This window comes from Dasypus novemcinctus, chromosome 14 (genome assembly GCF_030445035.2).
Source record: "Dasypus novemcinctus isolate mDasNov1 chromosome 14, mDasNov1.1.hap2, whole genome shotgun sequence".
In the NCBI taxonomy this organism is placed as follows: domain Eukaryota; kingdom Metazoa; phylum Chordata; class Mammalia; order Cingulata; family Dasypodidae; genus Dasypus; species Dasypus novemcinctus.
In genome coordinates this window covers 44,152,788-44,224,876 of record NC_080686.1, presented here as the reverse complement: position 1 = coordinate 44,224,876, position 72,089 = coordinate 44,152,788, and the positions used below count along the sequence as shown (strand labels likewise).

At 39.8% G+C, this 72,089-nt stretch overlaps 1 protein-coding gene and 1 pseudogene across 1 annotated transcript; one reads left to right on the top strand and one right to left on the bottom strand.

Moving 5' to 3' along the window:
* Positions 1-17,430: 17,430 nt before the first annotated feature.
* On the bottom strand, positions 17,431-26,923 carry LOC139436382 (large ribosomal subunit protein eL21-like; annotated as a pseudogene).
* Positions 26,924-47,352: 20,429 nt separating this feature from the next.
* Positions 47,353-57,162, top strand: LOC101411346 (fatty acid-binding protein 12). Its single transcript, XM_058275680.1, has 6 exons — positions 47,353-47,439; positions 50,318-50,409; positions 53,019-53,191; positions 54,766-54,867; positions 56,169-56,245; positions 57,022-57,162. The coding sequence occupies exons 2-5, from the start codon at positions 50,337-50,339 to the stop codon at positions 56,208-56,210; spliced, it is 390 nt and encodes a 129-aa protein (XP_058131663.1). The 5' UTR covers positions 47,353-47,439; positions 50,318-50,336; the 3' UTR covers positions 56,211-56,245; positions 57,022-57,162.
* Positions 57,163-72,089: the final 14,927 nt, after the last annotated feature.

Here is a 72,089-nt window from a genome sequence, read left to right as displayed (position 1 = left end):
TATGCAAATAATTATTACACTCAGTTTCTGTAGAGAAAATATTCTTGGTGATTGGTAAGTGCATGGGCATGTGTGTGTGTACGGAGACTGGAACAAGTAAATCAATTATATAATACCAAGAAGAGGGAAATAAGGAAAGTAAGACCAACAATGTGCTATAAAGATTTGAAGGAAAGCCTCTCAGTTAGGAAAGACTTCAAGGAAAAGTTGGGTTTTGAACTGTGTTACATGCTTAAAGAACACCTGGAATTTTGGAAGACAGAATTGAGACTGGTGCACTATGAAGAAGGAACTACACTAGGACAGGAAAGTACTGATCAGTTTAGGCGGTGGTGTGCATTTGACCTTGGTGAGCCCCTAGGGTAAGTTTAAGAGCCAGTTGGGAGGGTTCACACTGGGGAAGGCCCTGAACACAGGCTGGGCTGAGGAGTTTGTGGATAACTTGTTAAAGGACTACTTTTGGGTAACAGACAGATTGACTGCAGTTGTACTTAAGAAGATGAATGCAGCTTGAGTGCAGGAGTATAATTGAATAGGAGCTGGAAAGCATGGAGACAAGTTTAAAAACTTAAAAATAAAAATCTTTTTTATTTGCCTTGTTTTTTAAGATACATAGATCACAAAAAAATGTTACATTAAAAAATGTAAGAGGTTCCCATATACCCTACACCCTACCCCACTCCTCCCACATCAACAATCTCTTTCATCATTGTGGCACATTCATTTCATTTGGTGATACATTTTGGAGCACTGCTGCACCGCATGGATTATAGTTTACATTATAGTTTACACTCTCCTCCAGTCCATTCAATGGGTTATGGCAGGATATGTAATGTCCAGCATCTGTCCCTGCAATATCATTTAGGACAACTCCAAGTCCCAAAAACACTTTTAAAGTTAATCCAATAAAGAAAGAGTGAGGGCAACTCGGCTGTGGGTAGCAGGAACTCACAGTAGGCAGGGGGCTGATACAAAACCCATCCTAGTGATCTAATCTACAAGACTTGGCAATGGTTAGGGAGAGGGTGATGCAGGAGCAGATTTGGAAAAGAGTTCAGTTTAGGACTAGCTGAGCTTCAAGCAAGAGTGGGAAATCCAGGTGAGACACCTAGAGTACAGTTGGAATAGTCAACTAGAGTTTAGAAAGAGAGGATTAGAATGATATGGGAGTCATCTGCTTGGAGGTTATAGTTGACACAATAGAAGAGGTGATTGCATGAAGGCAGAAGGAAGAGATTAGAGATAAAAGATCCTCCTTAGAGAATCTTTTTAAGTGTGTGCCAACTACTTGAACATTTACCAAGAAATTTGGTATGTGTAAAAGCCAAGAGCAATTAACCCTGTCAGAAACTGGTATCTTGACCTCTCAAAAGAGAATGTTGGTCATCAACTATAAACACAATTTCACTGTGGGGAAAAGAAAAATCTGAATGAATGAAGAAAAAACTGTATAGAACCAGCTGGCAAATTTATCTTTACAGAACTATGCACACACACACACACACACATACACAATGAAGAAAGAATCACCTCTACAATTTTAATAAAGGTTGGATGACAGGCTAAACCTCTTGATTTGTGATATTTAGCATTCTATTGGGTTAGGTTATTTTATTATTTTATTTTTCATAACTGTCGGCCTGAAATAAACTCTTTTCAGTTTTATCCTTTTCATTTGTATTACTGTGTCTCATGTAACAGGAAGCAATGTTGGCAATAACCCTTTAAAATACAAAGCTAAAGGGTAGATCCACCTATCTGTTTGTGCACTTAGTAATTTTTTTTGTTTACCCCAGCACTGGAAGGTGATCCTATCTCATTACCTAGTAATTACCTGGGCAGTGCTGCAAACCTAACAAACATTTATTCAAGCTAGAAGAAGCACTTCAAAAGGCAAGATTACTCTTTAAATATTTATCATTCTGTGACTGGCAACTACAGCGGTGGACACTGCTAATGACTTCCAAACACACGAAGAAAGGTTAATAGATTTGAATGGTAGCTATCGTGATCTTAAATCACTTAGTGGCAGATAATGGAATGGAGCACATAATGATTAAAGAAATAACTACTATAAAATAAGAAAAACAAAATAATACCAAGGAAAATGATCCCTTTATACTAGCAGTAGATTCTATACACAACAAATTTCAGCAGCATATGAAAAGGCAGGCTCACTTCTCTCCATCCACCACTCTCATCCCCAAAGCACAAAAGCACAAGTGACCCTGTCAGGGGAATCCCTTCAGTTGAGAGTGAATGTTTCCATGGCTTCTATCTGTTGCTTACAGTTGTAGAATTCGGAGAAGGTGGCAAGTGAGAACAATTCAAAGACTGTGAATCATATATAGAATCAGATCTTGTTCATCTTAGACTCCCTTTTGTTCACCTACTCTTTAAGAAAATGGAGAATCAGGATTTGCTTTTTGGTCCCTTCTGGAAACAATGGCGTACTGGTGGGAAGGATCTGAGTTCCATTCTCAGCTAATTCATTTCATTCGCATTAACTCATTTAACCAAGTATTTCTGGAGAACCAGCTGTGCCAATCTTTTAAGTGCTGGGGTGACAGTGAGGAACAAGCTGACAGTCCCTGCTCTCGTGGAGCATACATTTTAGTTGGATAACTACCGTAAGGAAAATCAAAACAGGGCCAGGAGGTTCAGAGTTACTGGGTGCCTGTAATTGACTGTAGGCTCAGGGTAGCTCTCTGAGGAGTTGTCTACCTCTCACTATCTGTGTGATCCTGGGCAAGTTCCTTAGCTTCTCTGCTTCTTCATAGGTTGTTGGGAGGATTAATTTAAATAACGATCACAAGTCACAATGTACAGCATCTGCCATTGTAGGAAGGACACAATGAACATTAGCTGTGATATCACTTTTTCCCTCATAGTAGTAGTTTCGAATTACTTTGTTCACTACTGTATTCCTGCTGCTTCAAGCTGTGGCCAACCCATGACAGGTACTCAAATATTTGTTGGCTAAATGATTTAATGATGATGAAAATGATAATGGAATATAGGACAACAGTGGAGATAAATTAAGCTAGAAAGAAGATCCTTAGACTGCTTGATAATGTCTTGGCAAATTGAATGTAACAAAGTATAGCTTTCTTAGGGAGAATCCAAACAAAGATCAAGGAGCAATTACTCAGATATTGAGATTACAACTCATCTTCAAACAAAAGAACCAAGTACTTTCTTCTTCTTTTAATGTCCACTAGAAGCATATATTACTAGAATGCAAATCAGACTTTTCCAAGCATATCTGACCTTGAATCCCCTTTAAAACAATAATCAATTAATGAACAATGACTAAAGCTAATGCCATGTCATGTACATTTTTTTTGGGGGGTGTACATTTTTATTTAAGTGCATAATTTTAAAAAGTTGGTCTCAGAATATGTATAAGTAGTAGCCAAAATAAATAATCCAAATATGATTCATACAGTCTTTTAAATTTTGTAACAATAAAAATCAAAGGCACTCATTTTCATTTCATTAAAGAGCAAAAGGAGTAAAAACTATTATAATCAAAGGGAACACTTTATTTAGTCTTTGGGCACTCACATTATGATGTTCTAAAAATCATTATGGAAATATCACCACTTGATTATTTTAGAGACCAAAGTTTGCCAATATTAACTTCTTGCATGATTTTTTTTTTGCCTGCTTAATTCAGACAGTTTGAGAATCATAATAATTTGCTTTTCACAAAAACATCTTTCTCTCATATTCATTAGTGGGGTTTGTAAAGTATAAATGTTCACTGTAAAACAGTGTTGAACATATGTTAAGACTGGAAGCAAAAATAGAGCTGTAATCCTCTAAGAGAGCCTGGTAAACCTCTAATCTTGAGAGGTTCGTTGGCAAGTGCTGCCTCTGTAATGTGCGGTTAAAGTCCACGTTCCTTCCTCAAGGGGCCGTTATGTGACTTCCTGGCATTTTCAGGTAAGGGACACTGCTGCTTAAGTGCAGATTATTTTATCATAATAAAATTTAGAAATTAGACAGATTTAACAAATTTAAACTAATTTAGAAATGCTTAACAGAATGTTGAGTGGAGTTTTTCACTGGCAACTTTTCACATGTAGACTATTTTGATGGCAGAGAGGAACCAACTTCCTAATATGCAACCCTGGTTCCTTAGGCTCAGGGTTATGTACCATGTAAGTAGATATTGACATCCAGTGGCCTTGTTCCTGCCCTTATTCCTCCATAAACATCTACTCTACTCTCTGGGAATGACCAAGACGTGTAAGGAGAAGAGTTGACTAGATGGTGGTAGTTGTTGGCAGTAATTTCTAATTAGAACTGGACACAGCTCCACAGTAGATTTATGAATGAAATAGTTGCTGTGGTTAAAGACACTAGGTAAGGTTAATCAGGGAAAGCTTCATGATGGTGTGCTTTTTAAAAATTAACACACAGGAGTGTAAAGAATAATGTAGGTAGGAAGCATAATGCAAAAATTAGGTGATGGAAGTGAGCAAGTTAGTTTGGTGAGAGACTGGTTACAGCAGAGTGTTAAGGGAGGACTGCTGTTCTTAATGGGTGGCTAGGGGCTTGATAATTCGAGATTTTATCATTATATGTGAAAATAATTTCTTTGGATTCTGAGAAAAGAAAGCATGCAAGGAGGTTCAGGAGAGAGAGAACCAGTTAACAAGTTTGGGGAACCAGATACCAAAATGAGACTCTGGGGTTGGGGGAGGGCAGGAAGAGGTTTCACTTAATTTGAATAAAATTAACATTAGAGTGGGCTAGTCAAAAAGGGAGGGCTTCAGAAAACAGGCGGAGCCCAGCAATACCAATTCCTGCTATATCAATTTAGGGATTCCAAACCATTCTCACATGGTCCTCAAACCACTCTGGGAGGTGACAGGGAATCAGAGAGAAAAGTCTGGAGAGGAGGTCACAGGCCAGGGGTTGAGACAGCGCTCAGAAATTTCGTCCATAGGTCTAAGGAAGAGGACAGAAAAGTAGATATGCTCACTTGGCAAAACTCTCAAATTTCTTTCCTCTGTCTTAGCATCCAGGCTGCTGTGACAAATACCATGCAACGGGTTCATAACAGGAATTTATTGCTCATGGTTCCAGAGCCTAGAAGCCCTGCTTCATCCCAGGCTTGGCGGTGCTCTGCCTGGCTGGCTGTCCTTGTGTGTCCCTGGCTTTCCCAGCACACGGTGATGTTCTTTCCTTTCTCTTCTGCGTTCCCACTGACTGCCAGCTTCCCACTGGCTTGCTTTCCTGATTCAGTTGGGCCACACTTTTAAAAAATATATATTTTTAATGTTACATTTATGAAATCTAAAACTTCTTTAGAAATTAAAAAAAAGTTTTTTTAAAGAAAGGAGTTTAAAGGTAAGAATAGCAGAAACAATAAACCTTTGTTTTGTATTAAAATAATATATCTTCAAAAGGTTCCTATTTACAATAGGTTCATACCCACAGGAATGGGATTCAGATTAAGAATATGTTTTTTGGTTTTTTTTTCTGGGGTAACTCAATATTCCATATACTCCTAAAACTCCTGGAAGTTAAAACAATGTACTAATCTTAAGTATGGTGCAAATGATGAGAAGAAATAATTAAAGCTGTAGCAACTCCTATGCAAACTGAAAGTACTATTCTAGGGGTAAACACTAATTATTTACAAGCTATTACTAGAAAACATCCAAAAATATTTTCCTGCCAGGGAAAACTAAAATAACATGCTAAGAGCAAACAAAAATGTCTTTATGCATTTTCCCCCAGTATGATTCTTACTTTTTTCTTTTACTTCAAAATTTCTAAAATTTGAAATACTGGACCTTCCCCAAACAACAACTCCTCCTTCTCACCTTCATCTAGTCCCTGCTAACTGCAAATCTACTTCCTGTCCCTAAGAATTTGCTATTTCTTTATGCATTTTAAAAGTGTTATGTTAGTAGACCTTACATGGCACAGCTAGCTTACACATCACTATTTTAGGGTCTGCCTCTATTTCAGGAAAGGTGGAGCAGGTTTTTGGGGTGCCACTCTTAGGGACTCCCCTCGTCCACCTGGGTCAGCACTGTACAAATCCAAACTACAGTTTATTGGTCCAATTTCTTTCAGATTCCTGGGTGTGTGTTTAGATAAATAAATCTGTATTAGATAAAATCTGAATTAGTTTCCTGTGGCGGGTGTAGCAAATTACTAAACAGAAGTTCATCTTCTCACGGTTCTGAAGGATAGTTGACCAAACCAGTGGGACTGGGGTGGAGTCAAGGTGCCGACAGAACTTCTGGAGGCCCTAGGAGGGAATCAGTCCCTCATCTCTTTCAGGTTCTGCTGGTGTTCCCTGACTTGTGGCCTCTCCCCTCCAGTCGTGCCTCTGTCTTTACACAGCCTTTTCCTCCGAGTGTGTCAAAATCTCCCACCGCCTCTGTCTTACAAGGATACTTGTCAGGGCGTTTAGGGCCCACCCAGATAATCCAGGGCAGTCTCCCTAACTCAAGATCTTGAACTTAATCACATCTGCACAGCCTCTTTTTCCTGAATCCTTGGAGGGCTGCAGGGAGGGAGTGTAGACTGACAACTTTTCCCAGTAAGTTCGTTCAGTTGACTGAGTCTCCTCAAGGAGACCCTCTTCTCAGAAGTCAAGTGCTGTCCTCAGTTGTCACACTGCCTAGTGATCTCTGACCAGTGGCACGCTTCACCCCACCACTCAGGCCCGTGGCCTGTCCCTCACAGCTCTTGCCCTGTGCTCTATCACCTGCTTCTGGCCTTGCTTACTTTTGAAACAGAAAACAAACCTTGCTCATGCTTAGTTGGGCAAACCCTAAAGTAGACTGCATCACAGAGCTTGGTCCAAGGGTCCCTTAATTGTCGCAAGGGGATTTCTCTGGAAGCTGGACCCTTGCCTTCTGACGTTGTCTGCAGCAACGGGATTTCAGGAATCTCTACTGCAGGAGCTCCTCTGGTAAACCATCATTCTTACTGGGCCCATGGGATGGCTCCTTATCCAGCAGGACGTTCACTGACCTAAATCACAGGGAACAATTGCTCATCTGCCCGAACCTTCTGAAAGTTACCAAACATGTTAAAACTGCAAAAATAATCAAGAACTCTGTAGCTTGGCCTTGACATAGTTACTGTGACATAAGATTCATACCCCAGTGAAGAAAATTGTGGAGTGAGTTCAAACGTACTGGGTCTAAAGTAAAGTTCAGGTTTAAAAAAAGGGCAGACACACAAATAATGTCTTAGAATTCAGATGCCTGAATTCTAAGCTCCAAAAAGAGAGCTGATTGGACTAAAACAAATGCTTAAAGATCAAATTCCTAGACCTTTTGTTACTGAAGGTATTTTGTTTTCTCTTTTCTTTTTTGCTCACAAATTCTAACAAAATATGTCTATCGTTATATAAATGACATATCATTATGTATAATATAAATTAAGACAAAGATGAAGAAATGTACATTTTGTAATGAATAAAACCTCACACAGAGGCTATTTTGGATAAGAATGATTTCCACATGATAGGTTTCTTATGTAGAATTTTAGAGACAGTGCAATGTATTTTTGGTTGACTCATATACGTACTTCTTAGTTTATTCCATTAGCCCAATTAAACCTCATTTACTTTGCTAGTTGGTTAGGTATGAAGATTGGAAGAAAGATAATTGTTTCATCCCAGTTTCCTGTAGAGAATTTTATAACTTCAGAGAATTCACAAACTCTTTTGATTAGTTACCTGTATGAAATTCTTTACAGTAAGTTAATGACAAGGACTTCCTGAAATAGAATAGATCTTGGCTACACAAAGGGATGGAATTAAGAGAAAAGAGCATCATAAATGGAAGATACTACATTCTTTTACAGAGGCATCATGTTAGTTTTAGATATAAAAGTTGACTAATGAAATTATTCTAAATAATTCACTGCAAGGATAAGGAAAATGTGTATTTGTGAGGAAAAATACATGCAAAATTTTAGTCTTCAAAATAATTAAACAACAAATCATTTTTTCTCCCAAGAGCTATCTAACTCTAACCTGTTTTGATTATTTTTGGAAGATACATAATCAAAATGAGTATGTTTGCTTTTGAAAGTGAGGTTAATACATGATTTGTCAGTATTTCTTTTTCTCCTAATAAGTAAAAGGATGAAGCAGTCTTCATTGATTCATAAGCTCTCTTCCTCTCTACCCATTACTTAACCTCTTTCTCCCCCTTTCTATAATTACGTATTATTGGTACCTCAAAGTAGTGGTTATGATCTTGAGTTCTAGGGTTGATGCCTCTAAGTTGAGATCCTGAACATCTTAGGTATAGAATCTTGGGCATGATTTTTTTGTGTTAGACCCATTTATATTCCTCTCCCTCTCTTTCCCGTTAACTGTGAATTCCTGGAGAATGTGACAGGGGTATTCCATTTTTACTTTTGTATCTTCTCCCAGTGTCAGTGCATTGTACATAGTAGATATCTAATATGTATTTTTTAAATTTAATTAATGCAGGCATTTGGCATATTTATGAACATAATCCTGTGAGGTTTCAAGTTACTGATCAGAAATCCAGTTTATTGACAAGGACTGTTTTAAAGAAAAAATATCATTTAAAAGACCAGACTTGATTCATTTCCTCTCTTCTAACGTCCGCAGGCTCGGCCTTAAATCAGGCTTCACTTATCAGGTGTCTGGATTTTCAATGTCTGGACAGAGTCCACGAGCTTTTCGGCCCTGTCCCACATCAGTGAGAGTGCCAGAGCGGATTCTACCCTTGAGGCTTAGACCATGTCATGTTTTCCTTTGTCCTGTATGGAACGTGCCAAACCAGCCCACCACTTTGATTCTTATAATTTATGACATCCCTGATCTTGGAGGGCCTAGTATCTGTCTAACATGAAGTGGGATTTGCAATGTCTAAATCTCATGAGTTCCATTCTACTTATCACATAAACAAATAATAAATTGTATAAGGTTATTAAACAAGTCAAAGCCCTCTCAACTTTCCACTTTAAGCAGTAACCTGTGCTAAAAGACTCCTTTTAAAATAGTTTCTGCTAGAGGCATCTGGATAAAACCACTGAGCTGTTGGAGCAGATTTGCTCCCTCACATTTGGGTGTAAGAACTGTCACCTTCCCTTATCTGTTGGAAATCAAATTAAATCTGGTTTTGAGCTTTATTCCCCCAGGATGCTAAGAAATCCAGTCTCAATCAGATTTGGGGGAACTCCTTTCCCTTTCTGAGGGTCATAGAAGACTCTTAAAAGCAGATGAGTGTTTCCACAGTTTAGGGTACCGGGGAAGAGCACTTTCTAAAAACTGAGGTGAAATTCTCATAAAATTAACCATTTTCGTACAATTCAGTGGCAGTTAGTACAGTCACGATGTTGTGAAACCATCATCTCTATTCAGTTCCAAATACTTCATCACCCCCACAGGAGACCCTGGACCTATTCAACACTCCCTAATACCCCTCTTCCCTAGCCCCTGGCAAGCACAAATTGGCCTGCCTTTGAGTTTATCTATTCTAGATATTTCATATAAATGGAATCCTACAATATGTGAGCTTTTATGTTTAGCTTCTTCCACTTAGAATAATATTTTTGAGAGTCATTCATGTTGTAGTCTATATCAGTACTTTATTCCTTTTTATGCTGAATAATGTTCCATTGTATGGGTATACCTCATTTTGTTTATCCATCCACTAGTGGAGGGACATTTGGGTTGTTCCTTTCTTTAGGCTTTTGTGAATAATGATGGTTTGAACATTCACATTGAAGTAGGAAAGGTGTATTTTGATCACAGTCGAAAGTCATCCTTGTCTAAGTCCAGCAGGTGGGTGGGCAGCCGTGGCTCCTCTAGGCTGAATGGAGGCCCAAGAGACTTTCAGAGATGACTATGCCTTGGATGGAGCCTGGTATCCAGCATTCCCTTGTGTTTGTGTTGGTGCTCAGCATTTCTGTCCTGCAAGAGACTCTAGGGCTTCGCCACTCTTAAAAACCAAGCCCTTCTCCATCTTCCCCCTCCCTCCAACCTCCTCTTGCTCCAGTCTGTGAGGTTAACCTCAGAACATCAGTCCAGGCTGTCACAAACAAAGTCCTGCCATTTCTCCCCCATGAGCAAGAGAAGTCTCCAGGATAAAAAAGCTGCTTGGATAAAAAGGGTAAGGAAGAGGGGAAACTCTCACTGTCCTGAGCCTTACACAATAGGAAAAATAAGACATAATTTGATATCTCTGTAATTATTCTGGTGTGTATTTTTCTAAAGTCCCTTACCCTACCACAGCTTTCCTTTTCAGGCCAAACTTATAATGCCGGTAGAAAGTCCTGTCTCCAGGAGACAACTAGACAGGGGAAACATAAGCCACACAAGAGCCCAGTGAGTAGCTGAGAGCTGATAGAATCTTGGTTTTTGGCACAGTGGAAACTTCCAAGGTGACCAATATTGGATTCTCATTTGGGAAGTATGTGTTACCTAAAACAACCAAGGAAAAATTGATGCTAGCCCTTCTCATCTTTGGTGTGGTAAGTTTGTGTTTTAGCCAATACTAAATGTTTGTCTACTCTATATAGAGAATAACAGAACAGTCACTTGAGTAGACAACTGCCCTTTTGAATTAATTTATTTAATGAACTCATTTTGTTGATAATATATTTAGAGTAAAGGTTTTAAATCTTAGAATAAACTTCACCATTTTGGCTAAGGTTCAACAAATACTATGGATTAAAAAATAAACTGAAGATTATCTGTAGTAATGCAACTGGAAAAAGACCTTGACCAAAAGGGGGAAAAGGTAAAGACAAATGAGTTTGTGTGGTTAAGAGACTTCAAAGTGAGTCAGGAGGTCATCCCAGAGGTTATGCTTATGCATGACTCAGCAGAACCTCATTGACTGGCAAAGTAAGTACTACCTCAAATAGTGGGTATCCTGAGGGCTCTGGAGATGTTCAGACACTATAGTCAGGACAGATAGCTCAGGAATTTGGTGCCCTGTCAGCAAGGCTTACTTTGGAATTCATGCTTCCCTGTGTGACAGAGTTGGACTCTATTGTAGTTTCCCTACACGTGGCTCTTCTGTCCCTTCTATTTGAACCTATAGTTAGTCCTAGAATTGGTGGGTGCATGTCCAAGAATCTTAAATCTTTGGGCTGTCCATGTGCCAGGTGGGCCCTGAATCTCAACAGAGTCTCAGCACCTGCTCTCCAGTACATTGGACTGACCCAGGACAACAAACAAGGAAATGATGATGGAAAATGACCATCCCAAGGAATAGAGAGAGTCTACAACTGCAAGCAAGGTAGTCCCATCCATCTGCCCCATGGGATCCAAGCCCTCTCTCTATTAGAGGTGGAGTGGGCATCCCCAACCCAGAATCCTCAGGACTGGGGGTGAACTATGGACTAGAGTATGCTTACTGGCATTCTGCTATAGATTTACTGTGATTCTAGTAATGGGAAAACTTATATCATTGATGAGGAGGCAGTGGCCACTGGAGGTTCTGAGGGGAGGAAGAAGGAAAAATGGTGAAATATTGGCTTTGGGAATTGTCCTGAATGACATTACAGTGACAGATACAGCTATAATCTATCTTGTCATAACTTACAAAATTGTGCAGGAGAGAGTGTAAACTACAATGTAAACTATAATCTACACTTAGTGGCAATGCTCCAAAATGTGTTCATCAATTGTAGTGAATGTACCACACTAATAAAGGATGTTATTAATGTGGGAAAATGTGGGAGGGCTAGGGAGAGGGGCACATGGGAATCCTCTATATTTTTTATGTAACATTTATGTAATCTAAGTATCTTTTTAAAAAAATAAAAAACTATATTAAAAATATTATCTGAAGATATAAAATTGTATTAATTTCTATTTTAAGTAGTAATAAATTAGACTAATAAAATAGCACCAAATTTAAGTTCTTAAAATTTTTTAAAAAAAATTAAGTATAATTTGTAATTAGAACCTGAAATTTTGCAAGTGAATTAAATCTCTGAGTTAGGAGCTACCTTGGGTATCATTGGAAATTTGGTTCAATCAAACTATATTCAGGGGAAGTGGACTTAGCCCAGTGGATAGGGCGTCTGCCTACCACATGGGAGGTCCGTTGTTCAAACCCCGGGCCTCCTTGACCCGTGTGGAGCTGGCCCATGCGCAGTGCTGATGTGTGCAAGGAGTGCCCTGCCACGCAGGGATGTCCCCCACGTAGGGGAGCCCCATGCGCAAGGAGTGCACCCGTAAGGAGAGCCGCCCAGCGTGAAAGAAAGTGCAGCCTGCCCAAAAATGGTGCCATACACACGGAGAGCTGACACAGCAAGATGACACAACAAAAAGAAACACAGATTCTTGGTGCTGCTGATAAGGATAGAAGCAGACACAGAGGAATGCACAGCGAATGGACACAGAGAGGGCGGGGGGGGGGGCGGGTGGAGGTGGGATTGGGGGTGGGGAGGGGAAGGGGAGAGAAATAAATGAAAAATAAATCTTAAAAAAAAAAAGCTATATTCAGGTATGCTTAGAAAGAGGCTAGTAGGGATCTGTTTCCATAGGTGTCTGGAGAGAGGTAACTTGAGACTGACAGTTGGCCCCTATAGCCAAAATGTAATCATAGAGGTTCAATAATAATCAGGTTTTTACTCTCTTAGGCAAGAACCATGTGAAGTAAGTCACCAGGACGTGAGGGTCAAGATGCACAAGTATGGTGGCATGAAGGAGAGAACCAGGGTGGCATCACTCAAAATGTCTTCCCCAAAATGTCTTCCTGTCCAGCCACCAAGGGATTTGTACATCTTCCAATTGCCCCAGGAGGAAGCAAGTAAACTGAGAAAGTGTATATCACAAGTTCCCACTGAGGCTACTTTTGTTCTCCACCCCGTCTTGTGACATTTACCAATGACCAATATCTGGAGACATTTTTAATTGTTGGGTGAGGTGTGGTGAGCAGGAGGGCATGGGTGGAATGCCAGGGTTTAACCAGCCAAACGAGATTATTTCCCTGACTTTGAGGCAGCAGCCGCTGGGACAGACCAGTTTGTGGCTATGGCAATTCCAACAAGGGAGACATCAGTAGGTGCCAACAGAAGGCTCTCTATGGTCAGGAAGCTGATGTCAAGGCTGTGATCTGAGGACTCACTGAGACTTGAATGGTGGGGACAAAGGTTAGGGGAGTGGGAGTGTGAGGTAGGGGGGAGGGAAGCAGTCATGACTTTTGTGAACACCTGTGGAGAGAGCCTGGGAGCTTTCTCCCTGAGATTGTAGTCTGAGCCCTGCATTATCTATTTCTTTAGTTTTAAAATGGTATGTTTACCTCTGTCTTGTCTCAGAAGAGTGCACAATTTCCTTTGTGAAATAGCTTCTCAAAAGCAACTGTTACTTTGACTTTTTTCAGCAGACTAAAGAAAATAGAATAAATGAAAATTACAATAGACATTTCTATATTTTTTTCTTTAAGAACAGAAATATCCAGATCATTACTAAAGAAAATATATTAAAACCTTTAACTTCGTATCATTAAAAAACTTCTCAAGAAATTTCACTTCCAAACATTCATTTGTCAAAGTTTTTATTTCCTAGGATGTATGCAAATGGAATCAAACAGTATATACTCTCGTCTGTCTGACTTATCTCAGTAAGCATAAGTACTTTGGGATTCACCTATGTTGTGGTGTGCATCAACAGTTCATTACTTTTTATTCCCAACTAGTATTCCATTGTATGGCTAATCACTTGATGGACATTAGAGTTGTTTCCAGTTTTTCACAATTACAGATACAACTGCTCAGAACATTCAAGTACAAGTGTCTGTATGGACATGTACCTTCATTTCTCTTGGGTCAATCCTAGGAATGGAATGGAGTGGTATGAGTATCTTCAACTTTTTAAGAAGCTGCTCACCTGTTTTTCCAAAGTGGCTATACCATTTTATATCCCCACCAGCAGTGTATGAGAGGTTTAGTTGTGCCTCATACTTGCCAATATTCTGTATGGTTGTTTTTTGTTCGTTTTAATTTCAGCGATTCTCATAGGTATACAGTGGTCACACTGAGGTTTTAGTTTGCATCTCCTTAATGGATAGTGATGTTGAACATCTTTTCATATGGTTTTTTGTGCTGTTTGGTGAAGTATTCCTTTTTTTTTGCCCATTTTATGAATTGGTTGGTTTGTTTTCTTATTTGTGAGTTTGGAGAGTTCTTTATATATTCTGGATATGTGGATTCCTTTACTCTATAAACCTATGTCCTTTTTTGTGGCTCCTTGGCTATTTTATTCCCCTCTCCCCCACTCCACTCTGGTGGAGAGATAGCCCAAGCTTGTTGCCTCTAGGGAGGGGTGTGGAGGAGAAAGCAGAATAAAACCCAGTGAGTCTCTTGGCTTAAGTTTCTAAGAGTAACAGCACTAGAGGACCAGAGAGAATTTCAGATCAAATAAACTGCATGGGAGAGCCAACAGGAAACATTTTAGGACCTCTTCATCCTCTACCAAAAAGCTAACCCAATAAAGGACTCAGTGGGTGGTAAGAAGAGGAGCAAAGGAAAGGGAGTGATGAAAGAATAGGTACTAGTGAGACCCTGGGAAAGGGGCGCTGTGTCATACTTTCTGAGCCAGAGGTCTGGGGAGGCGCAAAACCCCAGCAAGAGAATGGCCTGAGGGTAGCCGTGGTGCTCTTGTTGGGGGTTCCTGCCACCCAGCAGAGCCCGGGAGCTGTGCCACGACGCCCCGCTCTCAAGTGTGGCCAGGGGGTGGCTGTGAGGACACATCACCTGAGGGCTCAGGTACACAGGAGGCTTTGTGGACTGATGACCCAAGGCGCAAAGCACCTCCACCTCAACTTTGGGTAACGGAGGAAGGTACCCAAAATTGATATATTCCACTGGTAGAATAAGGGCTGGAAATAGAAAGTGATATTATTTAAAAATAAAGTTAAATTGAACCCACTTGGGGCTGATGAAATTGAGCACTCAAGTCTTAATCCCTTAGGCTGAAGCCTGCTTCTTATGGGGAGGTATTCCTTTAGAAAATATAGTACTGCCTTCCAGGATTTTACTCACTCCCTGGATTAAGGATACAAAGTCTTATGCCACAGCTGTTCAGGCCCTTTCCATGTGGAAAACAAGAGATGTGTCAAAAGCTCCTCTCAGATTAGATAACCAGGGCTGCAGTTGCCCATCCTGGGGAAACTCCGGAAGAGCAGGGTCCGGTCTGAACTTGACCCTGGGCTGGTCAGGAGACAGTGATTGCTATGGCCTTACCTGCCTGACTTGGCAGAAAGTACTAGCTCTTGATCCTCCACCTGTTAATACCAATGCTGGCTAGTGAACAGTTCCTGATTGATTCAGCTCCTTTTGGGGCTATGTGCAGATCTGTAGGTCAGGGTACAACTGGCCGATTTGTCTAACATTCCTTGTTAATTGTTTGATAATTCCAGGCTTCATTACATGCTTGTCTGACATAAGAACTTTTGAGTATTTTTGACCTCTTTGCAAACACAATTTGCCTAGGATAGAACATTCTAGGATGTAATTAGATAAGGGACACATAAGGTTTTACAAATATCACCCAAGGCATACTAAAGTTTAAAACATGGTTCAAATTGAATTACCAGCGAAACACAAATAGATGTAATAATGAAAACAAGCAGCTAGAGTTCTATTGCCCTTATTTTGGACACCTGAACTAACCAGTCCAAACCTCAACCCAACATTTTCCTCCCCCATTTCCCAATCTCCCTTCCCACCTACCTCCTGTCCATCACACACACACAAAAATGGTCCTGTCCTTAAAATCCTTTTGTTCTAGGTCAAGAGAAACTGCATACACAGGTAAGTAAGTTCTAGCACTTAGAAGATAATGTTAGAATCATATCAATTTTTTGGAAAACCATAACGTCATGCCTTCAGAGAGTAGATTTTTGGAAGTATGCTCCAAAAGGTTCAAGAATTATTGGAGGACAACAGGAATTAACACTTAAAATTGGTGGTTATCCTGTAAAATCTGCAATGAGTGGTTTTTGTAAATTAACCACATTGCCTTGTGTTAGTTGTTCCATGGAATGCAAAGCGGTGGCTTTAAATGACTAGCATTTTGCTGATGAAGTTTACAAAGACTGGAGCGTAGAAGAAAAGACTATGATATTTTGAAACAGAAGGTTTAAGTTCAAGTTTGGCCTCTGCCAGTTACTAATTATGTAACTTAGCCTCTCTGAAATTTAGCTTCTTTGTCTATTAAAAGGGAGTAATCCTTGCTCACATAAAGGAAGATAACACATCTGAAAGCACTTTGTAACATAAAGAAAATGCTAGTTATTACCCAGAAGGAATTTTTCTGTGACTAGCAAGAGGCTACTGTTTTTCCTCATCAAGAGTTAAGGGAATAGGGGAACGGGAGGAAGAGATGAGATGTGGAGGCGTTTTCGGGACGTGGAGTTGTCCTGGATAGTGCTTCACGGACAATTAAGGGACATTATAGATCCCCCCAGGACCCAATGGATGGAACGTGAGAGAGTCTGGGCTATGATGTGGACCATTGACTATGGGGGGCAGTGATGCTCAGAGATGAACTTACCAGGTGCAATGGATGTGTCATGATGATGGGAGAGAGTGTTGCTGTGGGGGGAATGGGGGGTGGGGGCGGTGGGGTTGAATGGGACCTCATATTTTTCATAATGTAATTTAAAAAAAAATAAATAATTAAAAAAAAATAAAGTAAAAGAATAAAAAAAAAAAAAAAGAGTTAAGGGAATATATTTCATTCCAAAAACTCCTTGGAATAAATTGGACTCAGTATTGCATACTTGGTCTTGAAGTTAGCCATTCATTCTTTTTGCAGTTCCTGCAGTTTTGTCTCCTTACTCTGATGGGAGATATAGACTAAAGGAGGCAGAACCCTAGCTCTCTTTTAATGCTAAGTCCACAGCAAAGAGAACACTAAGACAGAATTGCTAAGTCACCTACTACTGTCACAAGACAGAATCAGACTTTCACATATTTTAGATGCCAGCTCTTGTGGCTCCAAGGTTTAATGCTGTGCATCTCCATTTGACCTTATGATTGTTTAATATGGCTGCACCACCACACAATAAACCAGAACAGTAAAACCTGTTTGACAACCACTTTGGTTTCTACTAAAGGCCTCTGGTTACATCAGCATTTTAAACACCAATACATTTTAAAGCATCATTCACCATACCAATAAGGCAAGCAAAATTAATTTATGCAATTTCATTGTCTGTCAGTGGGTATATTGGCTCTAACCTATTGACCCAACTTTAAAATCTTAAGATTGTAATGTGTTTTTGTTCTTTTCTTAACAGTAAAGACATTTATTCCCCAATGAGTTAGGACATGGTTTGCTTTAAATTCTTTAGGGAGGGAACACAATACTTCTACTCAAGAGAAAATCAAAGACCTAACACTTTTGTAATCCACAAGCCTTTTATTTATTATTATTTTTTATACCTCTTATGCTATGAATTCATAAGGAATAGGTTCTAGTAGCTCAGGCTCTTTTCCCTTGGTTCTCGCAGAGTGTGCGTCTCTGGGTGGAGCAGGCTGGCACTTAGCTGGACCCAGGTACCATTCCCTTTGGCTTCCTTCTTTTTCTGATCATTTTCCTTCACACGTTTTAGAAAGCTTTCTTGGCTCTTAGAGTGCTTAATATGCTGAACACATACATTAATTCTCTTGGCAAGAGTCTTGCCCTTAACCTGTTTGTTTACCACTATACCAACAGCATGCTGGGTAACATTGTACTCTTCCAGTTTTGCCATGGTAACATTTGTGGGGCATTCCTTTTTGAGTATTGCCCATTCCCTTTATGCCTATGATATCACCTTTCTTGTAGATTCGCATATATGTGGCCATAGGAACAACTCTGTATTTTCTAAAAGGGCTAGAAAACCATAGTGGGTTCCTTTCCTCTTTCCCTGTTTGTCATTTTGGTGAATTACCACAAGATGGCGGTTCTGGCCAAAGGAACAAATTGTAATGTTGTATTATATAGATATACATTTATTTCCTATTTACAAAGTACTTCCATATAAACTACCATTATTTGATTCTTTCAGGAAGAGTGGGAGGTAGTTACTCTTCTTTAGAGATTAGGAAATAAGAACAGTTACGACTTGCCTACTAAGGTTTCACAGCCACAAAAGGTAGACTGGGGACTAGAAGGGAATTCTGCTGAATTTCCACCAAACCTCACAGACTGTTGGGATTAGGGAAGGGCCAAAAAAGTTCTAAGGAAAAGTTAAATAAAATCCCTGATAGGTGATCCAATGCTGGAGTGGGATGAGAAGACTCATTTGCTGGGAAAGTTGGCCAGGACTTCCCACCTCAGTACCAATAACAGGGACACCCACGTTCAGTTTATAGGAACACCCTAAAGATGTGGTAGACAAGGACCAATTCAGCAAGAAAGGTTACCACTGCTTCCTTCACTGCTGTAGAGAATGGCCCAGCATGATCATTAAGTGTGTGGGCTTTAATGTGACTGTGTCCTTTCCTAGCTCTGCCACCTTACTAGTTTGTATGACCCTGGGGAAAGTCACTGAATCTCTTGAAACCTGTTTCTGTAAATTGAGGACAGCGATAACTCTTTTATTGGGTTGTTGAGAAGATTAAATGAGATAATGACCTCAATCAAACCTGGTTCATGGGCTGTCATAGAGTTCTTGAGGAGTACAAAAGGAATGAAATATGGGTTGGAAGAAATTGCAAAACCTTCATGTACTGTATTATTAGGATTTGTAAAATCGGTTCCTCTGGCTGAATATAGCTCATGGATGTGTTTTGTTTGGCTGGCAGAGGGATGGCACATGCAGTAACTAAGATGTAAAACAACTTTTCTGAGGTAAATAAAACAAGGCCAAGAACGTCTTGTCTATGTGAGGAGGTGCTACATTTAATTTCTTTCTTTCAATGTGTTAGTCTGGGGCTTTATTCCAAAATCTTCTCATAAATTTGGAGATATGCTGGCTCTCTCCAAATCCTGTCATCTCAGCACAAGTAAGGTATGAGGGAGATTGAAAGTAGGAGTGATCATCTGCCAAAGGGAAAACAGTGGGGCCAATTGTACTGCTTTAGTTGATGATTTTTTATTGTAAGTCTGTTCATATCAAGAGATCAGTGCTACAGCTGTAGGTAAACACAGTCGAGGGCGTGCTGAGAGATTTTGTTGGGAAAATATTTTTCTTGAATTTTTTTCCCAAAATGAATTCAAGGAAAGAGATTGTGATTTAGATAGGGATGAGAACAGAGGGAGAGAAAGAATAAATAAACAGAGCATATCACTTTTTTCATGTAATGATGTCTGAACCTTATGTTCCTACAAGGAACTGTGTTACTTGGGAGTCCATTCTGCTTGTGAATTATGGTTCAGTAGTTCAGCAATCAAATTGCTTCCTTCCTGGACTGTGGAGGTTGATCACCTCAGCCTGCAGACAAATTATAGCCCTTTTAGTACCCAGTGGCTTGCACCTCTCTCCAGCCTAGGCAGAATTAGTGTTGCTAACCCAAACCTTTCTAGAACTCCCAGGAACAGTCAACAGAACACCGTCTATATTACCAGGGCAAGACTTACTTTTTTTATTTCTGTAAAGGCTGGGTCACAGATTCCCAATGTCATCTTTGTGATAGTTTTACAGGGCAAGGCAGGTGAGGAAAGGGCACCTTTTATACCATATCACTGTTGGCCCCCTTTGAACCAGACCCTTTATCATACTGGCCTAGGAAAAGGCAGTGGATCCTAGGTCCATAAATGAACAGAAGAGAACACAGGTCTACTACGTTTTTGCTGATCCCATATTTGGATCAACAGGCCAGCAGTGCATTTCCCAGAATACCACTCTGTAATAGGCACAAATCATTACTGTGAATGTTACAGGATGAAGAAAATTTTATCACTGGAACTCCTACCAGGAAGAGAATTGTTAAGTGTTGAGAGCAATAGTTGAGTAAGCTTCTTAGAATGGGGAGTGGGTTGGGATGGGATCCCACGGGGGAATGCTCAAGGTTGTACCTTTCAGGGCTCAGGACTGAGCACAGACGAAAATGAGCATGTATTTGATTAGTGCTGTATAAGATTTTAAAACCAAATTTAAATGATTTTCTAATAAACACTGTTCCTTATAATAAATGCTTCATTTTTATCCTTTGGTTAATAAGACTTCTGTAGAAAACAAAATGGATAATAATATCTTTTTTTAAAAAAATTAGCATGTTTAACATAGATGTTAACCAGGACCTCCCCGTAGTTTGAAAAAACACTTAGAGACTAATGCATTTCAGATTCAACCGAGTTCATTTATTATTTCTTAGAAAACTAATCTAACTTACAGTAATGTAGTATGGTAATTGGATCAAGTTCCATCTGGAGATTTTTAAAATTCAGGGTGCCATATTTTAAGAGAATCTTTGAAAATTTGAGGCATGCTCAGAGGAGACTGATCAGAATGATTTTGGAACAGGAAACCATTTTATGTGAAGAAGGTTCATGAAATTATTTACCTTCAACCTGGAAAAGATAACAAATACTTAGAGGGAGAATGTTAGTGTCTTAGAATATTTGGAAGATGACTAGATTTATTTTGTCCATATCAGGAAAGTATTACTATATCTATCCAGTAGGGAGTTATGGAAATTACAGACATTTTTTTTTTTTTCACTTTAAAACTAAGGTTTCCATTTTTAAAGCATTATATTGCTAATTAAAAAAAATTAAAAAGGAAAAAGAAATTTTTCCTACCCCAACTGAACCATTGTCTGGTGCTAGTACTTTGGACTTTACAAGGCACTTAGTAAAGTGCATTGTATACAGTAGGCCTTCAAAAATGGGGTTCTGTTATTATTCTCACATCCAGTCAGAGAATTCAACAATCTCTTACAATTATTGTTGTTGTCCTCTGAAAGTTTAGGTACCCTGGAAAACTGAGAGAAGAGAACTGCTCCCTCAGAATAACTGTATCAGTGGAGAAGAGAAGCATCACAGGATTATGGCAGGAGAAACTGTGACATGTTCCCTGAAGGTCTCCTGTAGAAAAATAGAGTCCTCTCCAGATTCTTTAAATGACTGGAGGGATACTTCTTGCAATAATTAGACTGAGAATTTGTAGAGATTTAGGTTTTCAGAAACTATCTTTTGATATACATATATGTATATACCTACATATAGACACACACACACACAATATGTGCATATATAATGTTTGTTATTGATTTTTTACAATAATACTTAATTTTGCTACACTGTGTGTGGATGCGGTGAAAGGGGCTGAATTATCCAACAGAATAGGTCAATTCAAGAAGTTTTCCAAAGCTGATGTGACATCTTAATAATGAACTTAGCCTCTCCTAGTCACCTGCATCTTGACACCAAAGTTATACAAGTGAAGGAAACGTTTGCTCTGTTGCAAGGAAATTGTCCACCTACTTTTGTACAATTGCCCTGTGGCCTCCAGAGCATTAGCTCCAGTGTTTCTTGTCTACTTCTTGACATCTGGAGCACGTACTAGGTGCAGCGAGGGTCAGGAAACAATATGAAAGTAATGTGGTTTCTGCCTTTAAGGAGTTTTAATCTACATGAGCACAGAAGTCAAACACAGAAATGCATAAGACAGTGATAAGCCTTAACTGGGCTAGAAAAACCATGTTCAAGTCATTGCTACTAAATGGTCTTGGGTAAGTCCCTTTTTCCCTTTGTAAAATAAAAACATGATACTAGATGCTTTCAATGGGCTCTTCCCTTTCTAAATTTGATAATTCTGCTCTATGGAACAAACTTGATAACTACAATCAAATTAGATGAATGTGAAAAATCTATGGACTCTGAGATATGATTACCATATTAAATGATAATATAGTATAAATTGATTCTTTAGCGCTGTGCCTTACTCCAGAATCTTGGTGGGTTATAGTGATTTAGGGTAATGAAGGGATCAGCCAGACACACAATTCCAGAACATCAAGGGATTTAAAAAATTATAGAAATTGCCTGCCTCCTTCTTGAGTCAAGATCAATTAAATAAGAGCCCCTGGAAGACACAGGTCTCACAGCAAAGAAGGGGGGTAGTTAGGTACTTTTGGAGAGAGACAGAAATCCCTTCTTCTCTAGGTCATTAAATGTCAGTGTGCACCAGGGTGCCAGCCCAGGCCCTCCTGTTTCCCTCTGCCTGGCGGGTGATACCAACAGGATCATGGCTTCCATTTTCATCTTTATACTGAATACTCAGTATAAATCCCCAGTCCAGATCCTTCTCCTGAGTTTACACTACCTGTTTCATATTTCATTCAGGTGTTTCAAAGATATGTCAAACTAAACATGTCTAAAACATTGATCACCTTGCTGCTCCTACCCTACCCCACCCCCACATTACTTCCTATTTCAGTCAGTGGCACCACGGGGTCCCCAGTTCCCCAAGCCAAAAACCTGGGAAATATTCTTAACTCATTCTTCTAATTTACATACTATATCTAATTATGTCACTCATCGAATAGATGAGTGAACTATTGATTCACTCAATTGATCTTCTGCTATGTGCCAGGTACTGTTCAATGCATTTGGGACATATCCGTGAACAAAAGAAACCGAAACCAAAACCATAATCAAAACACCTTCCCTGGAATTTAAACTATGCCCAAGTCCCCTCAATTCTCCTAAAATTTTGCACACATTCATGCAGGTTTCTTTATGTCACTGTTGCTATCCTAGGTCCAGGCACTTCCCACTCTTAATTCCTTTAACCACGACTAACATGTCTCCTGTCATCTAGCCTCCAACCCACACTCCACAGAGTAGACTGAGTGAACTTATTAAAATCCAAATCAGATCAAATTACACCCACCTTACATCCCTTCAACAGTTTCCAATTTGCCTAGGATACTGCCTGCTTTGCTTTAAACCACGATGTGTAGCCTGGCTGGCCCTTTCTTCTTTTCTATTGCAACACCTTGGTGCTACCTACTTTTATCACACTGAACTTCCAGATCCCCTGGAGGATCCTGCTCTTTCTCACACCACAGAATATTTGCACTTTTTTTCCTCTCTGTGGGGAATCTGCAACCCCACTTTTTCTCTTTTTTTTTTTCCTGGCTATTCCCAGTCATCCTTCAGATTATTGGTTATATGTCACTTAAGGGGAGCTTTTTTCTGATTCCCATTAACTGATTAAGTGGCCTATATTGAGCCTCCCTAACCTCCTACATTAGATCTCTCCTTCCATTTATCACAAATTGCCTTTGCTTATTTACTTATCTATGCTCCATTCTGAATCCAAGGACCTAGAACAGTATGGGGCTCATAGTAGACACTCAAATATTTGTTACACGAATGAGTGAATGAGTAAATACATAAATGAGTGAATAAATGAATAAATGAAATGAACATTTAGAAGGGGCAACCACACAGACAATAGCTGAGGACAGAAGGAAGGTACAACTAGAAGAATTGCGAGAAATGATTTGGTGAGATGGAAAAATGCTTTTTTCCTCTTTCATCTGAAGTATATTAGAATAATTATAGGGACAAAAAAGACTAGTTGCATAATGCATTTCCATTTTATATGATTTCTGGGATTTAAATAATCAATTAAGTTCCTCTGAGTTTTGGAAAAGAGAATATTCCTTAACTTTGAAATACTTCTCCCTCTCAGAAATGCTTCAACATAATTTTCTGCTTCCTTAATACTGGGAAACCCTCCAAAAATAATAATTAGAAAACAAAAACATGTTCCATAGATTGGAATTCTTCAGACTGAACTATAAAATGGGTACATCACCCCACTCTTTTCGTGAGTTATGTTGTCTGAAAAAAATATTTGCTGTGTTAATTCTAAGTACAGAAAAACTCCCTCTGAAACAGATAAAATACGTTGAGTATGAGTAAATCCTTCCCCAAACACAAATGCCAGAATTGGCTGTTCTGTTCATGTTCTAACATGGGCCCAAGGATTCTAGTTTCTCCACAAACTTTCCCAAGGTTTCAGATTTTCTAAATCCCTCAGGCTCAAACCCTGCAAATAATTTGACTCATCTCTGTTTTTCATTACCTACATATAGACAATGACCAATGCTTGTTGGTTCGTATTCTGAAATGCCTCTTTCACACACCCCATTGTTCTTCATTGCACAGTCATCAAAGTAACACAGCCTATCGTGATCTTACAGATAAGTTATTGCAAAACCCTCCTACCTAGTGTTCCTTCTCTAATCATGCCTTCTCGTTCTGCAACCACCAACAAAATGATGTTCATAAAATGCCACTTTATCAATACCCTCAAGAACACTGGGGTTTATCATTGTCTAGAAACTAAAGTAGAAACTCTTGTACCGGGAATTAAAAGCACTCCACTGTCTGGTTCCATTGAACTAACCCAGTGCTCTTTCACAGGATGCCACAACCTGTAATCCAGCCAGCCAGTTTCCTCACTGTTTCTTGAACATCCAATGCTCGTTACCAGCTTTGCATCATTCCTCCATTATCTTGTCTCTTTTTGTATTAGCACTACACTTCTTGTCACTGCTTTCTACCTGACTGAATCCTACTTTCTCGACCTCTTCCTTCTCCAGGAAGCTCTACTCACCATTACATTCAAAGTCTCTCTCAGGTGGATTCCCATAGCTCTTATCATTCGAATTGCTCATTTTTGTAATTTCGTATTGATTAGTACTAATATTGTGTGTGTGTGTGTATGTGTATCTCTTCAAAGGTGGAGGTCCTTCTTTATTTTTCATTTCCTTGAAGTAAACCATAGTGATTTTTGAGGATTCTTCATTTTTTGTGTATTAGATCACTACATATATTTGAGGATCATTTCTATAGTTTAAAAATATTTACATCTGGATAGAAATTTACGTTCTCAGAAGTTTAGTCCAAAATTTATTGGCCCCATAACTGCAAATTTTTATTTTGCTCTCTCTGTTAGACTAAGATCCAATAAATATCCCCACAAGACTTTGTGTCAGCATGTTCAGTCTTTAGATAAATTTCAAACCCAAATACAGTATTTCACAGTGAACCCCAAATTATTTTTCTCTGCCGCAAGACCTTTCATAAAACAGGTTCAGTCTCTGGAATGTATTAACCAACCATGACCAATAGCATTTGGTTGGCATAAATGCTTCTTGAATTCTGAGACTGCTGGGACCTTTCTTCCTGGAATCAAACACTTGTAGAAGACAAAACCTAGAGAATAACAGGCAAGAGCGTATGAAACATTGGAGAATATAGACCATATTTGGAATCCCTGTGATCTGTGGCTAGATCTCACTGTGCTTAAGAGGTTCTTAATCACAGGCTCACCATAGAATCATTTGGAGAGCTTTTAAAAAGCATTTAAATCAGCTCCATCAGAAGCACTGGGGATGGGGATGGGGATGGGAATCAGTATTTAAGCCCCCCAGTTAATTTCAATGAGAACCACTATTGTAAGACAAACATGAAAAGGTTAAACAGCAACATCTTGGACTTCTGTGTCCAAAAAGGGTCTGTTAATGTTGTTAGAGCAGGAAGTCTTTTGGTTGTCTCTATTTTTGCCCAGTGGGGGGTCTATTTTCAACTTATACACTATTTACCCACACAAAGGGAAGATTATCCCTCCTGACAGTCAGAAAATAGAGTTGGATAGCCATGCAAATAAGAAAAGTAATGTCCTCTGGGGTATTTAAAGCAGACATTTTATAGACAGGAACCATGTTGTGCCTACCGTTGATGAAGTGAACTGAGCAGCTGCATAAAGAGAACTTGGTAATTTTCTGTAATTATTAGCAAAGGTGCTTTTATTTGGTGCCTTTTTTATTTCCCAGACTAAGTGACGTCTCTCTGTCACTGCTATGAGTGCCTTTCATTCAAGCACTTATTAGAGTTTGTTTTTATTTGTATCAATCTTTATAACTATCTCCCTCACCTGATACTATAGAGATTCAAACATACTTATTAAAGAGAGGAGAGAGTGGGTGAAGTGAAGGAGGAAGACCTGAAACTGCTTCACATTATATGTCTCCTGGAAAGGTATTTATGGCTATTATAATCTCCACTCATGAAAGTTATGCTCCATGAAGTTTCCAGAAATCAAGCACCCACAAGGAAAACCTCCAACACACTTGCAAAGTCCATGCCGTCCCATCAGTTGACTAGAAACATTTCTCCTTGATTATCTTTTACATTTTGAGCTATCATTTTAAGATGTCATGAGACTGTAAAAGGAACAAGATTCTGTCTTATTCAACTCTGTAGTTTCAATGCCTAACACAGTATCATTTCCACATTTTTAGGTATTTGTCGTCGCAGCACATCACTCTCAGTAACAAAACCTGTATTAGTTTCCCAGCTGCTACGAGAATTAGATTGGCTCACAGGTTTGAGGTTGGGAGAAGCACAAAATGGAGGTATCAGCTAGGCCTTCTGGGGCTGGCTGCTGCATTGGGTCCTTGGCTTTTCTGTCACGTGTCAATGCATGTGGTGGCATCCACTCATTTCCCTTCTGGGTCCCACTGACTTCCAGCTTGTTGCTCCTCCACATAGCTTTCTCCTCATAAAGCTTCCAGTAATAGGATTTAGCCCCACCCTCACTCAGTTGGGTCACACCTTAACTAAAAGTATTATCTTCAAAAGGCCCTTTTTACAATGGGTTCACACCCACAAGAATGGATTAAGATTCAGGACAATTTTTTTTCCAGGGTACAAAATTCAGTGCACCGCAGCATAGGTCCTCTCTATATATTTATTTAATCAATTCTGAATGGAATGAATAAATATGAATGAATGAAGTGGCATCTCACTGCAGACTGGTGTAGAAAACTGTAAAGAGAACTGGCAGATTTTAGACACACTAAAAAGAAAATTCAGAATGGTCCAGAACAGAGAAATTTTGCTTAATTACCTATCTACAACAAAGGTATAATAACCATAGATGAGTTTGGCAACATCCTTGGACAAATAGTTGTTTGGCATCTCTCCCATCTTTCTGATGGCATTTGGGATGCAGGATGTATGTGAGCCAGAGTCTTTGAAAGCTAAGTCAGAGCTGTTGGTTACAAAATTCCTGGGGTTCTCTGTTGGAATCCTTTGAAGTCTAACTTGATGTGTTTTAGCTCTTAAAACTCCAGGCTGTCTCTCATGGTTGCTACATCAGGAGTACAGATCCAATGCCTCACAAAATGACAGCACAACATAGGCTTGCTACCACTGCCATGGATTTGAAATCTACAGTCTCATTTTTTAAAATAATAAACTTTATTTTTAGAGCAGTTTTAGGTTCACAGAAAAATTGTGCAGAAGGTAGACAGTGCCCATATTTACCCTTTTCTGAAACACCTAGTTTGCCCTATATACAGCCTCATTTTTCAGTGCCCTATTTCAGTTTCTCCTTGTATTTTATCCCTGTGATTTATTGGCAATACCCTGGTATAACAATGAAGAAAACCTATAATTTAGCAAACTTTTAAATTTGGCTCTTTTGAGTCACGGTTTTCTGAATAGCTCCTGCTCATTCTCTCGTGTCAGTTTAAAGTGTAAAGGACAATGGGGATTAACCCACATGACATACTGATGTTTGCTGTTTTTGGTGAGTGCCAAAGGTAGACTCACTGGGTTTATTTGAAAACTTCCTTACTTACAATCAGATTTTTCTGAGGTACCGGGACTGGGGATTGAACCCAGGACCTCATATGTGGGAGGCCAGCACTCAACCACTGAGCCACATCAGCGCCCCTGAATTGGCTCCCTTGTCTGTTTGCTCATTGTTTGCTTGTTGTTTATGCTCATTGTCTGTTTGTTCTAGCTCACTGTCTGCCCATTTTTCCTTGTCTTGTTGTTGTTGTTGTTGTGGTGTTGTTGTTGTTGTCCTTGGGGTTTTTGCTCATTTTCTTTAGGAGGCACTGGGAACTGAACCGGGACCTCCCAGGTGGGAGTTGGTGCTCTATAGCTTGAGCCATGTCTGCTCCCAAGAGCAAGCTGTTTAGTTGCTCTTCGAAACCTTTCTTAAACGGATTCTGTCCTCTTTCTAACTTCTCCTTCAATCCCAGTCATGAAGATTTCCTTAACATCATCAACCGTCCCACATCCCCATCAAACCATACTCATTCTAGCCTCTCTCATCCCTTTAACAACCACTTTTTAACCTGCCAATAATGTCCTTCAATTTCCCACGCTCGATTCCAGTGATTGTGTGTAGTAGAATCACTAGGAGAGCTAATGAAGAATAGAGGGGCCCGAGCTTGTGGAAGTAGAATAGGGCCTGGGTGTCTGTAATTTACCATGTTTTGCAGTTGACTCTGATATACACCAACGTTTGAGAATCATTTTCTGGTCAAATTTATGCTCTGTCTTCAGGACCTCTTCCTATCTTCCCATCCTTTGTGAATTTAGAAATCAATGGACCCATCCCAATTCCAAAAATAGGTTTTCATTTTGTGAATTCCAACACCTTCAATATATACCAAACAATTTTGAATTTCCTTAAAATTGTGCCCCAATTGTGTTTTATTTATACACATTTATCTCTAACTTCAGTACAGCGTAAGATTTTTGAGTGTGGCGACCCTGTATGCAACATAATCTTTAAAAAGTAAAAGATTCTCTATCCTTTGCTTTGTGAATGAACAAAATCCTTAAACTCAGGCTGTACTTCCAGAGATTCTGTGATTTAAGTACTAAAGATGGGTGATGAGTTTGATTAGATTCATATCAGAAGCTCCCAGGTGATTCTAGTATGTAGCTAGAGTTGAGAACCATGGTTATAATGAAAGAGATGAGGGATAAGGACTTTTGTCAGTTTTGTATCATGGTGTATCCTGATGTGTGGTAGGTGGCCAATAAATATTTGATTGAATGAATCTGGTTTTCACCAATTTCTAGCTGTGTGAGTTCTGTGAAAGTTCTTTTACTTCTCTAAACCTCAGTGTCTCGTGTTTATAAAATGACGATAACAATATCTGTACTGATGGGGTTGTAGTGGTGGTTTAAAAGTATAACTGAGATGACCAAAAAAGTTATTTGGCACATAGTAAATGCTCATCAAAAGTTAATCTTCCTCCCTCTAAAAATTGTTGTTCTCATGCTACTTCTGACACTGGCAAGAACATGGTAGGTACACTAAAGTACACATGACATCCTGGGTGAGTGAATGAATGTTGGAAAATTAAATGACCACACAGAACTGAGTGATGCCTAAAAAGGGATAGTTTCATTTCACTTGTTAACTTTGTGGGTTCCCTGCCCCAGTCTATGCCCTCTTTCACAGATATGACAGTAAAGTTTAATCACAGGAAATGTTGCACTTATTTACACTACAATATTTCTGCCAGTACCTGCTGAATGAAAGAGGATAGCAGTTGTAATTTACATGCCATCTCTCTCATTAAAACAAATGCACAGTACTTAAGAAACCCAAAGGTGATCAGATGAACTCATCGGGTCCCAAACTTTTACTTGCAATAAAATGTTCGATTTTCACTGACTCCCAAAGACCTCAAAGGTCATTTGTAGTACTAATAAGACTGAAGGGGGCAGGGAGAAGAGTGCTTTTGACTTGTTCATTTATTTCTCCATGGGGCGTGTGCACGTGGGTATGCTGGATGTGCACACACACACGCGTGTGCTTTGATAACATGCTCTTCAACAATGATAAATCAAACCTGGTCCAGGTGGCAGAACTGTGTGAGCTGGCAGAGGTCTATTTCTATTTCTAAATTGTTGCTATCGTTCAAGTTATGCTTGCTTTCTCTCTAGCATGGGAATGTTCCTGATTTCACTTTCTTCCTCATATTACTCAGAAAATAAATGGAAAGGGAACAAGTGAGTTTTTGCAAAGAACTCTGGCAAATCTGTTTGAACAAGTAAGAAAGCCTTAGGGGAAAACGCTGTAGTCCAAAGACAAAGCTTCAAAAGAAATATCATTGTCCTGTGACTCAGGAGGGCGTTCAAAATCAGGCAGTTGTCTATGTTGGACTGATTTGATTCACTAATTGTTAAGAAGTGGAGACAAAAAGTACAGATAACAGAACACAAAAATTATACCTGCTGACATTTTCTCACAGAAATTTGCTTGGATAAAAAATGATGCAGGAAAATCTGTATGCAAGGCTACACTGTATGCTAGACCTTAAATCTCAGCCTTGCTGTGGAATTTGTTTTAAACAACAGTAAAGTTAATTGAGAAGTGTTCCTGTGAGAATTTTTTTCTGAATTATTTTGACATTTCCACTATATAGAAATTATTCTAGTTTACTGGAAAATGTTTTTTTACCCCTGTACTCTATGTATATCTAGCTCCCCATAAGACCTTTTCATTTTGAACCAGACAAGTGTACCTTTCAAAACCAGACTAATTACAGGTGTAGCATTACTTATCCAAAACCCTGAGGCCTTGATACCTGTCTGATTTCAGACATCTTTCACATCTGAGAAAGGCAATATAAGGCATGTACCATATGCCACACTTCATAATCAAACGTGGTATTTCTTCAGCAAAATGTGAGACTAGTCACTCTGAAGAGGGTAGGTAAATGTTCCAAACTGCCTCACATTCATTCAGGTCAGGTTAGGCACCAAGCGAGTTGCATCAGATTTGTTTTCTAAATGTTGGCTTTTCAGAGCTGTTTAGATTTAGGACTGTGCCTAAGAGATTGTTAACTGTATTTCTCCATTTCCTTTCTGAGCCATCACTTTCCCTCAGTTGTGTCACTCCCCAACCATTTTCCCAAGCTGAAAAGAGCAGACATCGTTGTTGCCTCTTCCCTGGGTAGGAGCCCCCTTCCTGTATGTAGCCAACGCAGCAGTCATTTCCATGGCGCTACCCTGCTCTTGACTATTTCCCCTATTATTTAGGGCAATGACATTTCTTCCAGCGGCTCTCCCTGCTTCTGGTATCCACCTACTCGTCTTTCTTTAAGAATACTTGTAAAAACTTGTGCTCACAGCATATCAGCCTCATCCCCTCCAAGTCCCAAGCGAGTCCTTATACCCTATGGTAACAATCAGTCTTATTTCTTCCCCCAGCAGCACTTCTCTTTTCCAGTTCTGTAAATGTGCTTCTCTCACATGGTTTCAAGCACCTGAATTGCTGTCTCTTCCACTGGCAGCCTATCTAAAGAATAATCATTTCTTTCCATGGTTGAATCAATTTCTGTCTTTTCCAAGAACTTGGGATTCTCCTAGCCCATGTTAATTTCTCTCTCTCTCTAATTTCCAAAGCAATTATGGTGAGTACTTTGTACCATCGCTTTAATTATTTTCTTGCTTAATGTGGATGACTTTTTACTTTCTTAATAGACTTAATAGCTCCTTAGGGATAGGTTCCATTACCCTACCCTTTTGAACTTCCCAAACCTATAGAATAGAGCCAAGTGAATGATCAATGTTCAGTGAGTTTGGTTTTTCCACACTATATCAAAATCTGAAATAAGAACTTGCTCAAAGTCCTAATAAAAGTTGGCCAAAATGTTATTTTTTAAGTACAAACAATAATCAAATGAGCTCCTCAACTGTAGGCATTGAACCACATTCATCTTTTGTTTTTGTTTTTGTTTTAAGATTTATTTTTTATTTATTTCTCTCCCCTTCCTCTCCCCCCGACCCCATTATCTGTTCTCTGTGTGCATTCGCTGTATGTTCTTCTGTGACCACTTCTATCCTTATCAGTGGTACCAGGAATCTGTGTTTCTTTTCGCTGCATCATCTTGTTGTGTCAGCTCTCCATGTGGGCGGCACCATCTTGGGCAGGCTGCACTTTCTTTTGTGCTGGGTGGCCCTTCTTACGGGGTGCACTCCTTGCATGTGGGGCTCCCTTACACGGGGGACACCCCTATGTGGCACTGGCACTCCTTGCGCACATCATCACTGCACATGGGCCTCAAGGAGGCCCGGGGTTTGAACCGCAGACTTCCCATGTGGTAGGCGGACGCCCTATCTATTGGGCCAAGTCTGCTTCCCAACATTCATCTTTATTTCCCTAGGCCTAGCCATTGAGAATATGCTATATGTATCCAATAAATATTGTTTTTTTTTTTGTATCAGTCAGCCAAAGAGGTGCTGATGCAAAGTACCAGAAAACTGTTGGTTTTTATAAAGGGTATTATGTGGGGTAAATGTACAGTTTACCTAAACTGTAAACTGCCCTCAAGAATCCAACTCAATGTACCGTAAGAGGTACTTTCTCACCCAAGTCAGTTGTATGCGTTGAAGTAAGATTGTGGGCCTGGCCTCTCCTTCCTTCTTCCTCTTAAGTCTCTGTGGCCCAGCTTCTTCTGGTCTCAGCTGTAGGCTGGCACAGGGTTTGTTTCTTTCTAGACTTCCTCACCTCAGCTGCTCAGTTCTCTTCATCTGCAAACTATGACCGCTTATATCCTTATCAGCAGCACCAGGAATCTGTGTTTCTCTTTGTTGCATTATCTTGTTGTGTCAGCTCTCTGTGTGTGTGGCGCCATTCCTGGGCAGGCTGCACTTTCTTTTGCGCTGGGTGGTTCTCCTTATGGGGTGCACTCCTTGCACATGGGGCTCCCCTATGCGGTGGGCACCCCTACGCGGGGGGCACCCCTACACAGGGGGTACCCCTACACGAGGGGCACCCCTGCGAGGCACAGCACTCATGGCGCGCATCAGCCCCGCGCATGAACCAGCTCCACACGGGTCGAGGCGGCCTGGGGTTTGAATCATGGACTCCCCATGTGGTACGTGGATGCCATATCCATTGGGTCAAGTCCGCTTCCCTCAAGAAATATTTGATGAATGAACCACTACACTCAATAAAAATCCAGTTTCCACTTCATTGCTTCCAGTAGTGGGACTGATACGTGAAGTCATTAGTTGACAGAGAATTAAAAAAAGGATATTCATGATATTTCAGTCTTCTGTTAAATTGTGAGATCTTGATACTTCACACATTGTTCACCTAGACTAAAGGAGCAAATCCAGGGATGAGAGGGAGCTACATTCTTTCAGAATCTGGACTCAAAACTTATTTCTAGAGCAAATTCCCTGACTGTGTAGATAATGGCCTGTGAACTTTTTTCTTTATTTTTAAATAAGCTTTAGAGTACATAATTGTTATATCGAAAATATAGGGGATTCCCCTACACCCTACTGCTCCCCTTCCCACACTTTCCCCATTAAAAACATCTTTCACTAGTGTGGGACATTTGTTCCTTCAGTCGATGAACAATATTGAAGCATTGCTATGGCCTGTGAACTTTTAGATAGAGAAGAGGAATATGAGGGCAGAATGAAGCATAATACTTAGAAAATTTTTCTATTTTAGCAATTAAGCAGTACATTGCAAGTGTGTCTCTTAATTAGCTTAATCCCTAAAATGTGGTTCTTCTTTTTTTTTTTAAGTTCAAAACATTTTTAAACAACATTTGAAATCTTGGGAGATAGAAGAACAGTTTCCAAAGTATTCAGTAACAGACAAGTTCCCAACATTCAAAAAGAAAAAGGAACCAATCAATGGTTGGCCTTCTACACGGGGTGAGGTGATTGTCAATGAGTTTGGAGAAAGCTATGGTACACAAAATTAAGCAGTCCTCCCCTTTTTTAAAAAAAAAAGCGCAGGACTTCTCATAGGCTTAATGAATCTTAAACTTATTTGACCACAGATGTTTATCATGAAGCATTTCAATGGATCAATGGACTAATTTCTAATGAATTATTTTTGAAAAATATGGTATTAAATTAATTTATACTGATTGGTTTCTTAGACTCTAGTTTGCATTTTAATTAATCCTCCCCCAAGAGGAAGTTTTCTAAACCAGAAATTCAATTATGTCCTTTCAGAGACTCTCTTTGGTTTTCCCAATCCAGATGAGAATAGAACACAAAACACTTTATGTTCTGCAGAATGTCCCAATCTCTTGAGCAACGGTCTTGTTCACTTACACTTTAGACCCTACCCTCTGATGTTACTCAAATTCTTCCTTTCTAAACATGCCGTAAGTATCTCCTGGCCTCCATGCCTTTGGTCAAGGAAGCTCTTCCCAGAATTACTGCATTTTTTAACCAGAATTTCTACTCAGAAAACTTTTTTAATCCTGTAAAAAATCAATTTCCCCTCTTTTTTGGGCCTAGGTAATATTTAGAACATTTTTATATCTTCACATTTAATTTTTTAAATTAAAAAAAAATTTTTTTTGGAGGTACCAGGGATTGAACCTTGGACCTCATGCATGGGAAGCAGGAACTCAGATCACTGAACTACAACTGCTCCCCGCATCTAATTTTGATTATATGCTTCTATCCTCCACCAGAAACTTTACAAGGGCTATTCATCTTTGTTTTTATACTGGGAAAAAAGAATGTCATCGCATTTGGAGAATGGTAAATCATACATGATCAGGCAGACTTTTTTTTTTTTTTTGGTTCTGGGACCAGGGATTGAACCCGGGACTCATATGTGGGAAGCTGGCACTCAACTAACAAGCCATGTCAGCTCTCCTGAGTTGTTTTTTTTTTGCTTGCTGTTTTTGTTTTTAGGAGGCACTAGGAACTGAACCTGGGATCTCCCATGTGGGAAGCAGGCACTCAATGGCTTAAGCCACACCTGCTCCCATCTTGTGATTTTCTGACACCTCCCCTGGAGTGGTTTGAATGGTGATCTCCAAAAAAGATATGTTCATGTCCTAATACCAGAAAACTGTGAATGTGATATTGGACAAGTAGATCTTTACAGAATGTAGTTAAGGGCCTTAAGATGAGATCATCCTAGATTATTTTGGTGAGCCTTAAATCCAATAACAAGTATCTTTATAAGAGAGCAAAGAAGAGAAGACACACACATAGAGGAGAAGATGGTATGAAGATGTAGGCAGAGACTCAAGTGATGTAGTCACAAGCCAAGGAATGCCGGAGCTACCAGAAACTAGAAGAGGCAAGGAAGATTTTCCCCTAAGCCTTTGGAGAGAGCATGGCCCTGCTGACTTCTAGCCTCCTGGACTGTGAGAATAAATTTCTGTTGTTGGAAGCCACCTGGTTTGTAGTAATTTGTAATTGCAATCCCAGGACAATAACATGCCACCCCTTCTCTCACTTAACTGGCTGCTGTTATTTTGATGCCTCCTTTATGTTAGTCTCCCCCCTATTATGCACCTGGTCCTCTTATTTTATACCCTAACCTAGAGGGATTTCACATCTTTTTTTTCTTTCCTGGTCCATGTATTTATTTCCTGGGCTCCAGATCTGTCTATCCAACTTCCTGTTGGACACTTTAAACTGGCTATCCATCAGACACTCACTCTTCAAACTGAACTCGTGTCATATTTCCTTTTAATTGCCCTATTTCCTGCATAGCATCTGGAGAGCTTTTTAGACTAATTTCTGGCCTAAACGCCCACATCCTGTCAATCCCACAAGTCCTTGTTGAATATACTTTTAAAAAAATAGAATTTCTTTTTCTAAATATAGAAAAATTTTATGTAATGTGAAATTATTGAAAAGTAGGACGAAAGACCCCACAAGACAATCACCATAAACAAATTGGTGTAGTTGAATCCAGTCACATTATTTTGCAATTTGATTCACACTTATGATCAGAGTGTATATAATTTTGTAGACACACAGGTGAATGAGATTTACTCAATCATTTTCACCATTGTTAGGGTTTGTTTATAAGCATCCTTGAAGTAATTCCTTATAGCTTACCAACAATCCCTAAATTAACTTCACAATGTATTTGTTATCTTCACTTTAACTTGCAACAGAGCCCAGGCACTAAACTCTCCCCCCACCCCCCTGCTCATGTTCCTTCCCAGCAGAATCATCATCATTAAAAGAGCGTAAGATGACATATTCCCTTATGACAGCTACTCCACATTGCCCAAACCTGCTAAAGAATTATCATATGCAGTTGTTCCTGGAATGTCATCATTCACTTTCTATTTCACAGTTGATGTTAACTTGAGAAGAATAAATTACTCACAGTCTGCCTAGACTGAAGCTAATTCATTTCACAACGCACATAAATGATTGCAAAGCCAAAGCTGCAAATTTGCTTCTGTCTATGACAACGTCTTTTATTACTGGATATTTCATTGCAATTTTTATACTCGAAAATGCTAAACATTTAAACTTCAATTATCTTAAGTTGGAGATGACACCAGATTTGACAGAACAGTGGATTTTCTTTCTATGGTTGCTAATGAAGTCCACACTGTTTACTTTAGGACACAGTTTGCCTTCTTACACCAACATGAAGGCCCTCTGTGGCAGGAAGCGGACAATGCCTCAGGTAGACTTTGCTCCCTTCCTTCCCAGCTCCCCTGTTTCCCCAGGTTTTACAACTTTCAGTCATTGATGGTGGGAAAGATATTAATCTTTCTATCTATTCTGATCAACATGTGGGAAAATCCCTCTTCCTCTTAGTTCACCAGGAATGACATTAAAGTTTTTCAAAAGTTGCTAAAAGGAGATCAAAAGAAATGACACATAAAGCTTAGAAATGGAGAAACAGACTTTGGCCCAGTGGTTAGGGTGTCTGTCTACCACATGGGAGGTCCGCAGTTCAAACCCCGGGCCTCCTTGACCTGTGTGGAGCTGGCCCATGTGCAGTGCTGATGCGCGCAAGGAGTGCCCTGCCACACAGGGGTGTCCCCCGCGTAGGGGAGCCCCACGCGCAAGGAGTGCACCCCATAAGGAGAGCCGCCCAGCGTGAAGGAGGGAGCAGCCTGCCGAGGAATGGCGCCGCCCACACTTCCCGTGCCACTGACGACAACAGAAGCGGACAAAGAAACAAGATGCAGCAAAAAGACACAGAAAACAGACAACCAGGGGAGGGGAATTAAATAAATAAAAATAAATCTTTAAAAAAAAAAAAAAAAGCTTAGAAATGGGTGCCTTAGTGGGGTTTGGTTGGTTGGTCCAAAGGCACATCTCCAGGTCACTGCCAGTTGAGCCCATTCAGCATGCCCGGGGAGTCACCCCTTGGTTATCCATGACATACCACCTGCCGTTGGGTGTGGGCATTCTGCCCCACCTAGAGTTCTTTCACAGTTCAGAGAGGTTTCTCCCCACCTCCCACACACCAGGTTGGTTCTAATTTTCAGATCATTGCATGCTTGTCTCAGCGGCTCCCAAATCATTTGGGTGCCAGTGCTCTTGTTGCCTAAAAAATCCATGTGCTACAGTCAGTTCAGACCATTTCCTGAAGATGCTGAGACTACTCAAGATGGATGCCCAAGATCTCCCTATAGAAAGCAAGAAGGTCCAAGCTCCTATGGGCCAGGCACATTTTTCAAGAAGTAACTTCTCCTGACTTTTAACTTTCAGCAATTCACCTCATTCCCTCTCCGCAAGTGAAGAAGTTCACTGCCAACAGCTCCAGGAGAAGCTTCCATTTTTTACCATTCCAGCTGGGTTCACTATCTCCCCATCAGCAAATTGTCTGTATGGAAGCAGCATGTTCTTGTTTCTGAGATTTAAGTGACACAAAGGTAAAAAATGTCCAGCAACAGAGAAAAGTATTACCTTCGTAGTTTTATTCCTAGGCCTCCAGTGGCTCCTAGCTCTGAGCTCAGCTCCTGTTTGAGCCTTTCTTTTGCAAATATCGTGACCTTCGGAGAACAGACTTCTAGGAGGCAGCACTTAAATACCAGACAGGTCAGAGGTTAGAAAGATGGAAGTCTGGGGCAGGTGGCAGGGCTGCAGGCGCAGAGTTAGGGATTGAAGGCAAAACTCCAAGGAGACTCGTGCCTGCCATTTCTCACCCACTTGGATGGTGTGATGCTTAGGCTAATGAGTCAGCTTGGCCAGGTAATTGTGCCCAGTTGTTTGGTCAAGCAAGCACTGGGCTAACTGTAATACAAGGGCATTTATGGACTTTAGTCACCAATGACTTTACTGCAGTGGTAAATCATAGATAGCTGATTACATAAATCAGGGAGATTGCCACACCTTGCCCAATCTTTGGGTTAGAGTCTTAAAGTCTTAACCCCCCTAGTACAGTGATATGAAGACAACATTCCCCCTAATCTTTGGCATACAGGCTTAACCATCTCAGAGCAATGAGTTGACCACCTGTCCCCCAGAGGTTAGGGAAGGTCAGGATAAACAGCAGAACAGGGAGAAGGGGGTGAAGGGTGCATTTTGGGATGAAGCAGCAAGCCCTTATCATATAACAAGTTGTATCAGTTTCATGTCATAATATCTGAGGATGTCAAGTTTAAGAGTGAATATTACCCAAGAAGAAGAAACCATCTTCTTAAGAATGACTCCCAGACTTTGAAATCAAACAGAGGATTCCCTGCAGGTCTACTGAACTGTAGAGAAACCTTTACTCATGTTTCCCTCCCAGTTTCTCCTTCTTGTTATGAAAATGTTTATCCTTTTTCTATCCATTTGTGTATTGGAAGCAGTTAAATTGTTTTGTAATTTCAGAGGTCTACATCCAGGCAGGACTTTACCCCAAGACAAACTACATTTTAAAAAATTGATTGTGATATGATTTAGTCCTTGCATTTCTACTGCATTAAGGTTTTTCCCCAATATTATAATGTCTTTTTGGAATTCAGAGGGTGGAGTGTAGCAGTTTGATATGGTTATGGATTCCAAAAATACATATTGGATTATGTTTGTAATCTGGTCTGTACCTGGGCATGATTAAGTTATGATTAGGGAGTTGATAAAAGACACAGAAAAAAGACACGGCAAAGGACAGAGTTGAGGGTTTTTGATGTTGGAGTTTAATGCTGAAGCCTTAAGCTGGAGCCCTGGGAAGAAAGCTCACAGAGGAAAGAGAAGCAAGCCCCAGGAAGAGAGGAACCCTAGGCCCAGGAAGAAGCAAACCCTGGGAAGAGAGGAACCCTGAGGCCAGAGAGATGCAAGACCCTGGAAGGGAGGAACCCAGGAAGCCTGAACCCTGGCAGATGTCAGCAGCCATCTTGTTCCAACACGTGAAAATAGACTCTGGTGAGGGAAGTAACTTATGCTTTATGGCCTGGTATCTGTAAGCTCCTACCCCAAATAAATACCTTTTATAAAAACCAACCAATTTCTGGTATTTTGTATCAGCATCCCTTTGGCTGACTAATACAGTGAGCTATTATTAAAAACAAACAGGGAAGCAGGATGTGGCTTAGGTGAAAAGGCCTCTGTCTAACATATGGGAGGACCCAGGTTTGATTCCTAGGGCCTCCTGGTAAAAAAGAAGAAGAGAAAGTGTGCCTGTGTGGCAAGCCAGTGCCTGCGTGGCGAGCCAAGTGCCCATGTGGTGAGCCGAGTGCCCGTGCTAGTGCCCGCATTTTGAGCTGAGTGCCCGTGTGGTGAGCCAATGCCCACACAGGTGAGTCATGCATCAAGATGATGACACAACAGAAAAGGGAGACAAAGGGGAGTCAAGGTGAAGCACAGCAGAGACTAGGAACTGAGGTGGTGCAATTCACAGGGAACTTCTCTCTACATCAGAGGTCCCCAGTATCGAATCTCGGTGAATCCTAGAGGAGAAAGACAAGAAGAGAAGACAAAAAAGAGAAATAGATACAGAAGATCACATAGCGAATGGACATAGACAGCAAAAACAGCAGGGTGGGGAGAGGGGGAGGGTAGAGGGAGGAGAAGGGGAAGAAAAAACAAATAAAACAAATCTGCTTTAAAAACAAACAAAAAACCCCAGAAAATAACAAGTATTGTCAAGGATAAAGAGAAATTGGGACCCTCATAAATTGTAAAATGATATAGCCTCTGTGGAAAACAGTTTGGCAGTTCTCAGAAAGTTAAACAAAGAATTACCATATGACCCAGCAATTACAATTCAAATAATTGAAAGCAGAGACTCCAATAGGTACTTGTACATGAATATTCATAGTGGCATTATTTGCAAGGTGAAAATAACCCACGTCCATCAACAGAAGAATGGAAAAACAAGATGTGGTATATATACATACAACGCAATATTATTCAGCCATAAAAAGGAATAAGTTTCTCATACATGACAGAGCACAGATGAATCTTAAAAATATAATGTTGAGTGAAATAAGCAAGGCACAAAAAGAGAAATGTTGTTTGACTCCACTTTTATGACATATACAGAGTAAGCAAGGTTCATAGGAACAGAAGTAGATTAGAGGTTACAGGGACTGGAAAGGAGGGAGGAATGTGGATTTTTGTTTAGTGAGCACAGAGTTTCTGTTTGGGGTAATGAAAACATTTTGAGAACGGATGGTGATGATGGAAGCACAACATCGTGAATGAAATTAATACAGAATTTACACTTAAAACAGTTAAAATAGTTACTTACGTGTAAAATATATGTTACCACAATTAAATAAATAACAACTGGTACATCTTTCTGGCCTGGACAAGGTTGAGTTAATGCTAAATCCTAGGCTTATGGTAAAGAGCAGGGCTTCTCAAATCTTAATGTATGTCAGAAAACTCACTTGGGAATCTTTTGGAAAAGAAATACAGACTGATTCAGTAAGTCTGTGGTGAGTTCTGATGCTCTGTGTTGCTAACAGGTTTCTGGGTGATGTGGATACTGGTAATCTGTGGCCCCCACTTTTGTTGGTTGACTGGATTTGCTTCTTTTTTTTTTCACTTGCTTTTAAATGTCTTTAAATTTTGGAATAATTTTAAATTTACAGAAAAAGTTGCAAAATAGTACAGAGTTCCCATATACCCTTCATACAGCTTCCCTCAAAGTTAACATCTTACACTACGCTTGTTAACACTAAGGAATGACCACTGGTACAACACTACTAATTAAATTATAGACTCTATGCAGATTCACCAGCTTTTCCACTATTGTCCTTGCTCTGTTCCAGAATCCAATTCAGAATGCTTCATTACATTTAGTCCTCATGTCTCCTTTGTTTCCTCCAATTTGTGACAGTTTCTCAAAATTTTCCTTATTATTCATGAATTTGATGGTATCAAAGAGTATTTTGCAGAAGATCCTTCAATTTTGTCTCTATTTGTCTGATATTTTCTGATGAGTAGCTTTGGTTATGGGTATGTAGCAAGTTACTGCGCAGGCAAAGTGCCCTCTCGTAACACCATATCAGGAGTATGTCACATTAGCGTGACGTCACTGGCGAGGTACTCCTTGAATACCTGGTTAAGGTGATGTCTGCCAGGTTTCTGAAATTACTATTTTTTCCTACTCTATTCTTTGGAATTGAGTCTAAATGTGGGCAGTGGTTCGAAAACTATAGCATGCGTCAGAATCACCACGAGTGCTTGTTAAAGCACAGGAGACTCCTTTGCTAGAGTTTCTGATTCAGCAGGTCTGGGATTTGACCTTAATAATGTGCATTCTGACAAGTTCCCAGGTGATACGAATGCTGCTGGCCCAGGGACCACACTTTGAGAACGACTGATCTAGGACATTTGCCCTTGATTGCTGAGTATAGACTTGAATCAGAATCACCTGGGAGAAATTTTTAAAAATGCATGTTTCCAGGTCCCACCCTTGGCAATTCCAATTAGGACACAAAAGGCAGCATTTTTCTTTTCTTTTTTCCTGTTAGCATTTTCATAAATGCAACTCATGTTTGGGAACCATAGATGCAAAGCTGTGTCTCAAAAACCTGGTTAATGAGTCGGGGTCAGGGAGCCTGGGGGCAGGGCTAAGGCAGCAGGTAGAGTTCAAATAACTCCAGCTGTGGGACGTGAAGGGCAGGCGAGCTTGGGAATCAGGAAGGTCTGAATCATAGGCTTCAGGCTGCCTGACGCTGGCCTTTAAGTCTTTATTCCTCCCTCCAGGAAGTCTCTCTCATTTTGATTTGTGGGAAGCACATAATTGTTCAGAAATAGGCAGCATTCAACCCTGGAGTCAGCAGTCTGCTAAAATTCTAAAGCACAGCGTAGTACTGTTCACCAGCATCAAATAGGTGATTTTATTATCTAAGACTTAAGTCCTTCAATATTCACTCAAAAGCAGTTATAAAATTCAGAATATTAAAAAATAATTAGAGTGAAGGGGAGATTAAAAAAACCTAGAGAAATAAGGGGAATGTTTTTCCTTACATGAACGTCAGAAAAAATTCTATTTATATAATATATAATAGTATGACATAATTGTAATATTATTTACTATTACTATTCTGTTCTTTTGTTTAATTATCTTAATTACCTAGTACTATTATCTATAAAAGTTATCTCTATCCTCAGTGTGATGACAATTATTAGTACTTATGATGACAAAACGCAAAAAAACAAAAAACAGTAAAATAAGGACATTAACAAGTAAGTTTAAATGTTATTTAAGTAAAGAAATAAATCCTTCTTTTAGATGTAAAGGAAATGAAGAATTTTAAAGCTAGTTTCTTGCTGTGGTAGTGTCCAAGGGCTACTGTAACCATTGACCACAAACCAGGCGGCTTGAAACAACAGACAGTTAGTCTCGCTTTGGAGACCAGAAGGCCAAAGTCAAGGTGTTGGCAGGTTGGTTTCTTCTGGAAGCTGAGGGGAAACCCAGTCCCTGCTTCTCTCCTAGCTGCTGGAGGCTGCGGCCATCCGTGGTGTTCCTTGGCTGTGGCTGCCCTGCAGTCTCTGCCTCAGTCTCCACATGGCCATCTCCCTGTGGCTCTGCGTCTCACCCCGCCCTCTTCTTTCTCTGAATACTAGTCATTAGGTTTAGGGCTCACCCTGAGTTCAGGATGATTTCATCTCTAAATCCTTAACTACATTTGCAAAGACCCTTTTTCTAAAGACAAGTTCCTAGGGCTTGGACTGGACCTTTTTTGGGGGGGTGGGTAGGGGAAATTCAACCAACTATAATCCCCAACCCTACTAAAAAATATTAAACAAGAATATTGGTATGGATGAATGCCACCTCATGGCCTGTTTTGGTGCCCACGTGCCTCATCCCACTGATGCAAGCCACGTGGTTCCAGCATTTTGTCTCCAGCTCCCCTCCAGCTGCTCATTTGAATAGCAGGGGCAATGCAGAAACATGCTGAGCTTCCTGGCTGGCCTTTGCCAGCCCTTTCAGGGGTTAGTGACCAGCAAACCCTGAAGGGTGGTCAGGGATGGCTTGTGCTCTTCCCACATTCCTTTAACATCTTTCCTGCAAAACCTACCAAATGTAAGGAGAACCATGTCGATATTTAGGTTGCTGTTTTTCATTTGTCATAGCACTGCAAATTTTGTAGTGGAATTTCCTTATATTTCAATACATTTTCCTTTGAAATGTCATAATTTTTTTTTCTACAGCATGATTTTTATCTATGTGCACAACAACTGCATGAAAAACCTGAAGGCTTAACATTATGGTGACTAAAAAAGTGGGAGAATTTTGTAGATACTTAGGGCTATTTCTGAAGAAAGTTTTATAATTTAACAGGACCATTAGCCAGTTCAAGTAGACTCAGAAAGAGGCAAACAGAAGGACAATTTTTTTTTTTACCTCTTTCTTTCCTGGTCAATTAATTTTTGATTTTTGTATATTTCTGTCTTGCATTTCTCATAAAAATTTTTAAAAATATTCCATTTATATTTAACTGGTGGCAATCTCTCATGTGACTTTTATAAAAATGCCAGAGCTAGGCTCCTTTGTGATTAAACTTTCTGTTAGCATTATCTCTGCCATAATTACAAAAATGACTTTTTATTATGAAAAGCCATGGAATGAAGAATGTTATCCACTGTTCCTCTATCCCTAGCAAAGAAAGCCGGCAAACACTGTAGTTGTTATTATCCTCAATTTTAAGCAATCATACGTGAGATGCTAATTAGGGCCTTTTTCCTGGAAAGGGCCAGATAGCAAATATTTTAGGCTTATCAGACCTTACGATGCTTATTACAACTATTCTACTCTGCTGTTGTAACATGAAAATATCCATAGATAATTTGTAAAGGGGTAACTGTGGCTGTGTTCCAGTAAAACTTTACAGGTTGAGGTGGTTTGAAGCGGTGTGTACCCTAGAAAAACATGTTCTTAAATTTAATACATTCCTGTGGGTATAAATCCAGTTTAAGTAGAACCTTTTGAGGAGGCTACTTTAGTTAAGATGTGATCCATCTCAAATAGGATGGGTCTTAAACCTAATACTGGAATTCTTGAAGTAGAATGAGACTCAGACGACAGACAGAAAGCGAGCGAGAGCACCATGGGAAGCAAGACGCTGAAACAGATCCTGGAAGAGAAGGAAGAGACCAGGAGACATCACCATGTGACAAAGTTACCAAGGATTGCCGGCAGCCAGCCCCAGCATGCCACAGTCTTTGGGGAGAAAGCATCACTTTGACGATACCATGATTTGTACATTTTCCCAGCCTCAAAACCATAAGCAAATAAATTTCCATTGTTTACCCAACCCATTTCATAGTATTTGCTTGAGCATCCTAGGAAATTAAAACTAGAACTTTACAGGTGGTAGGCCAGATTTTGCATGGAGGCTGCAGTATGCCAACCCTGCTCTAAAGTGTCAGTCAGCTCTTCTGGTGGCTACAATATAGACAGATATACATATGGAAACATTACAGATGTTAGTATGGTTTCAGATTCTTTTTCATGGTTGGAAACATTTGGGTGTCTCATTCACTACTGTATATCCAGTACCTAGCAAGAGTCTTTCATATTGTGGCACTCAAATGTTTATTGAATGAATAGTGAATGAGTAGACCTGAGTTTTCCTGGTATGCTAATTTCTGAAGAGTTCCCAGTATGTCTTGTCCAGCTCCAATACACTTCAAATTGCTTAGATGAAAGAAATCAAGTTCATGATATATTAAAGGAAACCCTTTAATGATGAGGCTCTCTTCTTTCCTCTATATGAGATTTCTACTTCTGTTTTTTTTTTTTTTTAATTTATTTAATTCCCCTCCCCTCCCCCGGTTGTCTGTTTTCTGTGTCTTTTTGCTGCGTCTTGTTTCTTTGTCCGCTTCTGTTGTCGTCAGCGGGACGGGAAGTGTGGGCGGTGCCATTCCTCAGCAGGCTGCACTTTTTTTCACGCTGGGCGGCTCTCCTTATGGGTGCACTCCTTGGGCGTGGGACTCCCCTTTGCGGGGGACACCCCTATGTGGCACAGCACTCCTTGCGGGCATCAGCACTGCGCTTGGGCCAGCTCCACACGGGTCAAGGAGGCCCGGGGCTTGAACCGCGGACCTCCCATGTGGTAGACGGATGCCCTAACCACTGGGCCAAAGTCCGTTTCCCTCTACTTCTGTTTTGACCAATATAGTCATGATAACTTTCTGTACAAAGAGAACTGTGTATAGTACACACACACATATATATATATATAGATAGATAGATAGATATATGTATAGGTATGTATGTATTTTTATACTATATCTATATATACACTAAATACACACACACTATACTTTATATAGGGAGGCTAGAAGATCCCCAGATGATTATGTTCCACAAGAGAGTCCAGAAGATACACCAACCACCAGGTCATCAGGAATGCACTATATGAGAGGGGCAACAGAATCACTCAGAATGTCAGTGGTTGCTGTTCTATGACCAGGGCTGATATTAGGAGCGGTTGCCATAGAGGTTGTCTCATTGATAGCAATGTGGATGGTTAAGACCTTGAAGCAGTAGAGGCCAGGACCTCATTTTACTGTCAGATACCAGGGAGATTGCAATCCCTGTAACAGGCAAGGTGGAAGGTATATCCAAGGGGCTTGAACTGGAGGGAGTTGTAAAGATGGTTAATAGAACACGGCATACCCAGAGATAAAATGGGTAGCCAAAAGGGTGTTGCTTAATATATACAATCAAAAGAAAGCCAAGAATGGATGAATAGCAGGCTGAGGGTGGTCATTCCAGTAGAAAGTCATGATCTTTGCCTAGTTTAGATCCAAGACCTAACCTTGTTTTCAAAACCAGAAACTTTTTTTTTTTTTTTTTTTTAAATTTTTTAATTTTTTATTGACTTTGTAATAATATTACATTAAAAATATATATGTGAGGTCCCATTCAACCCCACCAAAACCAGAAACTTTTGACAGAAGAGGTAGCCAAGTCCACAGGAGGAAGAACCCTGGAATATCATAGCAAAAATACACTATTGATTTTCCCCGCTTTCCTCAAAAGAAGTGGACGTCCATTTATTTGAGTAAATTTGCACTGAGGGACATTGGGTTTGAATTAATATGAATACATGGAGACCCAAAGGATTGTGTTAGAGTGGAGGTCCAGGAGGTGTGTAGGCCCATCTAGAAGTCATACAGCTAATTTGAGAATTGTGTACTTGGAATCGACATATATGGCTGTTGCAGTAATCCCACCGTGAATTCTTGGCCTATGAAATAAGAGCTATCATAGTTGAGAAGGCTAAGAGGAAGCTTCTGAAACTGCACCCCTCTGGCTAAAAGAGTAAATAAAAAACAATGTGATGTTTGGTAGTGGGGGTGAGGGTGCTGGTGGCAGAAATTAGTGCTACCTTAAAGGATCTTAAGGATGCAGGGGCAGTAGTCCATATCATAACTCCATTTAGCTCACCATTCTGACCTCTGCCAAAACCAAATGAATCCTGGAGACTACTGTAGGTTACTGTAAACACAAACAGGTAAGAGTCTAGATGTGGTTACTGTGCTAGATGTGGTATCTTTGCTAGAGCAGATTAACATGGCCTCAGGCACATGGTATGTAGACATTGATTTGGTATTCTTTTTGTATCCCAATCAAGAAAGAGGAACATAAAAGAGGATCAAAAACATTTTGCATTTGCATGGAATGGACAATATGTGTTTCCAGCTTTGTCCCAGGGCTGATTCCCATGTACCGTCAAAATATAATCAGATGAGATCTGAACTATCTGGTCAACCTGAAGAATATTGTGTTGATCAGGCAGACTGATTAAGAAGAGGCCAGCGTACTGGAGGCCTTGGTAAAATACATGCAATCCGGAATCTGGAAGATAAAATCTATAATGATAGAGGAATCTTTTACTCTGGTAAAGTTCTTAGGAATTCTGTGTTAGAGGTAAACCAGAACAGCTCATCCAAAAGAAAAATTGCTCCATCTTGCATTGCCTACCGAAGAAAACAAAATTCCTGGAAGACCTCTTTGGCTTCTCATAGCAACAAATTCCAGACCTTGGAATACCGCTTCAGCCCATATACCGGGGCTGACTGTTTTGAGCGGGGTGCACAGAAAGAAAGTTGTCTCTGTCAGTTAGAGATGCAGTACTAGCAGCCCTGCTGTTTGGGCCATGTGATCTGGCAGACTCTAAGGGTTGGAGATGTTAGTCATAGGAAAGACGCAGTGTGATATTTCTGTGAAATCCCAGTCAGGGCATCACAATTTAGGCATCTGGGGTTCTGGAACAAGGCATGGTCATCTGCAACAGAGACTTAACGTGCCTTTTGAAAAAGAATTCCTGGAGCATTACTAGGCTCTGGTAGGGACAGAATTGTTGACAATTGGATACTAAGTAACCATGTGTCCGGAATTGTCCATTATGAGCTGGGTTCTGTCAGACCCATCAAGTTACAACCTCAGGTAGTACCAGCAGCAGCCCATCTTAAGCTCAAAATTGTGCATCTGGGATTGAGCCTAAACAAGACCAGAAGTCATGAGTTAACTGTATGAGCAGGTAGCCTAGGTCCTTATATCATCCCATATACCAGCACCCCTCCCTTACCTTATACCTAGGGCTTTAGGGGAGTCCCATATGACAAACTGAAGAAGAAAGAAAAGTCCGAACATGTTTCATGGGTAGGTCAGCTCAGTATGTGGGCACAAATGGAAAAAGGACAGTGCCTGCATTATATTTAGGGTTGGAGGGTAGGGGGTGGAGGCTTGAAAAACCACAGTGAGAGAAAATCATCCCAGTGGACAAAGCTCAAAGTGGTATAACTGATTATCCATTTTGAATAGAGGGAGCAGAGGCCTGAGATGAGAATGCATACATAGTCGTGGGTAGAGGCATATAGTCTGATAGATTGGCAGGTATCTTGAAGGAAAAGGACTTAAAAATTGAAGACAAGGAGGTTTGAAGTAGAGGAATATGGATGAACATATGGGAGTGAGTCTAAAATGTGAAGATTTTTGATTCCCATATTAATGGCACCAGAAAGCATTTATCACTGAAGAGGAACCAAACAACCAATGAAATAACATGACTAGGCCAGTTGACATTAGCCAGTCTATAAAATGGCATGATGGGCATCCAAAGGGTATGGCCACAGTGGCAGAAATAGAAGCTATGCATTGGCTCAACAGAGAGGATTCTTATTTACTGAGGCTGATTTAGCTACTGCAACCACTGAAAAACACAATCTGCCAACAACAGAGATCAGTATTCAGTTCCCAATATAACACCTTCTTCAAGGAAATTATTCTCAATAGGTGATTTTCCTTATGTTGGAAGATCAGTGTGCATCCAACATATGTGGAAACATATTCCACAATTCTTGAGAAAAAATGCTAGGATTTTTAATGCTAATTTCAGTAGCTTCAATACCTTCAGGGTTAGGTCATTTTCTGGTTTCAATTTCATGCCTATTAAACTTTTGAGTAGTCTTAACTTCAGTCCAAATCGAATACATTAATGTGTACATTAATGTATACAGACACCAGGAACTGAGGTGGTACAATTGACAGGGAACGTCTCTCTCCATCAGAAGTCTCCAGGATTGAATCCAGGTGAATCGTAGAGGAGAGAAAATGAGAAGAGAAGACAACACAGAGAGCAAAAACAGCAGAGCAGGAAGAGGGGAAGGGGGGGAAATAAATAAATCTTTTTTAAAAAGCCTAGATGCTACAAGTTCCTTCTAGCTCCTTCCCAAGGAACTGCCACCCACAGTTCCTAACTCAGGAAAGGAAAACAAACAAACAAATAATCTATGGTGTATTTATCAATCATAACTGGGACATTAAATCAGATGGTGTACGCAAACTGCTTAGCCTCACATTAGTCCTGTAATACTAGTTTCTTTATAAATGCAAGGAGGATAATTATCAGGAGGATGATTGCCCAGTTAAGTGTCCTTTATAGATATTAGAATTTGGAAATTTAACATTTTAATGGTAGTTGTTATGAAATACTACATCCTCTTTCCTGTTTTCATACAAGCACTTTGTAATTTCAGATTTTGTTAGTAACGGTGTCAGCTTTGGACATTACCTGGAATTAGCAATGATGTCCTCAGGCATTAAGACATGGGGCTTAGTTTGTCCTTTAACTGAACCATTTGAGCTTCCTCTTTTCTGGTTAGTATATTTGCTATCATATTCCTTATAATGTATTTCTCACACATGTCAGTGGAGACCAGTGTTACAATCAACGTTGAAAGAACAGAAATAAGACTAAATTAAGGAGGATTTACTAAGAAGATATTTGGTCTTCTAGCAATGATGACTTGCCAAGCTCATGGGAAACTGAGCTGGCACCTGGAAAACCATCAGCAAAAAGGCTGTGTGTATGTGTGTTGACGTGCACGTGTGTTTATGTGAACATGATCTCTTTCCCTCCTTTTCTTTGCGTGGCTGGTGTATTTTCTTCCTTATTCAACAGTATGCATATGGCATAAAATGGCTGCTCTAGCCCTGATTGAAGTTAAATTTTTAGTTTAAATGCCAGATGCCTTCTATGAAGCCTCTCTTTTTTTAGTTAAAATGCTCTAGAATAGGAATATGAAGAGTTCTCTAATAGCCCATATATTGGCTTTCTCTAGATCACCCTTGGTCAGAGAAAAACAGAGACAGACCTGAGGCACAGGGCCCTGTAGCATAAATATTGCTGCTCTGTGGGTGGCAGTTCCTTGGGAAGGAACTAGAGGGAATTTGTAGCATCTAGTTGATTTTTTAAAAGACGTATTTACTTATTCCCCCCTGCTGTTTTTGCTGTCTGTGTTGTCTTCTCATTTTCTCTCCTCTAGGATTCACCTGGATTCAATCCTGGAGACCTCTGTTGGGGAGAGACGGTCCCTGTCAATTGTACCACCTTAGTTCCTAGTTTCTGGTGTTTCACTTTGACTCTCCCCTTGTCTCTCTTTTGATGTGTCATCATTTTGCTGCGTGATTCACTTGCGCGGGACACTAGCTCACCACGTGAGTACTCACGTGAGCATTTGCGCAGGCACTGGCTCACCACGTGCGCACACTTTCTCTTCTTCTTTTGCACCAGGAGGCCCCAGGGATTGAACCCAGGTCCTCCATATGGTAGGCGGAAGCTCTATCACTTGAGCCACATCTGCTTCTCTGTAGCATTTAGTTTTGATCATAAATTTGAAATAATCCCTAATTAGAAAAATAATATCTAGTCCTCCTAAAAACTCTACTGTGTATCTTATTTTCATCCTGACTTACCCTGAGCACAGATTTTCTGCTCTAGATGATATGAAATTTCCTCATGTTTTTGCCTGACTTTTTCCATGCCATTGTCTACCCAGCATGGTATAAGAATAGATTTCAGTAATATTTCAGAGAACACTGACATGCATATGTATATGATGCTATTTTTCTTTAAGATAACTAATATCAGGCATAATGGTGGATCAGCTCCAAGGAACATGGAAATCCATGTCTTGTGAAAATTTTGAAGAATACATGAAAGAACTGGGTGAGCCACTTTTACTTGTACAGCATATCCAGTAAAAATGAGAGGTTTGATAATTCAAGGCTTTCTCTGCAGGAAATCACATTAAACTTGGACCTCCTGGTTTTTCACTTAGACGCAATTGAAATAAATAATGATTTGATTCCTATTACAGACACGATTCTGGGCAAAGTTATGTTGGTGTACTGGGTTGAATAGTGCCCCTCCCCCCACACACACACACATCTGGAACCCAAGAATACGATCTTATTTGGAAACAGGATCTTTGATTATGTAATCAAGTTCAGATTCAGATGCAGTCATACTGGATTAGTGTGAACCATAAATCCATTATGATTGGTTAGTTATAAGAAGAGGGAATTTTGGACTCCAACACAGAGACACACAGGGAGAATGCCATGTGACAACAGAGGCAGGCATTGAAGTGATGTGTCTGCAAGCCAATGCCAAGAAATCCTGGCAATCACCAGGGGCAAGGGAGAGGCTGGGAAGGAGCCTTCCTTAGAGCCTCTGGAGGGAATATTTACCTAATGACATATCAATTCAGGGTTTCTAGCCTCCAGAATTGTGAGAGAATAAATTTCTGTTGTTTTTCCAGCAACCCAGTTTGTGGCACTGTGTTAATGCAGCCCTAGAAAACTGGCATAGTTGGGAGTGACAAACTAAGTAATTACCATGGATTACATAGATAAGATATGTGAGTGCCATAAACTAAAGAGAAAATGATTTTAATACAAGATTTAAAACAAAAGACAATATTTTAAAAAATGACCACTTTGCAAGCATTTGCTCTGAGTATTTAGAGAATCTTCAGAATAGATATTGTTTTCCCTGCAGCATTCCATGGCTTATGGCTGCAACACTCCAATCTCTGCTCCCAGGATTGCATTGCCTTTTCTTCTGTAGTCTAATTTCTCTGTCTCCCCTTTTAAGAGCATTTGAGATTAATTTTAGGGTTTACTCAGATAAACCAGGATAATCTTTCCATCTGAAACTCCTTAATTTAGGTACATCTACAAAGGCCTTTAAGACATATAAGGTAATATTCACAGTTCCAGGAATTACAGTGTGGCTATCTTGGGGACAAATATTTAGCTTACCACATCTTGTGATCATGCTTCACAATATGAATTCCATGAACCATATTAAAGTTATTCCCTAATTTATCTTCCCTTAGAGATTTAACTCAGATATTGCTGTGTATGCAATGGGATTTCTATAGAAAATACTCGTACATCTGCTGCACAATACTGTGTGTGCCAAAGGTGCTCCCTGCAGCATTATTTGAAGTAACAAAAATGGAAATAAACTAAATACCCATTAATAGGGGGATAGATCAATGAATTTTGGTATATACATACTATAGAATATTTTGTAACTATGAAAGAAATATATTGTATCTGTACTAACATAGAAAGTCTCCAAGACATACAGATAAGAGGAAAATGGGTTGATAACAATGGGCATAATATAATAACATCTGCAATTCTTTTTTTCTCAGCAAAATAGGGCAATATTTTTATTAATTGCTCAACATGCTGTTATAATAGATTTTTCTTACATTTTGATTGCCCTTTTCTTATTTGAGAAGTTGAGTTAACAAAACAATCATGCATACCATACCAGATTCCCATATATCGCCCCACCACCAACACCTAACATTGTTGTGGCACATTTGTTAAAAAAGATGAAAGAACATCATCATAATATTACTGCTATTTATAGTCCAAGGCTTATGTTTGGTGTATTTTTCCCATAAACCATCCTATTATTAACTCCATGTATTAGTATTGTATATTTGTCATAGTTCATGAGAGAGCATCCTCATATTTGTTTCGTTAATCACAGTTCATCATTCACCATGGGGTTCACTGTGTTAAATGGTCCCTGCCTTGTATAATCCATCCAAAGGGTCTAGTCAGTGGCTCTTGGTTTTATCACAGAGTTATGCTGTCATTAGCTCAGTGCATTTCAGAATGTTTTTATGACTCAAAAAGGAAAATTCCCATCCCCCCATACCTCCTCACTCATTATTAAACCTTAGCATTAATGTAGTACCTTCTTTGTCATTGCTGTAAAAATATTGGATTACTGTAAACTATGTCTATATATTACATTAATTATATTTTCCCATGTATGTCCATATTCTCAACACCTTGTAAAAGAGGAGCATTCTTTTATTTGTGTTGTTAACCACAACCACAACCCTATCTATGTATATATGTATAAGATAATGTAAGTGAAGAGATAAAGATGTAAATAATTCATTTCTAATAATTTTGTTTGTATATGAATGTGTGTATTTTTAAAACAGGGAGATGGTTCATAGCTTTAATCAAATTTTCAAGGGAGTTCATGAACCAATAAAATTAACAACTAGGCTAGAGAAGCATAACTATCATTAGACAAAAACTAGAAAGTATTTTTTTTCCTGCAAAAAATAATCCATCTTAACACATTGTGGGACCACTAGCTTTAGATATTTAAATTCATAAAGCATTAGATCTGTGTTACTCACAAACCTCCTAGTTAGCAAAGAATTATATAGCTAATGGGAGTTCTTGGAGCCAACAACAGATTTAACTGTTGTGCACTTTTATCTGGTTTTCCAGGAATAGGAAGAGCAAGTAGGAAACTGGGCTGCCTGGCAAAACCGACTGTCACCATCAGTACAAATGGAAATATGATCAGTATTAAAACCAAAAGCATCTTCAAAAATAATGAGGTCTCTTTTAAACTGGGAGAAGAGTTTGTGGAAAGCACACCAGGTGGCCATAAAAGCAAGGTGAGACCTAAAACAATCTTTCTGTTAAATTTCATACAGACGATAACTGGGAATCACTCTAAGTAAGAAAGCAATTGTAACAAACATATTTAAAATCTTTAATAAATAAGCTTCTGGCTAAAACCTAGGTCTGAGGATCTTAGATGAATATGCACACAAATCTCCTGGGATGGTTGTGGAAAATGCCTAGTTCTAGGTCCCAACCCCAGAGGCTCTGATTTCTGGAATGGGAGCCTGAAAATTGCATTTTTAATGATTAGATTCAGATACTTAGCAGATCACATGTTGAAAATCATTTCCCTGTATTAATATTTAGTTCTCTCAGTAACAAATGTTCTCACTTTCCATTCTGTAGCAGTTGATCACACATAAGAATTACAATGATGGGAGTGGATGTAGCTTAAGTTGTGTACCAGCTTCCCATGCACAAAGGTCCTGGGTTCAATCCCTGGTTCCTTCTAAAAAAAAAAAAAAGGCTTACAGTGACTAAAACTTGCATTAACTAAGGCTGACAGATCAACCACAGATTTTCAGTGGCTTAACACAAATAGGATTTTTTTTTACTCATAGGATATATTCACTGTTGGGGTGGGGTTGGGGAAGTTTGGGGGATGGGCAGGGAATCTGCCCCACTGAGTCTTTCAGAGTCCTGAGCTGAAGGAAGTTCAACTACCTTGTGATTCCACCTGGAACCTGTGGACTCCTTGGTAAATAAGATAGGGAAGGAGAGAGTAGCTTTTTATTGCCACATCCTCTGACACACATAACTTTTGTTCACATGGCATGGGCTCCAACTAACTGGAAGGAGGTTGGAAAATATAAGGAATCAGAAGGAAAATTTGGTGGCCACCATTGTTTCTCCACAGAGGAGACTAGTAAACAATTGGCAGAAGGCCCAACTCAGTGGAACTTAAGCTTTGAAATGTATGCATATATGCATCACTGCGACTGCATTACATGATATTGCCACAGGACTGCCTGCATATGAATCGCATCTGACACCAATCAGTCACAGGACCTTGAGCAAGTCACAGAACTTGCTAGCTCAGTCTTTATATTTGCAAAAGAGAATAATAATAGTACTTATCTCATAAGGTTGTTATGAGGATGAAATGACAAAGGTGAACCTCTTTGAAGAGTGCTTCACATTGTAGAGTTACCTAGGTGCAAGTTATTGTTGATGTGATTATTATTATCTTTATTTCTATATTGCTGGGGAAAGAAGAAGGAAATAGAACTTGTAAACTTTTGCAATGGGATTGTGACTTAGCTTCACATACATTTTTAAAGCTGAAACTGACTTGTGATTTCTTTATGCAAAAAGGCAAATTCTTTGCCTAGGCTGTCAAAGAGTTTGAAAAAATTTTCACTTAGTCTTTAAGATGATATTATGTTTTTGCTTCTGAAAACTTCTTTCTTTTCTTCAGAAGAATCAGATCCTGAAATAGTTGGAGTTGTAAACAGCCCTCTAAAACTATCGGAGAGTATCACAAACAGCTGGAAAGAATTTGGCATCTGATAAAATGTTAGTGCTTAAATAGGACAATCAGCTGAATTTGGTATCTGTTTTTCAGAGTGCTGCAACCTTAGATAACAACTCCTTGATTCAGGTTGAGGACTGGAATGGCAAGGAAATTATCATAACAAGAAAGCTGGTGGATGGAAAAATGGTAGTGGTGAGTGAATTATTTTTCACTGTTTTCTTACCTACTAAAACATCTGTATACAAAATCACTCAAATAGCTTGTTTTAGAACGTGAGGATGAATGTCATCTTTCTTTTTCTCATCAACTGGGAGAACTAGGGGCGTGAAGCTGAAGAAGTGTCTTGGTGTATGGAAGCATTAGCGTGAGTAAGAAATAACATTTTGGTCGATACCATGGCCCTGTGTTTTCATCCATCATATAGCTAGGCACCACAATAATCCTGGGAGGTTGGTTATTGTCAAATAAATGTATGGCCATTAATATTATAAATGGGAGTTGACTGAGGAACTGAAAAACTAAAGACAATAAAAAAAAAAATCTTTAGCTCAATGCTTGGATTCATGTGTAAGCCAAAACAAGCTTGTGTTTGTTTGTGCAGTTGAATTTTCTGGGGATTGAGGATTGTTGTCAGTCCTCCACTCAATACCAGGATTAATTTCTCACTCTTTTCCTGCTGAACACCAAACAAAGCATGAAAAGGACATTTAAACAAGGGGTGTGAAGCTGAAGTGGTGTCTTTTGGTGTGTGAAGGGTTAGCTTGAATAAGAACCAATATTTAGATGGATGCCGTGCCCCCATGTTTTCATATTTCGTATATCCACTCACTGCAATAATCCTGGGATGTTAGTCATCAGCCCATTTAACAGGTAATAACCGTGAGATTCAGAATTTTGGTCTACCAAAGGATACACAGCTATAAAACCATGGTGGAGCTTGGATTAAAATCCAGATTGGTTTAATTCCAAAATCTATCTTGTTTTGACTCCATCCTGCAGCCTCTTAGGAGGGCAGCTTTCCAGGTTATCTTTCCTACTTCTTCAGAGTGAAGGGAAAAATGTTCCTCCCAAACCTGACCCCACAAAAATGAATGAAAAAGTAATTTTGGACATTGTAAGAAAGAAATCTTCTAGAAGAAAATAAGGCTCATCCAATTGAGGAGAAGAAAAGAATTTATTCTCAATCTTGAAAGAAGGGGCACATGACCAGAAAATATGGCTGGTGCCCTAAACAAAGGAAAATGACCCAATTTATACCTCTAAGCCTAGCATGCAAGCCCTTCCTCTCTTTCTCCATAATTGGATACTTCAGAGGTTACAGCCTATCCGAGAGGTCTAACCTTCCTGCACAAGTCCTCCAGTTTAAGATTAATAGTTCCCCCCATCACATCCCAACTCTTTTGGCTTTTACCTGCTCTTTTGCCACATTAGGAATGGAATTTAGTGCTGAATTGGTATTGACTTAGCTCTTTCTTGTGTATCCTTTTTTTCAGCTACAGGCCTGGCTTAAGCTGGTTTCCTTTGTTTCTGTTTAACTCAGGAGTGGGAGACTGAGGCAGTAGGCTGCCAGGTGACATTAATTAATATTTTCTTCCTTTCTGCTCTATATTGCCTTTATGTGAAAACTAAATTGATCCCCATGTCTTACAGACATAATATACAATAGTTCTTAGGAAATACCAAGATTTGAGTGGAGGTTAAAAAAAAAATTCATTTCTTAATAAAGGGGTTTTTCCCCCTTCAACAATGATGAGTGCATTTTGTTCCTCATAAAGTCTGACTGGGAGGACTAAGGATGATTGACTTTATTGCTTCTTATAGTGACATTAGCTTATAAACAGACAAATTTTATAGTCATTAGAAAGAACACTAGACTCAAGTCTGAGAAAGTGGATTTCCATCTCTGTCGTTCAGTACTTACGTAACTTTGGACAATCATTTGTCCTTTCCAAAATTCATTTTCTTGGTTTTCAAAATGTGGACACTATCTTCATAAAACATTTTCTGAGAGAATTAAATATCAACATGTATATATCAGTGCTCTAAAAACCATTAAATACTACATTGTTGTAAGTTATTATTTAAGAAGTGTAGATTATGTAAAATAAAAAAATGCTTCAATCTAGGCACTTAAAATATTTTAATAAATTCTTCAAATTCCAAACTGTATGTATTGTTTTGTGTATATATGTGTAACAAATAGATGCGATCTACTGTAGCCTATGTAGGTCTATTTTCAAGATTTTTAAGGAATGTATATATGACTAGTACTTAGTGTGTATTTCACTGAAAAGTGCCAGTTTCAAAAACAGTACCAAAATATCTCATCCTTCTTTTGTCTTCCAGGAAAGTGCTGTGAACAATGTTAGCTGCACTCGGACATATGACAGAGTATAAACAAACTCAAGTCTCCAACTCTTAAGCCACTTTCAAACTGTGGTCCAAACTGCTGAGCTGGTTTAAATAAAACGCCAAGTAAAATATTAAGACCGTGAAGAAAAGGGAGCCCTTGCACAAGTATCAATAATTTGGGTTGCCATGTTAAATATGCCTGTATTATATAGTACCTTGGCATTGGCAGTGACGAAAACCCAGGATGATCTATGCTGCTTAACACAGGGCTGGGATAGGCTGTGTCCCAGAGAAGAACTTCATGTTGAGTTTTTCTCATTAGGCATATGCTATCATCCTTTAAAGTCACATGATCTGCACTACATTGGAAAAATAGTAGTTTCTTGTCAACAAGTTAGAACATAGTGTGTTTTGTAGGTTACACGTCAGCTATATGTGAAAAGATAAGAAACATGTTTAGAACTAAGGCAATAACTGAAAATCCAAAAAAATACCAAACTAGTTTTGTGGAGAGCAGCATAACCACTACCGCCCTCCTTGAGAGCCATCGCAAAGGAGAGTATTATACTTGTTTTATTAGCACCAAACATTGTGTATTGTGAGACCTGTGAGGGATCTAGAAACCGTGTGGGCTGATTGCCTTATTTGGTCAATGAGGAAAAATTCCCGAATCAGTTAACTGTATAGTTCAATATCACCCAGATGGTTTCAGGAAGAGGTGGGGCCAGAATCCCTGTTTCCCAATTATTAACCTAAGGACCATAATAAAGCGAATTTAGGTGGGCACAGTTAGGTAGAAACAGGTTCAATGCATACAATTAGGAACAAAGTGTAGAACTATATTAAGCTAGTGAATGAATAAGCTTCTCTTTGTCTTAAAATGAGTGGCAGACACAGGGGTGTCCCCCACATAGGGGAGCCCCACGTGCAAGGAGTGCACCCCGTAAGGAGAGCCGCCCAGCGCGAAAGGAAGTGCAGCCTGCCCAGGAATGGCGCCGTACACACGGAGAGCTGACACAACAAGATAATGCAACAAAAAGAGACAGAGATTCAAGGTGCCACTGACACAAGCAGACACAGAACACACAGCGAACAGACACAGAGAGCAGACAACTTGGGGGTGGGGAAGGGGAGAGAAATAAAAAAAAAAAAAAATGAGTGGCAGGGCGCCTCAGCTTAGTCCAGTGGAGGATATCGAGCATGATCATTTGAACTCAAGCCTGTCACTGCTTACTGACCAGCAGTGTAATGGTGTTCTGGTGGAAGGGAGAAAAGCACTTATTTTCTGAGAAATTGAAATGGCAAAGAAGACAATGGAAGGTATAGTAAGACATCTGTACCCTGAGCTGCTTGGACTGGTTTTGTATCCGATGAAGAGAGGATTCCAGGCAGAGCTGAAGGAACTGTTGTATCGAGGCCCTGAGTGGAGACATGAGAAGCTCTGAGGCAAGGCCTGGGTAACAGCTCGTTCTACAGAGACAGAAGGAAGCCATCTCCCCCATTGGCCCTTTGGCGTGGGACCAGCACTGCTCTGACGCCTCACCGGTGGGTGACTGTGGGAGCTCTGGGAAGTGGTGCTCTTGGCATTGGTATTGGGGTTTCTTGGTGCTATGGTAATGGTGATGCTCTTTTAGGCAGCATGATGATGACACGGATATATCCCTCATGGTGAAGGGATAGTTAGAAACCAAGAGAAAACAGGAGGCACGTCTCAGTTGACTCACAGGAACACCTGGTGGGCAGGGGACACTTAACAAGGTTGGAGTTGCACATGAGCAAGAGCCTGATACTTGGATTTTGAGGCTAATGAGATTGTATTTGTCAGTAATATGGTGAGGTCTAGAGACGCTTGGGCACGTGAAACAAAATGAGCAAGGAAATAATTTCAAAGCAGGTAGGTAGCACACCTTCCCTCTTCACACCTTCCTCCACCCCACCCCCCAATCCCACTGAGAATCCTTAAGGTAGAAAGTCCCTCACTGTGACTGAAGTGTCCAGTATCGGGCCGCCGATCTAAACCAAACCAAACCAGACACACCACTGCTCTAGAGGGACCCTGATGGGGATGTACTGCATACCCACCATGTACCAGGCCCTGAGGGGAGCTGGGAGAGGAGGAGAACAAGCCACGTTCACTGCCCTTGGTCAGCTCAGTAGACAAGAGAGGTGTGGGGTGTCACACTGCGATGCCGATCTCAGGGAATTTGTGACTAACAGACTGTAGCTCACATGTTTCCATCTGGAGATAAAGATCCAGTACCACCTTCTCGGAGAACAACAGCCTTGCCAAGGACAGAAGAACACTAGGCACCAGGGAGGCAGAGGCAGCCGGAGAGAAGACCGCAGCCTGGGCGGGAGCAGCCCGCGCCGGCTCCGAGCCACGCCTGGTTGTAAGGTCTGTCCTGAGCGTTTTTTCCTTCTGGGTTGCAGCCTTAGTGGAGATTGTACCAATTCAGTTCGCCTCAGTCAGCCTTAGTTGGGATATTTAGGGGAAGTGGAGTTATTCCTAGAGAGGCTTGTCTGTTCTTCCTCAAATGGGAGTTGTTTTGTTTTTTTTAAAAAATGATATCATTTTAATCACATTGGGTCAAAATTTTACTAGAATAGAAATCACAGTAACCACTGACTACAGCGACAAGGACGTTTAGGTTCCATTTAAACAGTAACCAATGTTGGATGTTTCCTATCTGGTAAATAGGTTTGGGAAAATAACGTTCTGTATAATTCAGTTGACAATAGCCTGAGATGGAATATAAAATAACAGCAATGATAATAGACTCTGTTTTTTGAGTACCTGTTAAGTGCCAGACACTGTACTTAGAACTTTACATGCATCCTTTCCTTTTCTCCTCTGGGAGGTATTTACAAAGGTGAAAACTGAGTGTCAGGGAGGTTAAGTGTCTTGCCTAAGACTACTAAGCTGATACAAAGCAGGACCAGAGTTCAAAACTAGGTCTCTATGACACCAAAGTATATGTTCTTAAACCCTGATGCCACAATGCCTCCCTAGAACTCAAGATAAAAGTGATTAGAGTTCTTTTTAGTCTCTCTCCATAACCATAAAAATATGATAAATACGTGCATAGTTAAAACCACTGACCAGAACTTGTAAAGCCTGAGATAACTGCCCTACCTAAAGTCTCATGTCCTAACCTGATTAGTGGGATTACCTTTTATAACTGAAGAATTAAGAAGTAGAAAACAACCAAACCAGGCCTCATCTATCACCCATGTGAGAAGGTTTTGCCAAGGTATTGTTTCGCAATGCACAAAACAAAAGGAATTAAATCTAAAGACCAGAGACCAGAGGAGTTGGAACTGATAAAAGAAAAGGAACAAAAAGTTTCAGTTCAGCATTTATAGATGAGAATTATGTTTAAGATTTAGTTTGGAATAGTGCTACATGCTATGAATTTGGGAAATGTTCATATTGCCACAGTGTAGGGAAGTCATAGAAATATATTTTCAGCACTAGCCAGGACACTGGGGATCATAAAGTACAATCTGTCGTTTCACAGAATGGAGACCTGAGGGAGCCTCAGAGAGGAAGGTGTCATGACCTGTGGTCATGGCCATTCTGACCTACTGCTGGCGTAATGTGTGAAGTTTTGCTTAGCAATTGCTATAAACCATTACTGAATCCTCGGGGACAAAAGTCAAAGGAAAACTGAACTCATTCTTCTGGATATGAATTCTGACCAGAATAGTTGATGAGATGTAACAATTAAATGAATATACTGAATCAAGCCTAGTACCAGGTACAAAACCGATACTTTTGCTGAAAGAAAAAGACTCATTTAAGCCTTACCATGAAGAATTGTGCTTTCTTATTTCATGATATGAGCACTTCTTTGCATCTCCTACACCTCACTGAGTGAATTTTAGTTACCAGCAGTGTTCATTTTTTTCAAGCGATAGAACTCTTTTTCCAAATCAATTAGCAGAGCCCTAAGGTATAAAACAGGCCAGTTCAGAACTCTTCTGTTTGTGGGGGCGGTCCCAGAACCTCATGTTTGATCTCATCTGCCTTTCCCATCTCCAAGGAAGGCTCCAGAGAGAACTTTTAAAATCATGTTTCTAAATTTCCTTCTGTCCACTGATAGCTCTAGTTTTCTGCTAGCACCACCCTTCCTCTTCATGTGAAGAAATTAACTGTCATAGTTACTATCAGGAATTATTTATTGAGCACTCCATTATTCAAGGAATGATGCAGGTTGACATGGAAAGAAAGGTGGAAACATGCGATTACTGTAGAAGTAAGGATTGAGTAAATAGGTGTAAATTGCACCAGCTATTTCATCAGAATTTTTTAAAAAATTTAAACATTTTATTGAGATATAATTTAAAACCGTAAAGTCCACTTGTTAAGGTATACAATTCAGTGGTATATTTAGTAAATTTAGAGTTATACAACCATAACTAGATTATTCTAATTATAAAACATTTTCATTCAAAGATATCTTGTACATATCAGCAATCATGCCACATTCCCTTGCCCAACTTCAGCCCTAAGCAACCACTAATCTGTTCTCTGTCTTTAGAGATTTGCTTATTCTGAAACTTCCTCTAAATGGAATTATATATGTTTTTTCGGTGTGACTGGCTTCTTTCACTTAGCATAGTGTTTTCCGGGTTCATCCATGTTGCAGCATGTGTCAGTACTTCATTTCTTTTAATTGCTGGATAAAATTTTATTGTACAGATTGCTCCCTTTTGTTTATCTTTTCATTAGTTGATGGGCATTTGGGTTGTTTCTACTTTTTGGCTATTATGAATAATGCTGCTATGAATATTTCTGTGTGAACATATTTTTTCATTTCTGCTGGGAATATACCTAAGAGTGGAATTGCTGTGTCACATGGCTAATCTATGTTTAAGCATTTTGAAGAAACTGCCAAACTTTTCCAAAGTGATGGCACCATTTTACATTCCTATCAGCAAGGTATGAGGGCTCCAGTTTCTCTACATCATACCAACAATTGTTATTGTTTATCTTTTTTGTTATGGCCATCCTAATGAGTATGAAATAGATGAATAGAAACATTTTATTACAAAGAATTATAAACTAGGTTTTAGAGAATTGAGAAGGCAAAAAGTGACCATTGCGGCATCACAACAAATATTGTAACTTCAGGTAACAGGTACCTCACCTAGGACTTGACCAAGAAAGGAAGTGATAGGGATTATTAAAACTTAATAACCTGTTTAGTCTACTCTGTTTGACTATTTCTCTATACACACCCTTCTCTACATATTTGAACTTCCATATAACAAATAATTTTATGCTCCCCATCTAACAAGATGCAATTATCTTATACAACAATGCTCTTACCCATCCCCAAATGAAGAGACTCAACATCCCAACAGTCATTGTTTCCATCTTCAGAGACAGTTACACTAGCCATCTCTGAGCTGTGGTAATTACTCCACAAATTTAGCTGTACTCCAATTTATTTGATTCCTAGGAATACAGTGATCAATTAGCCATTGCCAAAAATCCTTGGAAATCAAAACATTTTGAATATTCCATAGTTCCTGGTTCTCATTATGTTGTCTGCCCTCACCTTGTCTTTGGTAAGCACTCACTGCCACATTACCTTTGTTCGTTTGAGAACCCACAATCCTCGTGAAATCAGGTAACCCATTCAATGGCAGCATCTCCCACCATGATGCCCAGCCTACAGGAAACAGACTGTTCTGGGAGAGTTGTAAACTGTGAATTGAAGTCAGCTACAGGTCCTGGATCTACTTCTGCTGCTAACAACCTTAAAAATATTAACTGGAGTCATGCTGATAGGAACAGGAACTGTGGCATTTGAGTAGACCTGAAGATAGTTAGGGAATGAGCCAGGCATATCACTTAGGCAGAGAGAAGAGCTTGTGCAAAGGCCCTGAGGTAGGAGTATGCTTTGATTGAGGAGAAGCAAGGGAGCCACTGTGGCAGGAGCAGATTGAGCAACTGAGAGAACAGTTAGAGATGAAGTATATAGTAATGAACTTGATGTGGATAGTCAGGTGCAGCAAGGGTGAGTGACACCAGAAAAGTATGAAAGAAAAATGTATTAGTCCTCACAGGTTCTAGAACAGAGAAGAGCAGCAAGCCTCACAGGATCACCCAGGGAAACACATCAGGAGCAAAGGCTCAGCCAAGCAGGAGGAGAGCAAAAGGGAAGAGCGGCCTTTTCTAAAGTTCCATGGGTGGAGGTGTAGCACTTCATCAAGTAAGAGTGGTGTTTGGGAGAGTTTGTATTGAATTTTTTCAGGGGCACTAACCCAAGTAGGATGCGGGGAAGCTGGTTATCCTGTATAAGCAGGTGTCAGGAGTGGCCACTGAGGAAGCTAACGATAGAGTCCAGCTGCCGAGGCATCATGAGAGCGAAAAGCCACTCATGTTACTACTGACCTGGGAGAGGCTGAGGTAGCACAAAGTGTGCAAAGTCCCTATTTATTTCAATTCATAGAAGAAGGCATAGGCCTAATGGTGGGGAAAAATTATGGTGGGCCTTGAACTTTGGCTTTTACTCAGAGTGAGCTTGGAAGCCATGGGAAGGTATTTAGGAGAGGAGTGACCGTGGCTGCTGGGTGCAGAAGGTCAGAAGCAAGCAGCTCAACTGACTAATTGTAGCACGTGACAAAGGCGAGTTGGGGTAGGGATGGCAGTGGGATGGTGAGAGGGAGTGGGATTTTGGATGTATTTATAAGGAAGAGCTAATAGACTTTACTGATGGGTTTGATTTCGAGCAGGAGAGAGTTAAGGGTGATTTCAAAGTTTCTGGTCTATGATGTTAGAAAGATGCATGTTATTAATCGATGTTATACATAAACTATGCCAAAATAATTGCCTGATTTTGTAAATTCACAGAAAAACAAAACAGAATAAACGGATTCAAAGAAGTGGCTAATTTATTTGGAGAACATTAGAGACTTCCTTTTCTGGGCAGGATGAAATCACAAAAGCAAGATTTACCCTCTCACCTGGAAGAAAAAACATATGAAACAACAGTTTTCAAGACACAGAACATCAGGCAAACAACAACAACAGTGAACTCAGAGAGAAGGGAAACAAATGATATAAGCTGGATGATTGCCCCAGCCTCTTTGTTCACCACTAGAGGTGCCAGCACTGGCTAAGCGGCATGCCCTCTCCTCGAGGTCCGTGCCTTACCTTCATGGGACTGACTACTCCTCCAAGTTTAAAAAATCTAAGACCCCATCTCTTGCCCTTGGCTCCCTCTGCCGTAGAGGTAGTAACTGCTTCCTGCTGTTACTATCTCTGTGTTACCTCTGGGTAGATTTTTTAGCTCTCCAATACTTATTCAAACAACTCCTTATGTTAAAATCTCTCTGATGAAATACCTGTATGTTTTCTGTTTTTCTGAACGATATAGAATGTTTACTATGTGTCAAGCAATGTACTAGCACATTTATACTATTTTATTTAATTTTGATAAAACTCAATGTGGTACATAAAATCGCCCTCATTTTATGAATAAGGAACTTTACCCTGAAAGAGGTTAAGTAATTTCCCCCAAAGTTATAGAGATACTAATGACATTTCCAGGATCTAAGACTATCTCATTACAAAGGCACTGCTCTCATTAATGTAGTTGGATAAAGGATTTGAAACAAAAAGTGAGGCTTTCAGCATTACTCCTAGGATGATGGCTAAGATGAAGAATATTTCTACTTATGTGTTATTTTTTATTAGGTTGGTGCAAAAGCAATTGCCATTCTGCATTGTTGAAATTTGTCATTTGATACTGGTATGCATTCTTAAATAAATGTGGTTATTTTATACATCATTTAAATGGGCATTTCTCACTTTATGGCTTTTTTTTTTGCTAATGAGTTATCACTTGCTGTTTATTTTATATTTATTTTAGACTATGGAAATGATGTTAGACAAAAAGCAAATTTGAGTGATTTTCTTATTTGAGTTCAAAATGGGCCATAAAGCTGTGGAGACAACTCACAACGTCAACAACATATTTGTCTCAGGAATTGCTAAATAACGTACAGTGCAGTGGTAGTTCAAGAAGTTTTGCAAAGGAGATGCAAATGACGGGCCATTGGAAGTTAACAAAGACCAATTGAGAGCAATCATCAAAGCTGATCCTCTTACAATTACGTGAGAGGTTGCCAAAGAACTCAACTGTTGACCATTCTATGGTCATTCGACATTTGAAGCAAATTGGAAAGGTGAAAAAACTTGGCAAGTGGGTGCCTTGTGAGCTGATCAAAATTTTAAAAATCGTTGTTTTGAAGTGTCTTCTCTTATTCTATGCAACAACAATGAATCATTTCTCGATCGGATTGTGATGTGCAATGAAAAGTGGATTTTATTATGACAACCGGTGATGACCAGGTCAGTGGGTGGACTGAAAAGAAGCTGAAAAGTACTTTCCAAAGCCAAACTTGCACCAAAAATAGATCCTGGTCACTGTTGGTGGTCTGCTGCTGGTCTGATCCACTACAGTTTTCTGAATCCCAACCAAACCATTCATCTGAGAAGTATGCTCAGTGAGTTGATGGGATGCACCAATAACTCCAACGCCTGCAGCTGGCATCCGTCAAGAGAAAGGGCCCAATTCTTTCTCCTGACAATGTCCAACCACAGTCGCACAACCAAAACTTCAGAAGTTGAATGAACTGACCTATGAAATTTTGCCTCATCTGTCATATTCACCTGACCTCTCGCAAACCAATACCACTCCTTCAAGCATCTCAACAACTCTTTGCAAGGAAAACACTTCCACAACCGGCAGACTGCAGACAATGCTTTCCAAGAGTTTGTCGAATCCCAAAGCATGGATTTTTATGCCACAGGAATAAACAAAGTTATTTCTCATTGGCAAAAATGTATTGATTGTAATGGTTCCTGTTTTGATTAATAAAGATGTGTTTGAGCCTAGTTATAATGATTTAAAATTATGGTCCAACACCTCAATTCCTTTTGCACCAACCTAATATTTTAAATAATTTTATTTTTAATTAGTTTATAATAGGTGTTTTGTTTTCTATCTGCTGAAACAAGTACCATATAGCAACAGGAATTAATTGGAATTTATTAGTTTCAGAGGCTAAAAGGCTTGCTTTCCCTCAGGGTTGATACCTGCTGGCTGGCCAGCAATCTCTGAGGTTCCTTGGACTTTCTGTCACATAGCAATGCACATGGCAGAGTCTTCTCTTTTCTCTCCCAAGTGCCATTGACTCCCAGCTTCTTGCTTCCCTTGTGGTTTCTCTGTGTCCAGTTTCCTGCGCTTATAAGGACTTCAGGCTTATTGGATTAAGGTCCACGCTCACTCAATTTATTAAGGCCCACCCTTATTCAATTTGGGCAGACCTTAACTAATAACATCTTTAAAGATATTAATAACAAATGGGTTCACACCTATAGGATTAGGGGTTAGGACCCAAACATGCCTTTTGTGGGGGACATGATTCAATCCCCAACAATGAGAAAGTTGCCCTTCTTCCAAAGCCTACCACGTATAGCAATCTTTTTTCCATTTTCTCCACGATTGGATGATCTGCCACATTTTGATAAATCATAAATCCCCATTTATAAAAACTAATATCCTGGTATTTCTGGTAAATACTGAATACCAGGGAAGGAATGGGAAAATAATTTGACCTCAAGAATTTCTAAATATTCTTTCAATATCTACAATGAAGAATTGAGTCTCCTTCCTCCTCCCTGCTTTCCTCATCCCTTTCTTCTCCTTTTCTTCCTTCTTCCTATGTAAATAAGAAATGTAGAGAGAGAAGCAGATTTGGCCTAGTGGATAGGGCACCCGCCTACCAATGGGAGCTCCAAGGTTCAAACCCAGGACCTCCTGACCCATGTGATTAACTGGCCCACACACAGTACTGATGTGTGCAAGGAGTGCCGTGCCATGGAGGGGTGTCACCCCCATGTAGAGGAGCCCCACATGCAAGGAGTATGCCTGGTAAGGAGAGCCACCCAGTGCAAAAAAAGTGCAGCCTGCCCAGGAATGGTGCCACACACATGGAGAGTTTATGCAGCAAGATGATGCAACAAAACGAGACACAGATTCTGGGTGCTGCTGACAAGAATACAAGGGGACACAGAAGAACACACAGCTGATGGACACAGAGAGCAGACAACTCGGGGGGGGGGGGTGGGCGGGGAAGGGGAGATAAATAAATAAAATAAAAAAAGAATTGTAGACAAATAGCATGTCACTGACACTGATAGGTTTAGAGATCTCTTCTCAATGTTTATTCCCAACACCTACCTCCGTTTTCATTCCCTACTAGTTGAGGACTGGCAAAGGGTAAAAGATATGATCTGCACTCTTGCCCCAAGTTAGAACCTCAAATACATTTTTTAAAAAGAAACATGTTAAAACAATGGAGGACAGGCAAAACTGAAATGAGCTTGTATTAACACTATACTACATATACAGATGAGATTAAAGAGAAAAAAAAAAAAGAATTTGGACACTTTACTTCTAGCCATGAAGCAGTGAGAAGGATTGGATTTATCCTCCTACCATAAACATCTAGAATCCTGGACAAAAATTATTAAGTAGCTGTTTTTAGATATTGTACAACTGGCAATGCATAAAGACCATGAATCTTTTTTTTAATTTTTAATTTTTATTTTAAAGATTACATAAATGTTACATAGAAAATATAGGGGATTCCCATATGCGCCACCTCCCACCCCCTTTCACACTTTCCCATGTCAATAACCTTTATTGTGCGATACATTTGATAAAATTGATGAGCACATATTCAAGCATTGCTACTAACCATGGTCTATAGTTTACATTATAGTTTAAACTCTCTCCCACACAATTTTGTGGGTTATGACAAAATATATAACAGCCTATATCCATCATTGCAATGTCATGCAGGGCAATTCCAGTGTCCTGAAAATGCCCCCCATTACAGCTATTTGTTCCTCTCCCTCCCCTCAGAACCTCGGGTGGCTACTGCCTTTACATCAATGACGAAAGGTCTTCAGTCTTTAGAGACTGGATTGAGCCCTACCTGTCACCCCAGCTTTCTGCCTGGGGGTGCATTCCCAATAGTAGTTCAGGAAGGAGGACCACAAGGAGGGTACAGTGGCCCGACTGGGATGAGGAGGCAGGCAAGTCAGGGAGATAGGGGAAGCTGGAAGTTGTGGGGCAGGTTTCTGGAGAGGGGTAATTTGCAGAGAAAAAGCGCTCCAGAAATCTGCATAAGGGTCCTCTTTTCTTGACAAAATACTTAGCTGTAACTGCATAGAGTGAAACTTTAATGAGGCTGTAGAATGAAGGACCAGAGATCCAAACCGAACAATTTCTAGAGCTCACACATGGCAGGGTAATGTTTAAGCTCTGGTCAGCCAGAGTGGAGATCCTTGGTACTCAAGTAGGGCCTTCAGTAGAGACTTTAAAAGGATTATGCCTTGGTAGTAGGGCTATAGTATCCGTAGAGTAAAGTCTACTCTAGATCCATCTGAACAAAGGTTAAGAACAAGCCGTGGAAGAATTAAGTTGCTCTGCAAGTTTTAAGTCTGTTTAAAGAAAGACAACAAAATCCAGGCACTCAACAATGTTATATTCACAATGTTCAACCATCGAAATTATTAAATTATTAAGTGGCCATGAAGTAGGAAAATGTGGCTTTAAACAGGAAAAAAATCTGTCAATAGAAACACACCCAGAAACGACAAAGGTGATGGGATTAGCATATATGGACTTTACAACAGCTTGAAAACGAATGTGCTAAAATGCCCAAGGGCTTTAATGAGGATTTGAGCACAGTTAGGAGATAAATGGAAGATAGAACTTCCAGAAGTGAAACACAAAAATATCTAAAAGAAAAATTTGATGGATAGGAGTGGAAGAGATTAGAAACTGCAGAAGTCAGTGAATTTCAAGACTTAGCAACAGAATCTGCCCAAGCTAAAGCACAGAGAGAAATGAAAACTGGAAATTGCTCTTGGCTAAAGAAAGCTGAATCACCCAAGTGTAAACCCCATCCTGGGCCCCAACCCTGTGACTGGTGGACGTGAGAGTACAAACTTTCCCGTAAGGGATCACAGCTATGTGAGTCTTCCTGGCGGCTGTGGATTAGTGCTTTGGTCGTGAAGAGGAGAACAGTCAGAATGCCATGGCCTCCACCACACTAATCCAACAACCTTGGACTTGACAGTGGAGTGGTACAAATAGAACCTTAAATAATTCTCTTCTATTGAAAACCCATTTAAAAGGGAAAATTTGCAATGGTCCTTTTTGTTTATCTTCAGTATAAAAGAAAGGCATCCTTTAAATCTTTACTACATTATTTAAAATTTGCAAAATGAATTTACATCTACCCATTAATTATTTAAAAACCAAGCTACTTTTCTGGATAAATAAGGATATTTATCCAGGATAAATAAGCTCCAAGAGGGCAAGAAATTTTGTTGTTGCTATTTTTGATGTGTTATTCTAGCCCAAGTATCTAGACAGTACCTGGAATACCTAGAAGTGCTCAGTAGGTATTGAAAGAATAAATCAGTGAATGAATTGGGTTCTATTAGACATGAAATCATATTTCCTATTGTTTTCCTCAAGGTGGTGCTGTGCACAGTATAAAAGATCTCTTAACAATGTGATTACCCTGCAATATAGCTTTGAGAGTTCATCAATTTTTTTTATTATACAAGTTTTTTAAAAAAATTTTCTCATGTTTCTGACCTTCCAATTTTTTAGATTTATGCTCTTCACTGGAAGAAGCTTACAAAATTTTCACAGGATTTGCCTTTCTTGCTAACATTTATCTCTTACTAATTGTACCAGTAAACCCTCCTTCGAATACTTTCCTGAGAGATAGTATGCATATTACTTCATTTTCACCTATAATCTTTATCATTTATTAAAGAAGGATTTTCATTCCAGATATTGATACTTCAAATGCTAAATTGTCCACTTCTCTGCCTCTTGTTTTTTCTAGGTATTTATTGTCTAGTGTTTTCCAGGTTCAAATTTTAAACTAACTAGTCTCATTTTTTAACAGCTTTTTTGAGATATAATAGGCATAGAATAAACTGCAGATATTGGAAGTATACAACTTGATAGGTTTTAATGCAAAGACCTATAAAACTACCACCACAATCAGATGATAATCAGATGCGTTATCCCAAAAGTTTCCTAATGCCCCTTTGTAATCTCTCCCCCAGTTCCAGCCCCTCCAATGTTTCTTTCCCGAACTGACACCGCTTTGCCCTTTTGGCTCTTAAAAACTATTCTAACTTCAAGAGCCCACTTTTAAAAGCAACTGTTATTGGGATGAAGACTGCTTTAAGCACAGTTATTTGGTAAGTCTGGATGAATTCAAGTCTTGAGGGGTCTATTGGAGGTGGGTTGCAGATGGGTCAGAATGGTCAGGAGGCTGCAAGCTACTGAAGTTACTCCCACTCAGGAGAGTCTGTTTCCTCTGTAACCTGCTCTAAAACTTTACAGCTTCCAGGTTTCTCAGAAGTGCAAATACCTGACCTAGCGCTGCTCATTTCACCCCTGAGGTCCACTGGGTTACAACAGAGAGTGTTCACAGTGTTCACGCAAAATGTATGCACCAAGCACAGAGTAATGCAAATATAAAACAATTATTTTAACCATAACAAATGCAATCCAATATGGATAAGCTCCTTGAGCATAGAGAATATATCTTAATTTATCTTTTTTACTGTGATCCCTCCCTCCTTCCCACTTTCTCCCCTTTCTCAATGCCCGGCACATGGTGGTGGTGGAGTTAATGCAGAAGCCAATTCCTTAAAATGCATTGCATAGAGTTTTTTCCCCTCTCCCTCTTTTAATATATAGATATATACACACATATATGTATGTTTTATTGGAGAAGTTGGGAGCTTACAAAATAATCATTCATAAAATATGGGATTTCTATTTACCATCCTACCACCAGCACCTTATTTTGGTGTGGAACGTTTGTTACAATTGATGTTAGCATGTTTTTATAATTGTACTATTAATTAAAGCGCATGGTTTAATGTAAGTTTCCCCATTGGGGTAATTGTGTTCTTCTTCTTTTTTTTTTAAGATTTATTTATTTATTTCTCTCCCCTTCCCCCCACCCCGGTTGTCTGTTCTCTGTGTCTGTTTGGTGCATCTTCTTTGTCCGCTTCTGTTGTTGTCAGTGGAACGGGAATCTGTGTTTCTTTTTTTGTTGTTGCGTCATCTTGTTGTGTCAGATCTCCCTGTGTACAGCGTCATTCCTAGGCAGGCTGCACTTTCTTTCGCGCTGGGCGGCTCTCCTTATGGGGCATACTCCTTGCGCGTGGGGCTCCCCTACATGGAGGACACCCCTGCGTGGCAGGGCACTCCTTGCACGCATCAGCACTGTGCATGGGCCAGCTCCACACGGGTCAAGGAGGCCTGGGGTTTGAACCGCGGACCTCCCATGTGGTAGACGGACGCCCTAACCACTGGGCCAAGTCCGCCGCCCACATTGGGGTAATGTAATTCCATGGATTTTCTTTTTAATTTTTATACTGTTACCATATATACAGTCTAATATTTCCACTTTTAATCATATTCAGATATACATTTTGGTGCTATTAATTGCATCCATAATGTTGTACTACCATCAGCACCATCCACTACCTAAACATTTCCATCATCCCAAATAGGAACCCTACATTTTAAGCCTTAAATTCCCATTCCTTATCCTAGCCTGTCCCCTGGTAACCTGTATTCTAGATTCTCACTCTCTGAGTTTGTTTATTCTAATTGTTAAAAATCAGTGAGATCGTACAATAATTGTCCTTTTTTGTCTGGCTTATTTCATTTAACATGATGTCTTCAAGGTTCATCCATGCTGTCACATGTATCAGGACTTCATTCCTTTTTACAGTTGAATAATAATATTCCATAGTGTGTGTATATACCACATTTTATTTATCCATTCATTGGTTGATGGACACTTGGGTTGTTCCCATCTTTTGGCAATTGTGAATAAGGCTGCTATGAGCATGAGTGTACAAGGGAATCAAGAATTTGATGGAGTGTAACAAAGATTCAGTAGTGGAAGGAATAATTGAATGCTGA

Coding starts and splice junctions, on each gene's coding strand:
- LOC101411346 (XM_058275680.1), top strand. CDS start 50,337: ATGGTGGATCAGCTCCAAGGAACATGGAAATCCATGTCTTGTGAAAAT. Junction 50,410..53,018: donor AGAATACATGAAAGAACTGG/GTGAGCCACTTT, acceptor CTGGTTTTCCAG/GAATAGGAAGAGCAAGTAGG. Junction 54,868..56,168: donor TGGATGGAAAAATGGTAGTG/GTGAGTGAATTA, acceptor CCTTTTTTTCAG/CTACAGGCCTGGCTTAAGCT.